The sequence below is a fragment of the Schistocerca americana genome, chromosome 1, assembly GCF_021461395.2.
Source record: "Schistocerca americana isolate TAMUIC-IGC-003095 chromosome 1, iqSchAmer2.1, whole genome shotgun sequence".
NCBI lineage: Eukaryota > Metazoa > Arthropoda > Insecta > Orthoptera > Acrididae > Schistocerca > Schistocerca americana.
This window is the reverse complement of record NC_060119.1, coordinates 780884052-780944999: the sequence shown is the minus strand read 5'-3', so window position 1 is coordinate 780944999 and position 60948 is coordinate 780884052. Positions and strand designations below refer to the sequence as shown.

The 60948-nt window shown below is 39.5% G+C and overlaps 1 protein-coding gene across 2 annotated transcripts; it reads left to right on the top strand.

Moving 5' to 3' along the window:
- The first annotated feature begins 458 nt into the window (after positions 1 to 458).
- LOC124545546 (prostaglandin E synthase 2) lies at positions 459 to 46660 on the top strand. 2 transcript variants are annotated; one of them, XM_047124497.1, is made up of 6 exons: positions 459 to 1092; positions 1191 to 1400; positions 13006 to 13205; positions 24708 to 24819; positions 45624 to 45724; positions 46032 to 46660. In XM_047124497.1, exons 1-6 carry the CDS (start codon positions 790 to 792, stop codon positions 46291 to 46293), a joined length of 1188 nt encoding a protein of 395 aa, XP_046980453.1. In that variant the 5' UTR covers positions 459 to 789; the 3' UTR covers positions 46294 to 46660. The 2 variants fall into 2 exon arrangements, with proteins under 2 accessions (XP_046980453.1, XP_046980451.1); XM_047124495.1 differs by having other exon boundaries at positions 479 to 1092; positions 13003 to 13205.
- Positions 46661 to 60948: the final 14288 nt, after the last annotated feature.

Below are 60948 nucleotides of genomic sequence, written 5' to 3'. Positions count from 1 at the left end.
TGTAGAGAAACAGCCGTTGAGCTGACTAAATCAGAAACTGGTACAGCTGTCTTCCAGACGCGATTTGTGTAGAACAACTGAATATCGGAAAACCCAAAGAAGTATATAATTGTTTATATAAACTTCTATTTGATTGATCTAGAAAACAGTTGTAGGCTCAAAACAGTTTCCAAAATTCGGTTTTCATCTTCCGGAAGCTGTGCTGCCTGTAAACGTACTGCTTGTATCATACACCGCGTTGGGCTAGTCTAGTAACGTAATTTACATACTCTGTGTCTATGATTACGTTGATTAAATCGCAGTATCTAAACTATAAAGAGCAACGTAGCACATTATTTGATCTATAAAATTCTTTTTATTTTATAACAGACTCTGTTACAATGTTCGTGTCCCAACGACACAGCAACATGAAGAACCCAACGCAGTAGAGACACCGGTCACAAATTTGATTTTCGCATTCGGCACGTAAATGCCAGTGATGAATATTTCATTTATGCAGAAACCGTGGCGAAAACCAAAAACAATTTATAACCTCACTTGATAACGTCATTACTTATTTATCATGCCACCACGGACCTTTATTGAATTTTCTGTGTGTTACATAACATCAAATAGTGTTCCCTTCTTGTGCCAAGTGCGATGAACGAAGTATAAACTGCTTCACGGAGCAGCTGCGGTGATTGGTCCAGCGATTCGTAGCGCACACTTTGGTGATAGACCATAACAAAAATAACGTGACAGGCTATGATATAACCGAGGTGCAATGGACTGGATAGCATTATTTTAATAATGGCAACGTGTAGCTTTTGGAGAATTAAGAACATATCGAAAGCACTTCGTAGTTCTCCGTACTTGTTTCAAGAAGGCAAGTTTAATGTTCGATCAAACAGCTCATATAGTTCATCGAGTGGAGCAAAGCCCGGGATGAGTGTGACAAGATTAGGATTAATTAGCGTGGGGCTTGGGGCATTAGTTGGTACGGGATATTCGTTCCATAAAATGTACGAGGCGCGTGTACCAATTTTAAACAAGGGAACTGGTGCAGAATCTTTCGTGTTGAAGTCACTTCCCGATGTAGCGACTTCACGTTCGGTAAGAAGATGAACACCATATTCTTTCGATTGTTACTTTTATTTAGACAAAATCTCTTGTACTAGAAATCTGATGTCCATATTGTTATTCACCTGCAGGTTGTAAGTCCGACGGACAACACAGGATTAAAACTGAAACTGTTTCAGTACCCGACTTGCCCATTTTGTTGCAAGGTTCGTGCCTTTCTTGATTACCATGGGTTTTCATATGACGTCGTTGAGGTAGACCCAGTTTTGCGACAGGAAATAAAGTGGTCTCATTATAAAAAGGTTCCAATACTCCTAGCCCAAGTTGAAGATGGATACCAGGTATGTTTCTTACACACTGAAGAAATTTGATACCATCAAAATCATAACAGGCAATATTGTTTTGTCACTGATGTTGACATAAGATACAGTATTTTGAAAGTTGACAGCAGTTAAAGGAATCAGTGGTACAATGTTGAATATCACATAATACAGAATTTGAAAAGTTAACCAATGTTTGTAATACAGGGTCGGGCATTCTGCAATTAAAGTATTTCCTTTGGATGTATATTAGGAGGAGGCGCTCTTAATATCCGGGAATACCGCCAATTTCTGTGGCGAAGTGCAATCAGGCCTATAAAGTCGCCCCAAAATACCCACAGCTTTACTAATTTTTGTTTTCAATTTAATAAATCCAAGCATGTTTGCTAATTTGTATCATCTTCTGAGCAACATGAGCAATTTTCTGTGTATATGGATTAAGAAGCTAATTTACAGCCATTTCAGGCTTTTTGATATTGACAGGTGTAAGCTGTCATCATTTAAGTGACATTTCCAGTACTTTCTATCCCAGAAAAATCTGAGACTATAAAATAATCTCACATGAGGGGTCTGTGTGTGTGTGTGTTGCAATTTTTAAGGTGAAATGCATTCAGGTGGTTTATTTATTTACATGATTGTTGTTGTTGTTAGGAAGAAAGAAGCTTAGGGTTTAACATTATATTGAAACTGTAATTACAGATTAAGCACACACCCAGATTAGGGAAGGAAATCAACTGTGTCCTTTCAAGAAAATGTTCTAGCATTTTTGTCTTAAATAATTTAGGATTTGTGCATAAAACCTAATTCTTGATGACTGGACTGGGGTTTGAATAATCCTCATGACTAAGAGGCTTCTGTTTTAACCATTACATTACTGCATTCCGAGGCAGGCATTATTAACCCAACAAACTTGCATAATGGGAAATGTTGGAAGACAGTTTGATTTTTGTGTGGTGGCTTGATGTTCATTTTATGCTAGGCTTGAAGTTGTTTAATAATTTCCAATTGATGCCTAATGGAACTGCATTATAGTCTAGTGTGTTTGTTAACCATTGGTGTAGAAGACAGTCCAAAAGACTCGGGAGTACTGGGTACGCTTCTCATCTGCATGCAGAAGTTGTGCTTTAAATTGTTGACCATTTCCACCTACTTTGCAGTTGTATTCTTATAACTTCAAAAGTATTATCAGCCTAATGAAACAAATGTTAGTAAAAATATTATTGGGAGAAAAATCAGCAGAATGCGTCAAACATTGAAATGTGGGGGGAAAATGTTGCATTGGTGTAGTCTGGTTGTAAATTGAAGAGGAAGTGGACTCCACACTGTCTCTACCTCACTATATAACAAGGAGCAGAAAGGCTGTTTCACAAAGTTATACTGACACTCACGTGCCACATCTTTTGAATCAGTGGTGACAGTGCGCAGACAGGGCTAGGGAGTGTCTGTTTTCCACTCATTTCATTAACACTATTATGAAATATAGAAATCAGTAATTAATATAATTAATGGAACAAACACATGCAGACGGAATCTATGTAAATCGCAGCACAGAGTATTTCACTGGTAGACTAGAAATTTATGCTCCATCATCCTGTATGGCAGTTGTAGACGTCTTCTGGGAAATGTTGTTTATTCAGCCAGACGTGATGTTCACTCTTCAGCTAACACATAGAATATACCTGCACCTTTCTAAGCCACCAGTTTTAACTAATTTTTGTAGTGAGATTGCCAAAGGCATTGGAACAGCTGACATAGTAATGTTAACAACTAACTGGCCCTACACTGGTAGTACAAAATTACAGTTTTAGAAAAGTATTACCGAGAACAAGTACTTCTGCCATGCAATGTAATTTATATAGTTGAGTACGGATGGTGGGGGAACAGGCTTGTTCTTTCGAGTCTGACAAGAGAGACTATTGATTTTAAATTTTGCTGTACTGATAGCAGGGGTGGGTAGTACTTGATACATCCCATTGAAATATCAAGACATTTAAATAACAGGAAATCACTTTCTACATTGTGTGGTGGAAATCAAATCATTTAAAATAATGAGATTACTTCACATCTATCATTCATCAGATAATAATTTTTCAGCATTTATAATGAAACTTTGTGGTATTGAAATTTTACTGCTCAAGAAACCAACACTATTCTGCTCCGCAGAATCTGATTTGTAGTAATTTCAATAGACAATTTGCACAACCTGTCATGTGGCAGAACCTAATGAACATTTTGAGAGTTATCATATAGGCTATTTAGATATTTCTGCCATAGATCTATTAGTTTGTGGTGATGCAAGGATGTGAAATGAAGCTAAAGGTGTAATATCTGTTCATGGACTAATATAAAATTTGAAAAGGAACCTTATTATGAATTGTAGGACACTTTTTTTGTGTTTGGTTTTTCAAGTACAAATGATGCAGCAAAAGATATTAATGTGCACCAAGTGGTATGTCGAGCGAGGAGTTTGTTTCAAGAGGCAGGCTACCACTTTCAAACATTTATTAAAACTAAACATTAACTACACCCTTCTAAATTTTAATGTTCAAGTGGACAAATTGAAAAAAATGAAATTAAAATTATTAACATGCATTTAAACTACAGTGAATCCTATTAAAGTTTCCAAACTTGTAAGAACCTTGGGTAACACAAACCTTATTTTTTAAAATCATGGAACAATCATTTACACAAATTCAGCAAGTGTAACTGATATCTGGGTCAGTACTCCAAGAGGTATTAATCAATTAAAATGTAAGAAACTATTGACACACCTTAGAAGTTGCCAGTGTTAAATTCTTGGCATTACAGCTTGAGAATAAATTTAACTGGGGGGTGGGGGGGAAGGGGGCATATGATAGAGCAGCTGAAGTGCCTAAACAAATCTCAGTTTCCTATGCGAATGTTGTCAGACACAGGTGATATAAAAATAAAAGAAGCTTATGTGCTTACTTTCATTCCATAATGTCATACAAGATTATTTTCCGGGGTAACACATGAAACCAAGCTAAAGTTTTCTGAGCCTAAAATCATGCAATACGAATTATTTCTGGTGTGAACTAAATAAGAATAACTGTCACTTACCTTGGTTCAGAAAGGTGTGCACTATTCAGCAGCACACATTTCCAATAACACGCCAGCGTACATAAAAAGTTTAACTAATAATAAAATTCAATTTGAAAAGAGTGTAAAGACCCTATTGGTGGCCAACTCCTTTTAATCCATTGATGAATTTTTTAGGGTCCCCCCTAAATGGATCGGGTGTGCACTACACATCAGATGCTGCTACTCAGGTTGCCGATTGTGTGTGGCGTGAACTCAAGGGTTTTTAGATTATGTGACTCTCCATCCAACCCAGATAATGATAGCTGTAGGAAACCTAGAAATATCAGTGTAAGATTGAAAGAAATACCCCCCACAAGTGTGAGTATTAAAATCCTTATGGTAACCTGCCGAAGCATTCACAATGAAGTGCCAGAGTTTGAAGCACTCATGAAAGGCAGTAAAGCTCACGTAGTACTAAGAACAGAAAGCTGGCTGAAACCTGAAATTGATAGCAGTGAGATTTTGAAGGAAAATTTAGTTGTATATCAAAGGGTTAGGCAGGTGGGAAATGGAGGTGGTGTATTTGTCACAGTGGACAAGAAACTAAAATCCACTGAGATAGAAATTGAAACTGCGTGTGAGATTGTTTGGACAAGACTCGGTATCAGGGTGAGCATAAAGTGACAGTTCCTTCTATTGCCCACCGGACTCATCCCTTGATGTAATTGAAAACTTCAGAGGAAACCTCGTTTCTCTTGTACACAAGTTCCACAATCATACTGTAATCATTGGTGGAGACTTTAATCATCCAAAAACTAATTGGGAAAAGAACAGTTATGTGAGTGGTAGGCATGATAAGCTATCATGTGAAACATTAATAAATGCTTTCTCTGAAAATGCCTAGAACAGATACTTAGGAGCCCCACTCATGATGAAAATATATCGGATCTTATCGTTACCTGGTACCACTTTGAGGATGTCCACTTTGAAACTGGTATCAGTGATCGTGACATGGTTGTCGTAACAATGATTATCAAAGTACAAAGGACAGCTAAAACAAGCAAAAATATATATATATTTTCAGTAAACTAGATAGAACAAAAAATCAGTAGGCCTAGTGTCATATCTCAATGAGGAACTTGAAACTTTCAGCACAGGTCAGGAGCATGTAAAGGAACCAGGGCTCAAGTTTAAAAATATAATTGACCATGCACTGAAAAGATACCTACCCAGTAGAACAGTTCATAATGTGAGGGAACACCCATGGTGTACAGTTACTATAAAGAAACTTCTAAAGAAACAGGAATTGCTGTATAATAGGTGTAAAACATGCTGTAGGGCTATAAATAGAGAGATGCTGAATGAATTACGTTTAGAGAGCAGTGCATGATGCCTTAAGTGACTGCCGTAGCAGAGTATTGTCAAACGATCTTTCACATCACCCAAATAAATTCTGGTTGCATGTAAAGGCTTTTAATGGCGCCAAAGTTAGTCTCCTAGCAAATGAGACAGGAACTGATATTCAGGGTAGCAAAGCAAAAGCTGAAATGCTTGACTCTGTTTCCAAATGTCCCTGTACAAATAAAAACCCAGGAGAAATGCCCCAATTCAATCCTAATATCACCAAAAAGATTAGTGAGATAAGTATTAGTGTCAGTGGTATTGAGAAACAGCTGAAATCGATAAAATTAAACAAATCTCTAGGGGCCCCATGGAATTCCTGCCAGATACTGAATTTGCAGCTGAGTAAGCTCCTCTTCTAACTGTAATCTGTCGTAGATCTCTCAAACAAAAAACTGGGCAAAAAAAAGGGGGGGGGGCACAGCTCGCACCTGTCTACAAGAAGGGTAGTAGAAATGATCCACAAAACTGTCGTCCAATATCCTTGACATCAATTTGTCATAGAATCTTAGAATGTTTTCTCAGCTCAAATATAATGAGGTATCTTGAACAAAATGACCACCTCAATGCCAACCAGCATGGATTCTGAAAACATTGATCATGTGAAACCCAATTTGCACTTATCTTACATGACATACTGAAAGATTGCATCAAGGCAGTCAGGTAGATAGAGTATTTCTTGACTTCCGTAAAGCATTTGTCTCAGTATTACATGTATGCTTATTATCAAAAGTACAAACTTATGGGTATCAAGTGCAATTTGTCACTGGATTGAGGACTTCTTGGTAGGAAGGATGCAGCACCTTATTTTGTGAGATGTAGAAGTAACTTTTGGCGTGCCCCAGGGAAATATGTTGGGACCCTTGCTGTTCATGTTATATATTAATGACCTTGCAGACAACATTAATACTAACCTCAGACTTTTTGCAAATGACGTAGTTATCCATAATAAAGTACTATCTGAAAGAAGCTGCATAAATAGACAGTCACACCATGGTAACGTTTCAAAGTGAAGATTGACTCCGTGCCGTGTACAACACCCCCCCCCACCCTCCCCCTTCCTGAGGGCTCACAAATCGATTAATCGATTGAAGGTACGTGCTTGGCTACCATAGGGCAACAGCATTTGCAGCATTACTTCCTTTCCCTGCTGCATGCTTATACTTCCACTATACCTTTCTCCTTTTGCCTCTACATCAGATGGTTTTCTTGTTGTTGGCGACTCTACTTGTGCTTGGTTTATGATTGCGCCTCGAGTTCCCACTTCTGACATATTCTACAACTTTTCATCAAATAAACATATGGTCCCCATTATTGGATTTGACCTGCTACCAATTTTCAGAATTCTCCAGAAGTGCGGGTCATGCAGGGAAGGTTTCCCAATGACGTGTGTACACCACCTTTGTGCCTTTCCATTGTGCACTCTTCCCTTTAGTAAGGTAACACAACCAAAACTGAGCACGGTAGCCATCCTACTGGGGGAGGGATTCGTCAAGTACCTGCCAGGTGGTAGGCCCCTAACTACGCAGGGATCGCACGGTTGGTGCCCGAGCTGAAAACTCCCCAGGATGCAAGGGTGTATGTGCTCATCATGGCTGGGGTATGGGGACTCCAAGCAATGGATTACTGGCCAGGTAGCCTCTGTTGTGGCTGGGTGGTGCCCGTGGGGAGAGTCCCCGTTTGTAGTGGGTGGCACCATGGTTGATGGGCTGCAATTGAAGCAGATGAAGTTATCTTCCTCTGGTGACCATGTGGCCCCAGCTGTCTCTAATAAAGGACAGTACTCCTTCCATACAGAGAGAGATACGATCCTAAAATTTTGCCTTTCCTGGCTATATCTTGGGAGGAACATAGAGCTAAGCAGCAAGCAGAGCAATACTCCCCGCAATACTTGGTTTGTACAAGGACTGATGGTGAATACTTACTGTCCACAAAACCCTTGTTGTTTGTGGAGAACTTAGAAGGCAAATTTGGGGAAGTGGCATCTATCTCTAAAACAGAAAGTGTAACAAGCTGGGTAACTGTAACTCCCCAAAAGTCTAAATTTAGTTCAGGGCATCATTTTCCAGAGATGTGGTGTTACAGTCTGATGATGAGCTATGCACCAACTTGGAGCGATGGAGTGTAAACTGTGTCTGTTGTGTACATAAGAAGCCAAAGGACAGTAGCCTTGCTATTAGTGCCTTCATCTGGGTCTTTGAGAGCAATTCATTGCCTGAAAAGGTCAAGGAGATGGTATACTGATGCAATGTGAAACCGTACGCCCCCCCTTCCCCTCGCAGTGCTTAAAGTGCTTGAAATTTGGGCTCATGTCTTAATGTTGCAATGCTAGCCCCATCTATAAAGACTGTTGATGAGCACTGCATGTGAATGCTCCCTGTGCACCTCCCCTGTCCTTGTCAACTGACAAAAGCACCACTCTCCCTTTTCACCAGGTTGGACTGTTCTCTAGAGAGAAAAGAAAACACAAGACTGCGGACAAACTCAGCCACCAAGAAGCCAAGAAGAAGAAGAAATAAGAGTGGTTGCACCCAGCATGTCAAGTAATGTCATTTGCTACAGCTACAATGGCATTGCCCCTTTGGTGATGGCGCTCCCGCCGTTACACTCCTACAGTGGGTCCTCTGGGCCGCTTAACCACGCCTACCTCCATGACGATTGTGGGCTCCACCTCTTGTTGCTTCCCCCACACCTACTTTGGGATCAATGAGAGTTCCCATCCACCAGGGACGTTGGTCCCCACGTTGGAAACAAATCACCTTCTTCTGGCTTCTCTCACCAGCAAGGGATCCCTCTGGACACTTTCTTCTAAGGTTTCCTCCAGTCTACAACCAGATACCAGCTAGTGGCTGAAGGAGCCACAGGCTGCTGGTTGCATGGCTTCATGATCACCCTTTTTACCTGAAACTGATTCTGAGAAGCCCTCACAATCATCAAGGAGAGGAAAGACAAGGAAAAAGTCCTCCAAGGAGGACATTCTGGTGGCTCCCACATCACCATCTCCTGCCTGTTCCACTCCTGTGGCCTTGGCAGAGATTCTGGCACCCCTGAAGCCCCATTTTGCACCACACAATGGAACCCAGAACCCGTGTATATTGATGCCATAACCGCTCAACCAGTGGCTGCGGGTGACCCTAAGGCATAACCTGCCCCCTTGATCCCTTCATGACCTCACTGTGAATCAAAAAAATTATTCTCCAGTAATGGTTTCTTCCACCAACTGGCTGAGATACGACATCTTTTAAGAACATCACCTGCCTCCTGTATTGCCCTTCAGGAGACTTGGTTTCCAGCAATGTAAACCCCAGCCCTTCATGGAATTTGGGGATATTATAAGAATCATGCTGCCTATGATAGGGTGTTGAGCAGAGTTTGCCCATATGTTCTAGACCCTCTACATAGTGAACTCTTCCGTCTTAATGCACTTTGGAGGCGGTTGATTTTCAGGTAAGGGGATTTCAGGATATTACCACGTGCAATATTTACCTCCCTTGTGACAGTGAAGTGTCTCAGAACACACTGTTTGCATTTATGGCGTGGAACCATGGTCACTGGCCACAGTAAAGACCTCGAAAATGTACTGGCACTACTGGTACCCCCACACACTTCGCCTTTTAGGCTGTAGGCCTTTCTACTTACGGTCCTTGTCTTCACTCATCCATCCAGTGGAGGGGCCAGATGAGATGTGAGGTAGTGAACACTTCCCAGTCTTCCTTTCCCTCCCTCACTGTCATTTCCCTGGACACCAGAGCAGATGTGCTCTAAACAGCACTGACTAGAATGCTTTTACTTCTACTGTTGACTTTGCCGCATGGAGATATCGATGAGGCAGTCCAGAAAACAATAGCAGCAATTCTTTTGTCAGATGATTTAGTGATCCCTTGTTCCTTGGGCCCGCCCCGATGGACGGTGGTACCTTGGTGGTCTTTGGAAATTACAGAGGCCATTCGAGATCATAGGTGGGCTCAGCACCGTAAGTGGCATCCATCTATGGAACACCTCATTGCCTTTAAGTGGCCCCGTGCCCGGGTCTGTCACCTAATAAAAAGACGGAAGTGAGAATGAGAGGAGTAGAATGTTTGTGCATGTGGTCCTTGAATTTTGCTCAAGTGTGTGGGAACCGTACCAAATAGGACTAACAGGGGATATTGAACATATACAGAGAAGGGCAGCATGAATAGTCCACAGGTTTGTTTGCTCTGTGAGAGAATGTCACAGAGATACTGAAAGAACTGAACTGGAAGACTCTTGTAGATAGACGTAAACTATCCCGAGAAAGTCTATTAACAATGTTTAAAGCAATAATCTTAAAATAATTGCTCTAGGAATATGCTGCAAACCCGTACATATCATTCACATAGGTATCATGAGGATAAGATTAGAATAATTATTGCATGCATGAAGGTATTCAAACAGTCATTTTTCTGGGCGCTGTAAGCGAGTGGAATGGGAAGAGACTGTAATAATTGGTACAATGGGACTTACCCTCTACCATGCACCTAACAGTGGTTTGCAGAGTATAGATGTAGATGTAGAACCAATTGATGCATTTATACTGTTATTAATATCACATAATAATAATAATAATAATAATAATAATAATAATAATAATAATAATAATAATAATAATAATAAATGTCATGTGACTAGGGCCTCCCGTCGGGTAGACAGTTCGCCATGTGCAAGTCTTTCGATTTGACGCCACTTCGGCGACTTGTGCGTCAGTGGAGATGAAATGATGATGATTAGGACAACACAACACCCAATCCCTGAGCAGAGAAAATCTCTGACCCAGCTGGGAATCAAACCCGGGCTCTTAGGATTGAAATTTTGGCGTGCTGACCACTCAGCTATCAGGGGTGGACAATATCACTTAATGTGCACATTGAGTACGGTCTCACTTCTGCACAAATTGTATGCAGTAATGCGATCATTGTAAATAAATGCTGTATTATGTTCTTTATATTCTTTAATTTTATGATGTGTGGATACAATAGCCAAATAATGCGCCTAAGTGTATTGAAATTTTTTCTTTGAGCAATTCCATATTCACAAGGGCAGTTTCATTTGGGATCCATGGTAGGTACATTAATATATCTGTTGTTATTTTGTAAATATTTATTTTGTATTTTTGTTTTCTGGCATGTTCTACATCCCAGATGATCTCCTCACTGTGGATCAATTGGAATGAAAAGCAGTAATCCTCCAGTAATGTTTCAATAATTTAACTAGTGAGAGCCTATCTTAAATACACTTAATAAATGTCTGTGGCCATTATGTAGACAAAGTGATATAAGATTAAGACCTTCAACACTTTTCCCACACAATATGCTGTATCTGATCAACGAGATGTGGCTTATGGTGTAAAATTCAGGAAGACTATGGTGAGATGAGAGCAATATTACATAGCACAGGATAACGACACGGACTTATACCATCAATTCCTTGACACCGCCACAACCATCAGAGGCAAGTTTTGCAGGAGTAATCTTTGTTCCCTTCTAACACGCCAGTAACTGAAACCACCAAAATGCCAGATGTCTTTAGACACAGTGGCAGTATTGGAGACTAGAGCGTACTGGTTAATGTACCAAATCAATCCTTTGCTGGCCACAAATATGACCACATATTACTCACTTAAGCTAGCCCAATAATCCTCAGCAGTCTGTCATAAACAACAATTGCAGGACGCCTCATCATACACATTCTCCCATAAATCCAGGTAAGCCATCACCAAAACCAAACCAGTGCCTTTCACCAGACAATCACTTTTATCATGCTAGTGCTGCTCATGAAAGCTGGAACCACAAACTTAGAACATGTGGGGTATTGTGTGTTTCTTTTAGAAATAATCTACAGGCTGTAAGTTCTTTCTATCCTAAGAGACAAATTCTTCAGGTAGCAATGTGTGTCACTCTTTCTTCTTCCGTTATGATTGCAGTGTGATTAGTTTTGTAGTGAACTGTGTGTCTCTAGACAGATATTGCCTCTCCAAATCGAGCAGTAATTTCTTGAATGTTCAGGCCACTCTTGTTGTTCTGTAGCAGTCTTATGTCAGTTTAAGTGAAGTCAAGCACTCTTCCAATGTTTTTATCCGAGTCGGCTGGTGGTCTTCCTTGCAAATGGTTACTCTACCTTGGGCTTTATGTGAGGTCAGCTGTCGTCCACCTTTCTTCATTTTATCTTTCAATGTGGTCTGCCCATTTCCATCTCAGTACATCAATTAATTATTCATCGCATTATGGTTTTTAGAAATGAATGAAACCAGTTGTCTTTTATGATGCTTTGTTGTTGTTGTTGTTGTTGTTGTTGTTGTTGTTGCCATTATTGGTTTCAAGTGTCTAGCAACTCATCATAAGTTTGTAGCATTCTGTGGCTTATTGTGTAGCTGTGGCAAGATAGAAAATATCAAAACAAGTGGTGAAATAACTTCAGTTATTTACACCATGTTGTAAATAATTCCATATATTTCACCAGTATACATTCATCCCATTTTCATCTTAAGAAGCTTTTTTCCTTCAATATTTCTGAGTGTGCCTTGCTGATTTTTATTAGAATCAGTGCAGGACTTAACTTCCATGTACCATGGAAAATAGTCATGAAGCTCTCAGTGCATTTTGAAGATATATTTTTGAAAGCTGCACTTGACACCTTTTAATCTTTGTCAGCTTTATCTTTTTATCGGAGCATCAAACAGTAATTTCAGTGAAGTTGAGTAAACAACCTTTGTGTGATATTTTCCTGTAATTATTAACATAAATAAAATAATAAGCAATTGTTGTATACAGCAGATAAAACGACTAATGACTTAGCCATCTCTAATCACACATGGTACAAGCTTTTCAACTGTCGTCAGTTTGATGCCTTACATGTCTGCCCCATAATGTATGATACTGTCTTAATGAGTATGTGGCAAAAGGAAGGGGATGAAAACTAATGCTGGCACATAGCAAACTGGTTTCTTTGCAGTTGATTTGAAAAGGAATTGTACAAAAGTTAAGAGGCATATAAGATATTCTGTCTACTAAGAAAATCAAGTGGTGTCTGCAAATTGTTTAAGTTAGTGTGAATGTCAGTATGCTTCACACTTGTTTACCATCACAGTTCGTTCTACATGAACCATCTTAAAATGAAAGGAAAATGAGTGCCTAAGTGTTACAAAATTGTTTTCTCTTTGCAGCAGCTGAATGACAGTTCAATGATTATTTCGGCACTTATGTCGTACCTTTATGAAAGAGACCAGACTTTACAAGATGTCGTCAAATTTTATCCCAGTATTGAGTACAAAGATGATAATGGAACTGTCAAAAAGGAGATAATGAATCGCTATTTTTTGATGTTTCATGGAAATATCCCTAAAGATAGGACGAAGGAAGATATCTTGTAAGTATTTGGAATATTAGAACAATACTATCCAAAATTTATGTGATGTTGTTCACATTTTGCAAATTCAGAAGAATGATTTAGTTTCTTTATTATTTATTTATTTATTTGGCAAAGTCTTTTTTTATAACTGTATTCAACAGTTTTTGATAAATTATGAAACATTAAAAGGTATGTTGGGAAGTCCAGGATGGAATAATAATAATAATAATAATAATAGTAATAATAAGGAAAGGACAGGTTGCTCACCACAAAGTTGTGCTTGCTTGCTTGCTTGTGTGTGTGTCTTTTTTTTCTGGATAATTTTTTTATTGTGCTGTCTGTGACTCAGCGCCTCCTGTATTTAGTGAGTAGCAGTTTATCCTTTTCAAATTTTTGTTGAACATGCACAATTTAAATTTATGTCCCAGATCTCTAGTTTCTCCCACCAAATAAAATTGACAATGATCATACAGAATTACTTAAAAACTGTATGTCTCCTTGAGATAATATCCCTTGTGATAGCTGATACGGCTGCTTGTTTTTTAGTTCCATTCTTTCACTGCCAGAGCATAGCATCCACTTCACAACTGAACTGTCATGCTATCTGCATATATATAAACAAGCCCTTTCAGCTGAATAGACGTGTTTTGAAATTAAAGGAAATGAAACAGCTTTTTGCGTGTTTTGGTTACTTGTTATAGAAAAATGATAACACAGTCTTTACTATGTGAAAACTTGTCTGTAAATTTTTGAACACCTTTGTACTTGGAGTTCCGAAGTGCTCACTGTTCACTAGATCCTGGAGGAATAAGGTGATTATAGTCAAGCAAATGTGTTTCTTGAATTTTGGAATCCTTTCCAAATATCTAGAATTAAAGCAGATGAGAGCCTATTGTAAACTAAGTCAGATATTGATGTAGCATAGTAAAGTAAATGCCCCTGGACTCCACCAAGAAGCTGAGTATGTCACAGATTTTTTTTAAAAAAAGCCTATAAAGAATGTGCTAAATGTTCTGTTATCAGTAAAAAATAAAAACTTTGCTGGGTGGGATGGAATACCTATTAAAATGATGAAAACTATGTGTCACGTAATAGTACCCTCACTAACTCAAATAATTAATCAATCTTCTGAAAAGGGGTGTTTTCTGGCGGGTTGAAGTATGCTGAAGTCAGATCTCAGTTCAAATAAAGATAAAGGGGGGTACATGGGAAGCTGTCACAAACCTGCAGAAAGTGTTAAAATAGCCGCAAACCAGCTCCAAAATGTTATTGTAAAAATCATTATTATAAATAACCAATTTGGATTCCAACAAGGAAAAACTCTTGCATGCAGTGAATAATTTTTATTGAAGAGATGAGTGAACATTAAAAATGTGTGGAACATGGAAGATGTTGACATGATCAGATTCCTTGACCTATACAGGGACAAGAACTCAAGCTGGAACAAACATGTTGAGTTCCTATCAAATAAATTGAGTAGTTTTGTATTTGCAGGGGAAATAGTAGTAAGTGGTACTGACTTTAGTACTAAAAAATAGTGTATCATAGTTATTTTGTATCTGTCATTAGGCATGGTATAATTTTCTGTGGAAGTTCAAGTAGTATATCTTGAATACTGAAGCTCCAGATGAAAATTACCAGATACATATGTACTGCACAGCAAAAACTGAAGATCCTAACTGTTCCCTTCATATACACACATGAAATTGTAATCTTCCTACACAGCAAACAAAAATTATTTGAAGAGAATCATTTTAGCTGCACATACAACACAAGACATAAAGAGAATTTTATGCTACCAACACACCAATTTAAATTTTATGCGTGGACCCTGCAATATATGGTGATGGCAATATATAACAAAGTAATGGGTAAAAACATATGTAATACTAGCTGCGCCTCGTGGAGTTACCTACAGTTAAACAGTTATTTATAAAGAAATGTTAATGTCAGTTGCGGTCCAGCGGACATAGGCGTCAAAGAGGGAAGAGGAGATAAAGATAAAAAGAAAGGAGAGAGAGAGAGAGAGAGAGAGAGAGAGAGAGAGAGAGAGAGAGAGAGAGAAGGGGGGGGGGGGGGGGGGAGAAAAAAAAAAAAACCGGACAATGAGAGAATACATGCCACCAAGTAGCAAATTACAAAATGTGCCAGGAAAGGGAATAAATAATTTCACAACTCTTTGCGACATGCCTAGCACAGGAAAGATCATAAATATCTAGGTGTATATGGAAAGCCAGAAATCTAATGTAATAACATTGAACATCCCCTGGGAACAGTGATTTTTGAATTAAAGGTTCAGGGTATTTGCTATCTCCATTCCAAAGTTCATCCAGAAGTGTCCAGCCATTTCAGTGTAAAACAGTAAAAAAAACATTCTAGATCAACGAAGAAAGAAAATCAGCAATTTCTAGTTTGGTACAGCGCAAAGTTCATTATATTTGTATTTGCAACAACATCATCAGCCTTCACGTGTGAGGGCTCCCGTGTCATAATCCAATCCAGCCTCACTAAAAGCCTATCACGTTATACATGTAAAGGCATGATGTGTCTCTCTCCTACAGCATTCAAATGACACCACCATTGAGAGTCTTAAAGTGTTTGTATGGGAGTATAGATTAAACACTGTGAGGATTGTATAAGCATTATATTAATTACTTCGAATCATATTATGTAGGAGATATTAAACAATAAAAGCATTTGCACAAATACAATACAGTTCAGAAGTCATTGAGCAAATAGCTTTTTTCAAGAGTATCGTACACATTTCACTTTATGATCTTCAAATCGATAAATATCTTGCACTACACTCTGTTAAATGTAGCCCATGTGTTAATTAAGGGTATATGCTAATTCCGTTCCAGATTTCTTCAGGATCCGTCCAGTCATTTCAATGTGGAACAAACATACACACAAACATTCACATTTATAATATATATGGGATGAAGCCAGAGATTAAAAAAATAAGACTACAGCAAATTCTGTGGGAGGAATGGTACTATTTGGTAGTGGAGGATGAAAGCAGGGGGGTAATATATATAATATTAATTATGGTAAAACTTCACCATGACCATGGAACAACTGATTTTTTTAATAATAATATAATAATAATAATAATAATAATAAAATCAGTTGTTCTATGGTCATGGCGAAGTTTTACCATAATTTTTGATGATAAGTCTCCTGTAACTGAATCTAACGGTTAAGATGATGTATATTATGAGACTGATAAATCACAATTACAATTTCACTCAACTGTGTAAGAACTAATGTGCTGTCACTGGCAGTATGTTTATTGCATGCATCTACATCTACACCTACATGATTATTCTGTTATTCACAATAAAGTGCCTGGCAGAGGGTTAAAAGAACCACCTTCATGCTGTCTCTCCACCGTTCCACTCTCGAACGGCACGCGGGAAAAACGAGCACTTAAATTTTGCTGTGCGAGCCCTGATTGCTCTTATTTTATCGTGATGATCATTTCTCCCTATGTAGGTGGGTACCAACAGAATGTTTTCGCAATTGGAGGAGAAAACTGGTGATTGAAATTTCATGAGAAGATCCCATCGCAACGAAAAACGCCTTTGTTTTCATGACTGCCAATGAATTGCAGTCTTTGGTTTGCTCTACCCACAATATTATCTATGTGATCATTCCAATTTAGGTTATTTGTAATTGTAATCCCTAAGTATTTAGTTGAATTTACAGCCCTCAGATTTGTGTGACTTATCGCGCAATCAAAATTTAGCTGATTTCTTTGAACAGGATATGCAGTAGTATCATAGAGTTTCTGTCAAATAGAGCATCTTACATGATCTGGATTGGAGAGTCATTGGAAACAAACATAACATTATATTGTTCTGTAGGACTGCTGCTATTTGGAGAACAGGGGGCACTTTTTCTTTAGTGAATTTAAAAGTAGTGGGAGCTACAGTGAGAGGACTGTTGCAGATGGAACATATTTAATTTCTTAACCAATATATAGAGGTAATGTTTGGATGAATCATATAACTGAAATGACTCATTGAAGTGGTAAAAGGAGCACATGTTGCTATATTAGAAATATTGGTTAATGCAAAATTATGGAGCTAAAAATAGAAAGTGTGGAAAGTTACACTGTAGCTGCGCAAACACCATACAGAAAATGAAACATGAAGTACAATTATAACTAGGGTTGATGTAGGTGTCATTCTACAAAAATCTCAAAGAATGTGAATCTCCTGAGGATTTTAGCATGTGACTATAACCCCTTCATGCTAGTGGCATCAAAGTGTATTCAGTTCCACACAATGCATCTTTAAGTAATCAGTAGTGTTATCTAGCTTAGCATTTAACTATGCACTTTGGGACTTTAAATCAGGGCCAAATTGTTCTATAAAAGTCTGCAGTAACCTTTTCCCAATCAAAAACTGTCAAATAGCAGGTGACTTTGTTGAAGTATATATAAAAATCATCAGTTTTTAACCATACAACGTGCATGCGTGCTCCCCCCCTCCCCCCCTCCCCCCCCCCCCCCCCACCTCTGTGCGCGCACACACACACACACACACACACACACACACACACACACACACACACACACACACACACAGAACTCCTGAAAATGAAGATAGACGTTGACTCTGGGTAGTGTACCACAGACACAGTCCCATTGACCGTTCAGAGATGTCACTAAACCCGCACAAGATGTAAACAACCATGTATGAGCAGCGCCTATTAGATGGAGGGGGTCTGACAGCTGATCAGTTCCAGTCATTCCACCATGAAGGAGGTACGCGGCTCGTGTTGTCTGTAGTTCAACCTTGCCTAGACAGTCAATACTGCGGGTTCGATCACGTCCGCATTGTTACTTTGTGACAGGAAGGGTCTCAGCAAGGGAAATGTCCAGGTGTCTTGGAGTGAATCAAAGCGATGTTGTTTGGACATGAAAGGCATACAGAGAGACAGGAACTGTTGATGACATGCCTTGCTCAGGCCGCCCAAGGGCTACTGTTGCAGTGGATGACCACTACCTACGGATTGTGGCTCAGAGGAACCCTAACAGCAATGCCACCATGTTGAATAATGCTTTTCGTGCAGCCACAGGACGTGGTGTTATGACTCGAAGTGTGTGCAATAGGCTGTATGATGTGCAACTTAACCCCCGACGTTGATGGCGAGGTCCATCTTTGCAACTACGACACTATGCAGCGTGGTACAGATGGGTCCAGCAACATGCTAAATGTACCGCTCAGGATTGGCAACACATTCTCTTCACTGATGAGTGTCACATATGCATTCACCAGACGATTGTCAGAGACATGTTTGGAGGTTTGAATGCTGTAGACACACTGTCCAGCGAGGGCAGCAAGGGCTGTTTTGGGGTGGCATTATGTGGGGCTGACGTATGCCGCTGGTGGTCTTTGAAGTCACCATAATGGCTGTACGTGAATGCCATCCTCCGACCGATAGTGCAACCATATCGGCAGCATATTGGTGAGGCATTCGTCTTCATGAACAACAATTCGCACCCCCATCATGCACAACTTGTGAATGACTTCCTTCAGGATAATGACATTGCTTGACTAGAGTGGCCAGCATGTTCTCCAGAGATGAACCCTATCGAACATGCCTGTGATAGATTGAAAAGAGCTGTTTATGGACGATGTGACCCACCAACCACTCTGAGGGATCTACGCTGAATCACCGTAGTGGAGTGGGACAATATGGACCAACAGTGCCTTGATGAACTTGTGGATAGTATGCTACGATGAATACAGGCATGCATCAATGCAAGAGGATGTGCTACTGGGTATTAGAGGTACCTGTGTGTGCAGCAATCTGGACTACTACCGCTGAAGATCTCGCTGTATGGTGGTACAACATGCAATGTGAGGTTTTCATGAGCAATAAAAAGGGCAGAAATGATGTTTATATGGCTTCAACACAGTAAATTTGTACAGCTCATCACATCAAGATGTTAATGCTGAGCTAGATCACTGCATATGGTGCTGACTGGTTGTTGTAGATTCGTGCGCTTCTGCCATTGATACTGCTACCTACTGCGTCATTGCTGAAGCATGTTGTCAGCCACCAGTCTTTCTTCCTGTGGACTTAAAATTCCTCTGCAATGTATTTTTGCCTTGTAACTGTTACTTATTGGCAAAATTATTTCCTTTTTAAAGTTTGACTCCCCATGTGTGTATTCAGCGAAGCATTTCTTAATGTTACATTGTTTACTCAGTTGTCAATGACAACAGCCACACCTTTCCAGTAAATCTCTGATTAAAATTCAGAATTCTTCTTAAATAATTCCCCTTTTCTTCTGTTACTCCATTCAGTTCCAGCATTTATTGTTTCTGGTGCCAGAATACTATGTTCCACTTGTTGTTTAATTTCTCATGTGCTGTAACTGCTGGATCTTATTTGGCTCCCCCTTTTTTTATTTATTCTTGACTGAGATTGTGTGGATTTCTTGGCCTTTTTCTCTTGTAGATGCTGCAGTCTTGCTTAATGCTGGAAGTAATATGTCTTAATACAACATTGGCATCTACATCTACATCGTACTATGTTAGCACACCTAATGGTGTGTGGTGGAGAGTACTTCTGGTATCAGTAACTGATCTCCCCCTCCCTCCCCCCCCCCCCCCCCCCCCCCCGCCCCGCCCCCACCCTCTTCGACTCACAAATGACACGCTGGAAGAATATTAATTTGTTGATAAGCCTGTGTATTATCTCAAATTTTTTCGTTGTGGTCATTACGCGAGATGTATATGGAAGGAAGTAATATGTTGTCCGACTCTTCCCCTGAAAGTTCTTTCTCAAAATTTCAATAGTATACCTCTGTGATGCACAGTGCCTCTCATGTAATGTCTGCTTGGAGTAGTTTGTTGAACATCTCAGTAACGCTCTAGCGCCGACAAAACGATCCCATGATGAAATGCGCTGTTCTTCATTGGATTTTCTCTCTCTCTTCAAACAGTCCAGTGCAGTAAAGATCCCTTATTGATGAATAATACTCGAGACTCATTCAAACTAGCACCTTATAAGACACATTCTTCATGGATGAATTTCATTTCCTTTAAGATTATGGATGAATTACATTTCCTTATCAATCTCTGTTTGGCAACCATTTTTCGTACTATGTTTTATGTGGTCATTCCATTTAAGGTTTCTCTGGATATTTACCCCTAGATACTTTATGGTAGATACTGTTTTTAACAGTTTCTCGTAAACTGTGTAGTTGTACAGTAGGGTTTTCTTTTCTTATGCTACACCCAGGAATTTGTTTGGGATTCAGTAGTAATTCATTGGTATCATATTCTTAGTATATTACATTTTTGCATTTTCTGAAGCACACAATACTGCTTTTTTTTCTTTTTTAAACATTTAAAGCAAGTTGTCCATCTTTGCACCACATTCAAATCTTATCAAGATCTGACTGAATGTTTGGGCAGCTTTTTATAAATACTGTATTTATGGCATGCTTACTTGTTCTTACATGCAAGGAGGGTCCTTGTAGTGTTGGCAGAAGAGCCAACACTGTGTTGCTAGAGGAGGCCGAAATGCACGCTGTTAAGCTCACGCAGATTGGCGTGAGGTCTGGAACAAGGTAAAGTAATTATCCTATAAAGAAAAGAACATAGTTCTTGGAATACTTAACTTTAATCCACAATTGTAGAACATCTCTCGTGACTGAACATGCTTCAAGATAAATATCAATTGAATACGGCGCCTTGCTAGGTCGTAGCAAATGACGTAGCTGAAGGCTATGCTAACTATCGTGTCGGCAAATGAGAGCGTAATTGTCAGTGATCCATCTCTGGCAAACTCTGCTGTACAACTGGGGCGAGTGCCAGGACGTCTCTCTAGACCTGCCGTGTGGTGGCGCTCGGTCTGCAATCACTGTGACAGTGGCGACACGCGGGTCCGACGTATACTAACGGACCGCGGCCGATTTAAAGGCTACCACCTAGCAAGTGTGGTGTCTGGCGGTGACACCACAGTCCTTTTAATACATTTCACGTATCTGATATGATTGAGCAATTTTGTTCAAGCTGAAATTTAAAACATGTTAGGTTTTATCTATAGAGTTATAACTTTTCTAGTAGCATGTTTTGCAGGTGAAGGTTTTGTTTATCCTGTACTATGCAGATTATTTTGAAAATTGTGCCTAAGTTACTTTTTACAGTACTGTGCATTACGGTTTCTATCTATTCTATGCATGGACAGAGTGTTGGAAGAATGAGTTTTTGTATGCCTTTGTGCAAGCTGCTCCTTGAAATATACCATTGTTATTCGCCATTAATATTATCAAAGATGAAATACGCAAGTCTGGAAATGAAAGAATCTGAAGATCCTTAGAGAAGCCTTTGCAATAAAGATATCAACTTAAAAATTGTCTTTGAAATAAATGTGAAGAATTTCTACAAAGAAACCTTTTCCATGTATTCTTCGTAAATGATACATGGAACGCTTAAAAACAAGACATTCTCAATATAGGAATTTTACCTATACTTTAAAGATCTAACATAATAATACAATCATTATCTTGATAGTTCTAAGTATGATAAGAGAATGAATAAATTCAAATTGTTTGTTTGTTTTCTTCATAATGTAAACATTTTTGACTATTGTCCTTGCTCAAGGGCTGATATACTTCTTCATCTTGGGGTGACAATGCATGGAGCATGCACAAATGCCCCAGGAGATAGTTCCTCTTGAGTTAATATGCTTGTCATCCTTTGAGATGTCTTGCCACATGCAAATTAAATTATAAATCCATGCAACAGTCTGCTCTCGCAAATATTAAATCACTATTTTGTTTCACGGTTCACAAGCATCATTTGTCGGCAAGGTAGATGTAGGGTTGCTCGTCACTCTTCTGGAGTGATGTGTAACCACACACAATCTTCTGTAAGTCAGTTACCTCCTACCAAGATTAGGTCATTTTCATACTTATACTTTTATTACTTGAATTATTTTAAAATGCCATTTGTGTGTTCTTTTAAAATATACTACAATTGCTTGCAATACCATTCAAGGGCCTCAGTAATAATCAAATTATCTTATGACGATTCAGCTAAGTCCATATCTCATAGACTGTATATTAGGACTGACAGCCTCACTTTATCTATGAAGCTCTGTGAGAAAAGTACTGTGAATCTATTAGACTTTTTTAAAAACCATCTGACTACTTCAGTCTCTAAGATCTTTGGTTCAGAGAAATGCAGGGAGAGTTATCAGTTGATCAAACTTGATCACAATTAAACCTAACAAAATACAGTCATGTGAACCAAGAGGACAGGCTACCTACAGTGAAGGAAACATACAGACCTACTAAATAACTTTTTATTTACTGTAACAACTGGATTCTGTACCCATTTATCAATATATAATAAAGATTTTCCTCACAAACATCGTTACAGTTCTGAAAACTTACTTAAGTTGTAGTAAGTCCCTTGCCAGACTGGAATTTAAAACTCTGTTATTTAATTCTCAGTTACTACATTTCTTTCTGTGGTGGAATGTGTTATTTACCACCCAGCTGCACTCGTGTAATCCAAATGAACTGGTTGATTATTTTATCTATGTGTTGGTTGGATGGCTGCTTGCTACCCAAGCCTTAATTTTTGACAGTTCCTCCAGTGGCTTATCTTGTGCACACTCAGCAACTACTACTTTGTCTGGTGGTTCTTTCCAAATTCCTGCAGCATCAGTTGCCTCTTCTCTCAAAAAGTGAAGTTGCAGTGTTACAAATACTGCAAAAAATATAATGCAGTTACAGTGTGTGACATAGTAAAAGTTGTTTACTCCTGGGGGAGAAATGTTATTAATGTTGTTTTTGTTACGCGTTATAGAAGTGCCATGTAAGTGAAAAGGAGTGTGAGAGCCTTCTGGTGTGGTAAAGGAGCTAATGAATAGAGATCAGAATTGATGGATTAAGTGGCAAGGTTATATCACTTCCATGTAGGATATTTATGAGAATCCGATTATATATAGCATTACATTTCCTGTTTATGAGGTGAATAATGGTCATCATCATCAGTTATCTGCTATATTAGCAGGTCCTTTGCCTCTCCATTTTCTGCAATCCATTGCTTCCTTCTTAAGGCTGCTGTATGTTGTACCTTCCATCATGTCATCCAGTATCTGGAATCTCTTCCTTCCTCGCTTCCTGTTCCCTTCTACATAACCTTCTAAAACTGTTTGTATCAGTCCGTCATTCTTTCTTAATATATGCCCAATCCAATTTCTTTTTCTTCTCTTTATTACATCTAGTAACTGTCTTTTCTCTCCCACTCTTCTCAGTACCTCTTCATTTTTTACTCTGTCCATCCAACTTATTCTTTCCATCTTCCGCCATGTCCAGATCTCAAAAGCCAGATCTCAATAATGGTGGAGAAACGAAAAGCAGCACCTAATGGAGAAGTGGTGCTATATGTGTTTGCAAAAGATTGTTTAGTGATATGAGGAAATTATGATGGCAATTAGAAAGTCAACAATGTACTTATACCATAGGCCTATTTTGACAATCCACGGCAGGATTCACACGTTTAGTCACATGTGACTAGTTCTTGCAAATCCTGCAGTGAGTGTCATACCTGACACAGTCTCAACACGAGTTCATGAACTATGTTCTTAATATTTTGTGGTCATTCATAGTCCCTTTAATGCCACTTTGTAGATGCTCTCTTAAAGTCCATGTCAACAGAATTGGAATTGAATCTATTTGAAAGATTTTTATTACATTTCCTTGCAGCTTACATTGTAATTAAAAGAAATGAAATACAAAGTTGGAGATTTTGGCTTTTGGAGTGTAAATGACTTACTTCTTTTTAGACAAAGAAATTTGAATATCTGTTAAGGCAGTGAGTGTGTCGTTTCCAGCAATAACATTTTTCTACAGTGCCTTACTGCAATCTAATTGAAACCAGATATTAGAGAAGGAAAGTTGCTACTTACCATATAGCAGAGATTCTGAGTTGCGATAGGCACAACAAAAAGATTCACACAATTATATCTTTTGGCCATTAAGGATTTTGTCAGCAGTAGACACACACACACACACACACACACACACACACACACACACACACACGCGCATTCTCATGCAAACGCAACTTGCACACACGTCTGCAGTGTCAGAGAGCTGAAACTGGTAGTTTCAGCTCTCTACGACTGCAGACATGTGTGCAAAGTGTGTGTGTGTGTGTGTGTGTGTGTGTGTGTGTGTGTGTGTGTGTGTGTGTGTGTACTGCTGACAAAGGCCTTAATGGCCGAAAGCTATAATTGTGTGAATCTTTTTGTTGTGCCTATTGCGACTCAGCATCTCCGCTATATGGTGAGTAGCAACTTTCCTTCTCTGGTATTGTTACATACCATCCTGGATTTTCCATTGTTTGAAACCAGATATTTATTTATTATTTCTTGACTGTAATTATTCTTCAATTTTAAAAACTGTACAAGGTATACGCACAATTTGCATCCAGTTTCTTGTAATTTTGTTCTCAATGACTACATTTCTTTCTTTTTTTATAGGCTTGAAAGGAAATGGAGAAAATGGGTTGATGATGTGTTAGTTCATACCTTATCACCTAATGTGTACCGAACAAGAGCAGAAGCTTTCCAAGCATTCAACTGGTTTTCAGAGGTAGTAAAATTGTACTCATTATTTGACATGTAGTGTCATTCTCCTTTCTCCTAATCCATTTAATTGACTCATTATAACTCCTATAAGTTAACATTTTATTTAATTTTCATATTTTACTGTGTTCTGTGCTGTATACTCTCATTGATTATTTACAAGAAAAATATATGCATTATAAGAAAGGAAGGCAAGTCTCAATTATATAACAAAGTGTACATTGTGAGTATGGTGTGGTCGTGAGCAGAAGGTCAAATGAAATTTGAAGCTAAATACACTTACACTGTAAACTTTGTGTCTGAATAAACAAGTCAGTTTGGATTGCAAGTGCAAACTTTTGAAGACCCAGCTTAATAAAGATGCAAAGTACACAAAAATACACTGAATGGAAAAATGGAGCAATAGTTATCTGTTGTAACACTTTCCAATGGTTTTGAGTTTTTGACTTACTTTTTGAGCAAATGATTAACACATTGGAACAAATGCCATTTACTCTGCAATGTTTGACAGTGCAGATGTGTATTTTGTGCCTGTGTGGCTGATTCATTGTATAAATGTAATGAATAATCTTACAACAGCCATCTTCTGCGTAGTTTACATTGTTGCTTATTAAGCAATCTACACGATTTCATTCACAAAACCCACAATGATTACATATCCAATCCTTATTACATAACTTTAATGCAGTACCAGCCTTGTAATCCTAATAGCAGATTATCATATGCAACCTGTAGAACAAAGGCAACATATAGACTGTGAGTTTATGATAATTATAAATATATTCTCGAAGGTATACTTGTCAACTTCAGTATAACAAACATAACCAAGCCCCATGCCGTAAGGCCAAAGTGGATACAGGCATCACACATTCATTGGGTAACAGCACACTTACACTAAATGGGAAGTACAAAGGGCAAAAAAGTAATTACCAATAACTAGTGTGCATGAGATAGTTAGTTACGTAATGGAATTGTTATTACCAATTGTAATTAATTATATTTTCCACTCGGAATCGAAATAGTGGTGGGAGGTACTGAAGCGATTATACTACAGAAATATAAGCACAATTTTTATAGAATGGAAAGACTGAATATAATATGATTATCAAGATTTAAGTATAATGATTTGGTACTGTGGATTCTGTTTACTGTTTAGGTACTGGAATTTAAGGGTTTTTGCAAGTATCAGTTATTTGTTTCAGGCTGCTTCTCATGTTACAGCTTAACTATTTTTTTTATAGCTATTTCATAAAATGGATGTAATTATATTTCTGTCCTATAGTCATTTCATTCTCTCTCTTTCTTACGACTGTTTTGGGGTTGTATAAGGAAATTAACTAACTATGATTGTTGTGAGTAATGCCTTTTAAATAATGACCTAGCCCATACACATTAGGGCCAGGATTTAAATGATAAATCATATCTTTTCTTTAACTTCTTAAGGTGAATTTTAGAACAGTTTATGCACAAATTCAGGTATTGTAATATAGAAAAATGTATTTTTATCATGCATATAGAGTCATTTTTACATCTTTTTTTATGATAGGTGATATCTTAGGCAACTTTTGCCTAAAATGCATATATTAACATGTTGCATATGGCTCACATAGACTTACGTATTTCCACATCCAACTGCTGTGGACTGATCACATAAATTTACGTTTTTTGTTCCGCGTGCATTTTCTGAGACGTGTTGCTCATGCCAGTAACTATTTCCATTTAACAAAAGGTTACATATGAATTGGAGAGTTCAGTGCAGAGAACAACAGTGTGAACTTTTGTTTTACCACCAACAATCAGTACCATGAAGTAGTCAGTACTGTAGTTATTGCCTTGTGCCTTATTGCGTGAAAACAGTTGATGGAAAGCGAAATTCTTGCTGAATTGTTTGCAGAAAAGAACACAGCTATAATCAACCAAAGTGAGTCAATTGTGAACATTATAGATGACGAAGCTTCTGACGATAAAAGTTGTCTGAAGAAGGACAAGATAATTATTTTAGAAACATTTAGAGAAATTCCAGGTGTAAAAACACTTTCCAGTTAGATCAGTATCACTGTGGAATTATCTGTAGGGGATGAATTGTTCCATCAAATGTCTACACAATCAAACTTGTATTATGAACAAAACAAAAACCATTGTAAAGAATCTCCCAAGTCTCCCAAATTAGAAATATCTTTGCTGTTGAACTGAAAAAAATACCTGGCCATGATTATCTCGATGGGGCAAAAGAAAAAAGATTATTTGAAGGATTATTGGTCAACAGATCCTCTATAGAGTCATCGATTTTTGGCAAGCTAATGAGCAGTAATTGATTTGAGTGGGTATGAAAATCACGGCATTTTCAATGACAGTTCCTTACAAAGGGGACAGGAAAAACAGTCTCTACAAAATCAAAACTGTGCCAAAGTACTTCCTAGATAAATTTCAGACCATATACAAACCAGACAGGAGGTTTTTCTTGATGAAGGAATGGTACCGTGGAGAGGGGGGGCTTTATTTCTAGGCACATAGAGGGCAGCTTCATTTCTGGACATATAATCCTGGAAAAAGTATCAGATGAGGTGTGCTTGTTTGTATTGTTTACGAAAGTGTAAGTGGATGTATCTCCAATCTAGAAATATACCTACATCTACATCTACATTTATACTCCGCAAGCCACCCAACGGTGTGTGGCAGAGGGCACTTTACGTGCCACTGTCATTACCTCCCTTTTCTGTTCAGTTGCGTATGGTTCGCAGGAAGAACGACTGTCTGAAAGCCTCCGTGAGCGCTCGAATCTCTCTAATTTTACATTCGTGATCTCCTCGGGAGGTATAATTAGGGGGAAGCAATATATTCAATATCTCATCCAGAAACGCACCCCCTCGAAACCTGGCGAGCAAGCTACACCGCGATGCAGAGCGCCTCTCTTGCAGAGTCTGCCATTTGAGTGTGCTAAACATCTCCATAACGCTATCATGGTTACCAAATAACCCTGTGACGATACGCGCCGCTCTTCTTTGGATCTTCTCTATCTCCTACGTCAACCCGATCTGGTACGGATCCCACACTGATGAGCAATACTCAAGTATAGGTCGAACGAGTGTTTTGTAAGCCACCTCCTTTGTTGATGGACTACATTTTCTAAGGACTCTCCCAATGAATCTCAGCCTGGTACCCGCCTTACCAACAATTTTATATGATCATTCCACTTCAAATCGTTCCGCATGCATACTCCCAGATATTTTACAGAAGTAACTGCTACCAGTGTTTGTTCCACTATCATATAATCATACAATAAAGGATCCTTCTTTCTATGTATTCGCAATACATTACATTTGTCTATGTTAAGGGTCAGTTGCCACTCCCTGCCCCAAGTGCCTATCCGCTGCAGATCTTCCTGCATTTCGCTACAATATTCTAATGCTGCAACTTCTCTGTATACTACAGCATCATCTGCGAAAAGCCGCATGGAACTTCCGACATGATCTACTAGGTCATTTATATATATTGTGAAAAGCAATGGTCCCATAGCACTCCCGTGTGGCACGCCAGAGGTTACTTTAACGTCTGTAGACGTCTCTCCAGTGATAACAACATGCTGTGTTCTGTTTGCTAAAAAATCTTCAATTCAGCCACACAGCTGCTCTGATATTCCGTAGGCTCTTACTTTGTTTATCAGGCGACATTGTGGAACTGTATCGAACGCCTTCCGGAAGTCAAGGAAAACAGCATCTACCTGGGAGCCTGTATCTAATATTTTCTGGGTCTCATGAACAAATAAAGCGAGTTGGGTCTCTCACGATCGCTGTTTGCGGAATCCATGTTGATTCCTACATAGTAGATTCTGGGTTTCCAAAAACGACATGATACGCAAGCAAAAGCATGTTCTAAAATTCTACAACAGATCGACGTCAGAGATACAGGTCTATAGTTTTGTGCATCTGCTTGACGACCCTTCTTGAAGACTGGGACTACCTGTGCTCTTTTCCAATCATTTGGAACCTTCCGTTCCTCTAGAGACTTGCGGTACACGGCTGTTAGAAGGGGGGCAAGTTCTTTCGCGTACTCTGTGTAGAATCGAATTGGTATCCCGTCAGGTCCAGTGGACTTTCCTCTGTTGAGTGATTCCAGTTGCTTTTCTATTCCTTGGACACTTATTTTGATGTCAGCCATTTTTTCGTTTGTGCTAGGATTTAGAGAAGGAACTGCAGTGTGGTCTTCCTCTGTGAAACAGCTTTGGAAAAAGGTGTTCAGTATTTCAGCTTTACACACGTCATCCTCTGTTTCAATGCCATCATCATCCCGGAGTGTCTGGATATGCAGTTTCGAGCCACTTACTGATTTAACGTAAGACCAGAACTTCCTACGATTTTCTGTCAAGTCTGTACATAGGATTTTACTTTCGAATTCACTGAACGCTTCACGCATAGCCCTCCTTACGCTAACTTTGACATTGTTTAGCTTCTGTTTGTCTGAGAGGTTTTGGCTGCGTTTACACTTGGAGTGAAGCTCTCTTTGCTTTCGCAGTAGCTTCCTAACTTTGTTGTTGAACCACGGTGGGTTTTTCCCGTCCCTCACAGTTTTACTCGGCATGTACCTGTCTAAAACGCATTTTACGATTGCCTTGAACTTTTCCCATAAACACTCAACATTGTCAGTGTCGGAACAGAAATTTTCGTTTTGATCTGTTAGGTAGTCTGAAATCTGCCTTCTATTACTCTTGCTAAACAGATAAACCTTCCTCCCTTTTTTTATATTCCTACTAACTTCCATATTCAGGGATGCTGCAATGGCCTTATGATCACCGATTCCCTGTTCTGCACATACAGAGTCGAAAAGTTTGGGTCTGTTTGTTATCAGTAGGTCCAAGATGTTATCTCCATGAGTCGGTTCTCTGTTTAATTGCTCGAGGTAATTTTCGGATAGTGCACTCAATATAATGTCACTCAATGCTCTGTCCCTACCACCCGTGCTAAACATCTGAGTGTCCTAGTCTATATCTGGTAAATTGAGATCTCCACCTAAGACTATAACATGCTGAGAAAATTTATGTGAAATGTATTCCAAATTTTCTCTCAGTTGTTCTGCCACTAACGCTGCTGAGTCGGGAGTTCGGTAAAAGGAGCCAACTATTAACCTAGCTCGGTTGTTGAGTGTAACCTCCACCCATAATAATTCACAGGAACTATCCACTTCTACTTCACTACAGGATAAACTACTACTAACAGCGACAAACACGCCAGCCTGGGGAAGAAAAACAGCTTTAGGACACTATTCTGTCAGTACTTTCGCCTCACCTTGGCATGTGGCAACATGGCAACACATTTCTAAAGAAAATTATTACAACAAAACTGCTATTGCCAAAACACTTCTAGACAGGAAAACAAGAGTTTGTGGTACAATATGAATCAACAGAGATCTTCCTCAATGTCTACAAACAGAAGTCAAAAAGAAAGGTGACACTAAATTTTGAAGACAAGGTGCCATTCTGCTGGAGGTGGTTGTTGTTGTTGTTGTTCTCTTCAGTCCTGAGACTGGTTTGATGCAGCTCTCCATGCTACTCTATCCTGTGCAAGCTTCTTCATCTCCCAGTACCTACTGCAACCTACATCCTTCTGAATCTGCTTAGTGTATTCATCTCTTGGTCTCCCTCTACAATTTTTACCCTCCACGCTGCCCTCCAATGCTAAATTTGTGATCCCTTGATGCCTCAAAACATGTCCTACCAACCGATCCCTTCTTCTAGTCAAGTTGTGCCACAAACTCCTCTTCTCCCCAATCCTATTCAATACCTCCTCATTAGTTACGTGATCTACCCACCTTATCTTCAGCATTCTTCTGTAGCACCACATTTCGAAAGCTTCTTTTCTCTTCTTGTCCATACTAGTTATCGTCCATGTTTCACTTCCATACATGGCTACACTCCATACAAATACTTTCAGAAACGACTTCCTGACACTTAAATCTATACTCGATGTTAACAAATTTCTCTTCTTCAGAAACGATTTCCTTACCATTGCCAGTCTACATTTTATATCCTCTCTACTTCGACCATCATCAGTTATTTTACTCCCTAAATAGCAAAACTCCTTTACTACTTTAAGTGTCTCATTTCCTAATCTAATTCCCTCAGCATCACCCGATTTAATTAGACTACATTCCATTATCCTTGTTTTGCTTTTGTTGATGTTCATCTTATATCCTCCTTTCAGGACACTGTCCATTCCATTCAACTGCTCTTCCAAGTCCTTTGCTGCCTCTGACAGAATTACAATGTCATCGGCGAACCTCAAAGTTTTTATTTCTTCTCCATGAACTTTAATACCTACTCCGAATTTTTCTTTTGTTTCCTTTACTGCTTGCTCAATATACAGATTGAATAACATCGGGGAGAGGCTACAACCCTGTCTCACTCCTTTCCCAACCACAGCTTCCCTTTCATGCCCCTCGACTCTTATAACTGCCATCTGGTTTCTGTACAAATTGTAAATAGCCTTTCGCTCCCTGTATTTTACCCCTGCCACCTTTAGAATGTGAAAGAGAGTATTCCAGTCAACATTGTCAAAAGCTTTCTCTAAGTCTACAAATGCTAGAAACGTAGGTTTGACTTTTCTTAATCTTTCTTCTAAGATAAGTCGTAAGGTCAGTATTGCCTCACCTGTTCCAACATTTCTACGGAATCCAAACTGATCTTCCCCGAGGTCCGCCTCTACCAGTTTTTTCATTCGTCTGTAAAGAATTCGCATTAGTATTTTGCAGCTGTGACTTATTAAACTGATAGTTCGGTAATTTTCACATCTGTCAACACCTGCTTTCTTTGGGATTGGAATTATTATATTCTTCTTGAAGTCTGAGGGTATTTCACCTGTCTCATACATCTTGCTCACCAGATGGTAGAGTTTTGTCAGGACTGGCTCTCCCAAGGCCGTCAGTAGTTCTAATGGAATGTTGTCTACTCCCGGGGCCTTATTTCGACTTAGGTCTTTCAGTGCTCTGTCAAACTCTTCACGCAGTATCGTATCTCCCATTTCATCTTCATCGACATCCTCTTCCATTTCCATAATATTGTCCTCAAGTACATCGCCCTTGTATAAACCCTCTATATACTCCTTCCACCTTTCTGCCTTCCCTTCTTTGCTTAAAACTGGGTTTGCCATCTGAGCTCTTGATATTCATACAAGTGGTTCTCTTCTCTCCAAAGGTCTCTTTAATTTTCCTGTAGGCAGTATCTATCTTACCCCTAGTGAGACAAGCCTCTACATCCTTACATTTGTCCTCTAGCCATCCCTGCTTAGTCATTTTGCACTTCCTGTCAATCTCATTTTTGAGACGTTCGTATTCCTTTTTGCCTGCTTCATTTACTGCATTTTCATATTTTCTCCTTTCATCAATTAAATTCAATATTTCTTGTATTACCCAAGGATTTCTATTAGCCCTCGTCTTTTTACCTACTTGATCGTCTGCTGCTTTCACTACTTCATCACTCAGAGCTACCCATTCTTCTTCCACTGTATTTCTTTCCCCCATTCCTGTCAATTGTTCCCTTATGCTCTCCCTGAAACTCTCTACAACCTCTCGTTCTTTCAGTTTATCCAGGTCCCATCTCCTTAAATTCCCACCTATTTGCAGTTTCTTCAGTTTCAATCTGCAGTTCATAACCAAGAGATTGTGGTCAGAATCCATATCTGCCCCTGGAAATGTCTTACAATTTAAAACCTGGTTCCTAAATCTCTGTCTTACCATTATATAATCTATCTGATACCTTTTAGTATCTCCAGGATTCTTCCAGGTATACAACCTTCTTTTATGATTCTTGAACCAAGTGTTAGTTATGATTAAGTTATGCTCTGTGCAAAATTCTACAAGGCGGCTTCCTCTTTCATTTCTTCCCCCCCATCCTTATTCACCTACTATGTTTCCTTCTCTCCCTTTTCCTACTGACGAATTCCAGTCACCCATGACTATTAAATTTTCGTCTCCCTTCACTATCTGAATAATTTCTTTTATCTCATCATACATTTCTTCAATTTCTTCGTCATCTGCATAGCTAGTTGGTATATAAACTTGTACTACTGTAGTAAGCATGGGCCTCGTGTCTATCTTGGCCACAATAATGCGTTCACTATGCTGTTTGTAGTAGCTAACCCGCACTCCTATTTTTTTATTCATTATTAAACCTACTCCTGCATTACCTCTATTTGATTTTGTATTTATAACCCTGTAATCACCTGACCAAAAGTCTTGTTCCTCCTGCCACCGAGCTTCACTAATTCCCACTATATCTAACTTTAACCTATCCATTTCCCTTTTTAAATTTTCTAACCTACCTGCCCGATTAAGGGATCTGACATTCCATGCTCCGATCTGTAGAACGCCAGTTTTCTTTCTCCTGATAACGACGTCCTCTTGAGTAGTCCCCACCCGGAGATCCGAATGGGGGACTATTTTACCTCCGGAATATTTTATCCAAGAGGACGCCATCATCGGTATGGAAAGATAAAAGGGAGGTGAGAATGATGATAACAGTTCACAATGTGTCTATGGTTGTGGGGGGCAGAAGGTTTCCTAAAAGAAGTTGCAAGAGCCTGGACAGGTGATCAACAAGTTGACACAGCAACTGTGTAGGAAACTGACCCAATCAGACCTACAAAATGAGCAGCTCCCAAGAATCCACCTGGTTGATTGCCAGGGAACATGCAAGAACATACTATTCAGACTATTGAGGGAAGTGGAAAAAGGAAATATCCAGCAAAACCTTGCAGAGTTTGTGCAGTGCACCGTAAAAGATGTGAAACAAGATACTACTGCCAGTTTTGTGATTTACCGTTACATGAAGACGTGTTTCCAGAGGTATCACACACTTCAAGAATATTAGAACATTAAACAAACATGTCCGCCGAGTTCCAACAGCATCAGATACCAGTACATGCAGCTACATTCAGATAAGGAATAGTCGCTCATTTCACGCGTGTTATGAGAATTGTGCAGTGCGGCAGCTGGTATGCAATGTGTCAACAAGAATAAAAATATGAAAATGTTGTTTACATGTCAGTGCTTCAGATATATTGTCACAAATAAATGCCAGTTACTACAAAGCTTTATTTATCAGGACTATAAGAAAAAAGTAATTTAACACGCTAGTCGGTTTGCAGCTGTAAGACATTGCTGCAAAGAGTTAACAAAAAACTCTTGGAACCAAAAAAGGTGGCATCTGATGTAATAAACACCTACATCTACATCTACATGATTACTCTGCAATTCACATTTAAGTGCTTGGCAGAGGGTTCATTGAACCACAATCATTCTATCTCCCTACCATTCCACTCCTGAACAGCGCGCCGGAAAAACGAACATCTAAACCTTTCTGTTCGAGCTCTGATTTCTCTTATTTTATTTTGATGATCATTCCTACCTATTTAGGTTGGGCTCAACAAAATATTTTCGCATTCGGAAGAGAAAGTTGGTAACTGAAATTACGTAAATAGATCTTGCCGCGACGAAAAACACCTTTGCTTTAATGACTTCCATCCCAACTCACGTATCATATCTGCCACACTCTCTCCCCTATTACATGATAATACAAAATGAGCTGCCCTTTTTTTGCACCCTTTTGATGTCCTCCGTCAATCCCACCTGGTAAGGATCCCACACCGCACAGCAATATTCTAACAGAGGATGAACAAGTGTAGTGTAAGCTGTCTCTTTAGTGGACTTGTTGCATCTTCTAAGTGTCCTGCCAATGAAACGCAACATTTGGCTCGCCTTCCCCACAATATTGTCTATGTGGTCTTTCCAACTGAAATTGTTCATAATTTTTACACCCAGGTACTTAGTTGAATTGACAGCCTTGAGAATTGTACTATTTATTGAGTAATCGAATTCCAACGGATTTCTTTTGGAACTCATGTGAATCACCTCACACTTTTCGTTATTTAGCATCAACTGCCACCTGCCACACCATACAGCGATCTTTTCTAAATCACTTTGCAACTGATACTGGTCTTTGGATGACCTTATTAGATGGTAAATTACAGCATCATCCGCGAACAACCTAAGAGAACTGCTCAGATTGTCACCCAGGTCATTTATATAGATCAGGAACAGCAGAGGTCCCAGGACGCTTCCCTGGGGAACACCTGATATCACTTCAGTTTTACTCGATGATTTGCCGTCTATTACTACAAACTGCGACCTTCCTGACAGGAAATCACGAATCCAGTCTCACAACTGAGACGATACCCCATAGGCCCGTAGCTTGATTAGAAGTCGCTTGTGAGGAATGGTGTCAAAAGCTTTCCGGAAATCTAGAAATACGGAATCAACTCGAGATCCCCTGTCGATAGCGGCCATTACTTCGTGTGCGTTGCACAAGAACGATGTTTTCTGAAACCATGCTGATTACATATCAATAGATCGTTCCCTTTGAGGTGATTCATAATGTTTGAATACAGTATATGCTCCAAAACCTGATGTAATTCGGTTTGAATGCAAACCCAGCTTAGTTAAAGATACCAAAAGGAAAGTGCTCAAACAGCATGAAGGTGCGAGGTTTTGTTTGTGCTTTTGCAGATAAGTTCTTCAGCATTAACTATATGATAGCTTTATTGTAAACACAGCTCAAATATCAGAGTGTTTAAATGAATTCTTCACAAAAGGGGCAATGTCTGATGTTAATGTAACAGTGTATCAGAGTAAAGTAAATCCCCTTGGACTCCACCAAGAAGCTGAGTATCTTACGGATTTTAAAAAAGTCACAATATAGGATGTGGAGAACATTATAAGATCATCAAAATAAAAACTCTGCCGGGTCGGATGGGATACTCACTAAATTGTGTGACATAATAGCACCTCCCTTAAGTAAAATATTCAACCTATCATTTGAACAGGGATGCTTTCCTGTTATTTTGAAGTACACCAAAGCCAGACCTCTGTTCAAGAAAGGGTCAAGGGAAGACATGGGAAACTATTGCCCTGTTTCTATTCTTCCAGTCGTGTCAAAAGTGTTAGAGAAAGTAGCTGCAAACCAGATAAAAAATTGTATTAAAAAAAAATGATATTATTATAAGTAACCAATCTGGACTTCAACCAGGAAAAAAATACCGTGGTTGCAGTGAATACCTTTATTGAAAAGATATGCAAGTCATTGTATCAGAGGAGTAAAGGTTCAGATTCTGTGATCTCACAAAAGCATTTCGCACAGTTAACCATGACTTGCTTATCTACAACTTACACAAATATGAGATTAAGGACAACGCTCTAAAGTGGCTCACATCATACTTACACAACAGAAAACAAACAGTAACTATCCCTTCAGATGCAGTGAGTTATTGTTTGAAATGGAGTACAGTATCACAAGGTGTGCCTCAAGGCTCCATTTTGGGGCCAATCCTGTTCCTGTTCTATGTAAATGACTTACCCTCAAATATCAGTTCTGTTGGTGGATGATACTCCTGTTTTAATTGAAGTTGATTACACAGAAAAAATTCCGAGCTCCATTGTAAGCACACTGGATATCTTAGAAAACTGGTTCCAGTTTAAATGATCATTTGTTACATTTCAAAACCAAACATTCAAAATCTGAGGAACGTAAAATCTAACATAACAATCAACTTACGGAAGTCAACACAGTCAACTACAAATTCCCTCCGTATACGTTTATGAAATTATAATCTTCCTACACACCAGACAACAATTACACTCCTGGAAATGGAAAAAAGAACACATTGACACCGGTGTGTCAGACCCACCACACTTGCTCCGGACACTGCGAGAGGGCTGTACAAGCAATGATCACACGCACGGCACAGCGGACACACCAGGAACCGCGGTGTTGGCCGTCGAATGGCGCTAGCTGCGCAGCATTTGTGCACCGCCGCCGCCAGTGTCAGCCAGTTTGCCGTGGCATACGGAGCTCCATCGCAGTCTTTAACACTGGTAGCATGCCGCGACAGCGTGGATGTGAACCCTATGTGCAGTTGACGGACTTTGAGCGAGGGCGTATAGTGGGCATGCGGGAGGCCGGGTGGACGTACCGCCGAATTGCTCAACACGTGGGGCGTGAGGTCTCCACAGTACATCGATGTTGTCACCAGTGGTCGGCGGAAGGTGCACGTGCCCGTCGACCTGGGACCGGACCGCAGCGACGCACGGATGCACGCCAAGACCGTAGGATCCTACGCAGTGCCGTAGGGGACCGCACCGCCACTTCCCAGCAAATTAGGGACACTGTTGCTCCTGGGGTATCGGCGAGGACCATTCGCAACCGTCTCCATGAAGCTGGGCTACGGTCCCGCACACCGTTAGGCCGTCTTCCGCTCACGCCCCAACATCGTGCAGCCCGCCTCCAGTGGTGTCGCGACAGGCGTGAATGGAGGGACGAATGGAGACGTGTCGTCTTCAGCGATGAGAGTCGCTTCTGCCTTGGTGCCAATGATGGTCGTATGCGTGTTTGGCGCCGTGCAGGTGAGCGCCACAATCAGGACTGCATACGACCGAGGCACACAGGGCCAACACCCGGCATCATGGTGTGGGGAGCGATCTCCTACACTGGCCGTACACCACTGGTGATCGTCGAGGGGACACTGAATAGTGCACGGTACATCCAAACCGTCATCGAACCCATCGTTCTACCATTCCTAGACCGGCAAGGGAACTTGCTGTTCCAACAGGACAATGCACGTCCACATGTATCCCGTGCCACCCAACGTGCTCTAGAAGGTGTAAGTCAACTACCCTGGCCAGCAAGATCTCCGGATCTGTCCCCCATTGAGCATGTTTGGGACTGGATGAAGCGTTGTCTCACGCGGTCTGCACGTCCAGCACGAACGCTGGTCCAACTGAGGCGCCAGGTGGAAATGGCATGGCAAGCCGTTCCACAGGACTACATCCAGCATCTCTACGATCGTCTCCATGGGAGAATAGCAGCCTGCATTGCTGCGAAAGGTGGATATACACTGTACTAGTGCCGACATTGTGCATGCTCTGTTGCCTGTGTCCATGTGCCTGTCGTTCTGTCAGTGTGATCATGTGATGTATCTGACCCCAGGAATGTGTCAATAAAATTTCCCCTTCCTGGGACAATGAATTCACGGTGTTCTTATTTCAATTTCCAGGAGTGTATTTGAGGAGAATCATTTTAATCACATGTATAACATGAGAAATAAAAATAATTTTGTGCTGTCCTCACACCAGTTGAAATTATATGCGACCCCACAGTATATGGGGATGAAAAAATATAACGAGTTAATGGGCAAAAACATATTTAATATGAAGCCAGAAATTTTAAAAGAAGAGGCTTCAGCAGATTCTGCGGGAGAAATGCTACTATTTAATAGAAGAATACATAGAGGATGAAATGATAATTTGAGGAAGGGGTAACAAAGTGTTAGATTTTATTGTATGTATATATAACAAAATTGTATTATTATTATGATGCTGTTTGGTAACACCAGCTGTTCTGTGTTTATGGTGAAATTTTACCGCAATTTTGACAAGTTTCCTGTACGTGAATCAAATGTCTTAGATTATAAACCACAATTCGCAGTTTGATGGGGAATTATTATTTTGTAAACTGTCGGAAATTAAAGTTAATGCAAAAAAGAGCTAAATGTGCAACAACACTGTAATACTGTCAAACACAGCAGCTGTGTTAAGAGAAGTGCTAAAAATTACAGCAGACAAACACTATCATGAAAAGAATAGTTGTTACTCGCCATATATAGGAGACGCTGGGTTGCAGATAGGCACAACAGAAAGTGGCTTTTGTCCAACAAGGCCTTCATCGAAAATAGACAATATGACAAGGAGCATACTTTCTGATAGCCTTTTTGTTGTGCCTATCAGTGGTTCAGCATCTCTGCTATATGGTGAGTAGAAACTATCCTTTTGATGTTTGTGTTACACTCCGTTCTGAATTTTCCATTGTTCAATCTAGCAGCAGAACACAGTTATTTGAACAGACAGGTCCATCTTCAATTGTGCAATCATTTTTCAAGGTGTGTGAGATGATGGTCTCTTGCAGCATCCCACTGAAGAAGCTAATGCTTCAGACAGTTCTTGACCAAGTACACCAACATCCAGTTCCAGATGAATATAAATTGGAAAAGAACTATTGACCCACACACTACAAGGAGGTGCTCAACAAAATAAGAATTAATGTGGATGACCAAAAGGTTCGGGGTGGACATTCTGTTGCAAATTTTGTTCTTGCTGGTGGTGTAAAAGTGGACATTCCTCCAAACATGTGAAGCTCTCAAGAGAGTAAACAACTCGACAATTGCAATTTTGTTTGACAGCTCTATGAAGCTACTGTGGCTGGATGGTGTGAATAGAGACAACATTTGTTGCTAGTAACAGGTGGTGCTTCATACATGGCTAAAGCAGCCAAGAAGCTTCAGATTCCTTACCCCAGTATGGTGTACATCACTTCCTATGGCAAGAAAGTCTATGTGAAAGCTCCACTATAGGTGCAGGAATTGAAGGAACGAGCACCTTCACTGCTCCTCCCTACCCTCTCAGCCTGTTCTTACACAATGCGGTTCTCGGCTTAATACTGCTGAGTATTACTGCACCAACTACACCGAAATAAAGACAATCTTTTGTGATCTTGATAGTGATGAATAAAGTACTATCAAAAATGTAAAAGAGCTCTCTACAGGTACATTGTCTGGGAACTTAGCGTACATCAGTGTCAAGTTTTCAGTGTTATCAAAAGCCATTGTATCAATGGAAGCAGCTGGTATTCAGCTGTGTGACACCCAAATGTTGTGCAACATGTACCGAGTGAATTGGATCAAGCTCATGGCTTTTTGGCTGACAAAGTGAACAAAGTGTTCTACAGCAGAATTGTGGATATTCTGCAATGTCCAAAATTAATGACAGTCTTTCTGGAAATGTCACAATATTCGAAGAAAAGGAACTAAAGCTGGCTTGCAGTTACCTCGCTATCTTCATGTACTCGTATGCGATGTCTGTGATGTGCAGAGGAACTTTCTGTGTACAAAACTATCCTCATCAAGACAATTGTAGATCTTTGAAAATAGAAAACCAGAAAATGCATGTTCTGATCTAGTGCAACTATGCAGAAACTGTAGATTGACAGGAATACATTAAACAAGTTGTGTTTTGTAGTAAAAACAAACATTTCAAAAATAAGTGCTATTTAGTTTCAAACGCTGCAAAAAGTAAGTCCTATACTCACAATTTGTTCAGAAGTGAATTTTGTATTACATGGTACACAAAAAATCAACAAGAGTACTTTTAAACAAACTTAAGTTGTATTTTATTTTTTAAGGTCATGTTCATATTAGTTTTAGGTCATAAAGGCATATTTCACTTGTATTTTTTCTTTTAGTCATTGAAATCTGGTCCCTAGTTGTGATCGATCAACATTATCCACTTTGGCGATATGGCAATTAGTCAGGCCTGATGGCGTACAGTTAATATCTGAAGGATTTTTGTAATGGGTGACATGATTCCTTTTGATGTTCAGCACACATTCCTAATGGGTCCCTCCCCCTCTCCTCTTCTGCAGTTCCAATTCTCATGATACATTAGGTGTGTTTCTGGAAAGAACAATACCTTGCTGTATAATTGATTGAAAATAAACATGGTACTATTTACATGTGTAGACTTTCGCAACTTCCCATAAAATGTACTTTCACAATGCACCCACAGCACAAGAAGTCTGTATTACACTTACAGTGCAAAAGTGCTCAGTGAATCTGTGATGCTGACAACATGGAGCCCAAACTGCAGAAGCCGGAAGCTGGATACCACCTTCAGAGCTAATGCTGTAAGCATCAACAAAGAGTCATACGCACAAAGAACAAGAGTGACAAAGATCTGGGGTTAGAACAACAATGTACCACTATTGTACCATACAGTCAAGGTCCAGGTGGAGAAAATTCTTGCCCAAGTGAACATTAAAGCGATCTGTCAGATCAAAAACAAAATTAGAAGACAATCAATGATGCCATTGATATGCTGCACACTTAGGGTGTTTGTGAGGTCAACACATGTGGAATAATTTACTTCAGAGGGACAGGGCAGCCTATACTCAACGGTATTACACGTGCTGAAGCATCACATTAATACAACATTTTACAACATGACACGATGTACAACAAACCAGTGTTTTGTGGAAAGCATGCTATTTTCTATCCTCCATGTCAATAGCACATGCTTCAATGTGCATTGCGAAAGCAAAGTTACACAAGTTATTAATTAGATACTCAACAGTTTTGGTTTCTCTGGCTTCTTATTTAATATAACTGGATAGATAAAAGATCTACTCGCCAAATGATGGCATGAGAAAATGCTTATAAAAGTCAAGGAAATGATAAGTCAAGGAAATGCACAGTGCACCTATTATCACCCAGTACTATCCTCGTCCTGAATGTATTAATTGTGTACTTCAACAAGGCTATGGTTCATAAAATTGTGCACTGAAATAAGGTTCATTCTTTGTACCATTTTGCCCACCACACTAGAACAGCTTTTCATGATCCCCCTTCCCTCCCGTCACCCCATATCCTGCTCAGTCCCTATGTTCCTTGTGCATCCATTTCCCTACACCATGGTCCCTACCCCGGTAACAGTCATCACTGAATTTTCACTCTACACCAGAGTATGTGCCAATTTGATAAGAGAGAGAGATGGGTAGAAGTATGGCTGTAAGGGCAGCTCATGAGTTAGGATTGGATAGCTCAGTCGGTAGAGCACTTTCCCATGAAAGGCTAAGGTCCCAGGTTTTGAGTCCCAGTCCAGCGCACAGTTTTAATCCACCAGGAAGTTTAAAATTCAGGATATTTTTTTTTTTTTTTTAGTGACAATATAATTATTTCCATGTCTTTTTTTTTTTAAACTATTTGGAGCTTTCAAATTTTTAAACCAGACTAAAGGATTTACTGTTTTGATAATCTATTTCATTAAAGCACTCTGATATTTGACCTGGAGTTACAAATATGCAAAAACACTTAAAGATTTTTAAATAAAACAAACTTGATTAACATTCTAGAGCTTTTTTCTCTGTGTCTACCTATTTATTTCTCAACATAGTCACCCTGGAAATGAACAACATTTCTCCCAACATGGGACTAGTTTCTTGATACCATCACTGTAGAATGTTTGACTTTGTTGATAAAACCACAACCTCACCTTTGCTTGTACTGTTTCATCACTATCAAGGTGAAGTTCTCAGAGGTGTTCTTAAGTTTTGGAAACAGTTGAAAATCAGATGGAGCCAAGTTAGGACCGTATGGAGGATGAACAGTGACAGTGAACCAAAGACACTGGTTTGTTGCAGTTGATGCAGAATAGGAGAGGGTGCCTAATGTGTGGAGGAAATCATCAGATTCATGCTTTCAGGAACTTGATTGTAGTATGCTGTTTCTCATGCGCTGATGTAGTTACACATCACCACATTACACACAATAATTCAGATCCCTCTTGTGGCAGAGGGTTACATCTTGTCAGCGAAGCAGGAAAGGTGACCGAATGATCTGCATGACATGTAATACTTTACTAATACTGAGAAAGGAATAAAAAATTTGGAGGCATTACTTTACAGCACACACTCACATAATGATGACACCATCAAGCTTAATTTCAGGAATTCAACTCTTTCGGACTGTAACTACTAATTCAGCTTTGACAACAGACCACACGGTCATTGTTGTATTCTTATGTCATGGAATTAGCTTATTATTTGGCTTTTATTTTGCTGTATTCACAACATTGTTAAACATATCATTCTAGTGCCTAAAATAACAGTTGGATACTTATATCTAATTGTTACTTTGTTATGATAGATTCTGGTGGAAAGATTTTGTTGACTGCACCTTGAACACTGCCTAAGAACTTAACATAATTTGCACTATTTGAAATATTAGGACAAAGGGGTTTTGTGTTTCATTTACATTATTATGAAACAGAGTTAAATTTTCTTGATTAAAATTTCTTTTTATGTAAATTTTTTGTGTAGGACTTCCCTGCGTGTTTTTGGTGGTTCAGTGAACTGTTCTGAATGGTGAGAATGTCCCTAACAAAAACAAATAAAAAGCAGACAAATCTTCGGGTCCATAATATGTTAAAATATTATCAGTATAGGTAACTGGCTCATTTTTTATGTGATATTTAGAAAAAATTTAGTTTGAGTCCTTAGATCTTTTATCACCAAAGTTCTTACTCATTGCTGCACTGAAATGAATTTATCTCTACATATATGAACACACCTTTATAGTTCATACCTGATATCTGGTGAACCTACTTTTGAGCTGAATATGTAGTTAGTTTATTTGTGAATTTGGTTCTAAGACTTTTTAGCGTGTAACCACAGATAATGAGAAAATCTTTTTCATTTTCAGTGTCACTATTCTTATACCTACTTTTGTTTCTCTTGTAGATTAGTGTTGTCCATTTATATTAATTCCTTGATTTAGAGTCCTCACTTTGTTCTACTTGGGTTAGTATCACCTACATATTCCAAGTAAGAGGAACTGTACCACTCCCCAGAAGCTTAAGTTTGTGTTTATCTGTACCATTCTTTGCACTGTTATCATTATGTTTTGTGCCAACTAATGTTTTTGAGTTACTGTAGCTTACAAAATTTATTTGTTACTTCAGGTCTTGATTTTCTTGCTTTAATAACAATGGCTTAAGATTTCAGAACATTGCTGTATATTTGTAGGATTCTCAAATCAGTAATGCTTTGAAATTAAATAAAATGTTTTTAAGGTGGGTTCTGTGGAATAATAATTTGTCTAATTTCTACTATCATTATGGTATATTAACTGCGTGAGAGGAGGCAGACCTGTGTGTTTTGTCTCAATCACTCCCTTACTGAAGTTTTATTTCCATCTTGTCACTTTTGAAATTATCTAAGGAAAGAATGACATCACATCAACTATAGCTGCACTACAGCCCCAACAACACTTACTAACAATAGTACTATTACTAAAAAAAAAAAAGGAAGCCAATGTCATGAAGTGTAAAGTATACTGCCTGGCTAAAAAGGTGAAGCTCCCAGAAGACATGGTGGGATGTCAGTGTGACTACATATCTGTAAACACTATGGCAGATATCTGAATGATACGGTTTGCAATACTCTGCGGCTGGTAGAACAGCTACCCGAGTGTGTTATTGCTGTTACCAGGCTTTCAGGGCATAAGGGGTGTGAGTAGTGCAAGATTTTGAATAAGGATGTGAAGGTGCTGCATACTCATGTGCTATAGCATTATCAGTGCCTTTCAGAGTTTGAAAGGGGCCTCATTGTTGGTCTCCATCTGGGTGGCTGGTTGAATCTAGCAATATCCAGATTTTTAGGGCCTTTGGATGTGACTGGCCGATGTTGGACTGTGTGGGAACATGAGGGCAGGCATACTCATATTCAGTGTTTCGGTCGACCATGTCTGATTGACACAAGGAAGGATCGCCGTATTGTGCACCAAGCACACCGTAACCTCGTCCCATCTGCACCTGCCATCCAAGAACAAGTAATGGACTCCATGCAACGTTCTGTCCTCTTGGTCCTCTGGTCAGTGACGAGCAGCAGCTGGACTATGGTATTACTGTCCCATGTGTAGCCTGCTGTTAAACACTGTAACAGACAGCTGTGTTAAATGGTGCCATGGCCAGGAAGCATGGACTGCTGGTGGATACAGTCACATTGTGTTCAGTGATGAAAGATGGTTCTGTATTATTCCAGATGGAAGTCGGTAGCAAGTACTGTGGCAACCTAGGGAGAGGTCCCATTGTTTCAATATTTTGGAGTGACATAGCAGTGTTACTCATGGTGTCATAGTGTGTGTAGCCATTGGGTGTTACTTCAGTTCACAGCTGGCACTGATTGAGGGAACTCTGACAACACAAGGGTACAAATGGACATCTTGCATCCTCGTGTTGCCTCTAATGGGACAGTCTGATGGTGCTATTGTTCATCAGGACAATGATCATCCACACATGACTAAGAACGGTTTGTGTGGTGTTGAAGTACTCTTGTGGCCAGCAAGATTTACAGGTCTGTCCCTGATAGACTGTGTGTGTGTGTGTGTGTGTGTGTGTGTGTGTGTGTGTGTGAATGGGGGGGGGGGGGCAGCTTGGAGCTTGGATCTTGGATCTTGGATGTCAGCCTTGTCCCAGCTTGATTTTCCAGGATATGAAACACCAGTTACAACAGTTGTGGGATGCTTGCCTCAGGAGAGGATACAATGGCTTTATGACATCCATCCAAACTGAGACAGTGCATACATCCAGGCCAGAGGGAGTGCAGAACCATGTGATAAGTGGGCTCTTATTGCTAAGTTCTTTGAAAATCTGACTTCATTTTGTAATGACATAACCTCTCAATTTGTGAAATTTAATTTCATTTCATCCTCCCCTCCTGATGCTTAACTTTCATGTCAGCAGTGTATCTGTAAGCTTTAGCTTCTGATTTAGAGCCATGTTTTTTAAAATGAATGACTTACTACTAGTAGTAATACATAGAGATACCATAATGAGCAGTAAAGGAGTATTCTTCTTATCCCTTTGTTGAAAATGAATTGTCAGCCATTTACATACATTTTATTTTATTTAAAATTTACTAATGCTCTTAGATATTTTAGTAATGTTTTACAATAATTGAGTAAAAATATATTTTATGATGTGAAGAAATTTGGAATAGCTGTAAAACAATTACAGGGAACCTAGTAGGCTTTCAGACGAACTGCAAAACATAAATCCTGAAAGCATTTTTCGTAAGAGTTTCTTCAATTATGGATTAAATTTACACCTATCGTACAGTTCCAATATATAGGTCATGTGCTAAATTATGCACTTGTTTTGCAGGTTGGCGAGTGGGACAAACTGTTTCCAGCATGGGAAAGGTTTATCATGGTGTATGTTGGTGCCGTTGCAATGTGGATTATTGGCAAGAGATTGAAGAGAAGGTACTTTATTGTCCATTTGAGAAAAGTTAACTAATCCTGTAAATAATTCTTGTGAAAATAATGAGTCATAGAAAACAGTGAAGACAATATAATAATATCTGTTAAGACATTGTCATTAGTTTCCAGTACATACAAATATATTGAGAGACATATTGAGTAAGTGTTCCATGTGAAAAACCAGTAAACCAAATTATCTTGCCGTAAATACCTTACATCCAAGTATCTTTTTCATGCTGTCTCTCTCTCATCTTGTTCTGCTTAATTGTCTTAATTGTATGCTGAAATTTTGTTTGTGCTCTTGTTTTAGGCATAACCTGAAAGACGATGTTCGGCAGTCTCTCTATGATGAATGCAATTTTTGGATAAAAACCATAAAGAAACAAGGGACACCATTTCTGGGAGGAAGCAGACCTAACTTAGCTGATTTGGCTGTGTATGGTGCTCTGACTAGTATAGAAGGTTGTAATGCTTTTGCGGACCTTCTCGCAAACACGAAGATAGGACCGTGGTACAGTGCAATGAAAGAATCAGTTCAGAATCATGCAGGAAGTGTGGCAATGAGCAGTTGATGATTACCTTACTGACTGCCATTAGTGACATTTTGAGATTACATGTGCGAAACATTTCTGGTCATTGTGGGAAATAGTCATTGTTATATGCAGCCATGCATTAATAAATGCAGAGTTACTACCAATGAGTCTGTTTTGTCGAGGATATGTTAACATGCATCAGATATGGTTGTAACCCAGTGTCACAATTATTTGGAAAGTTTATGATTTATATTTTATTGCCTGGTAAAATAATCAATATTAAAATGAGCTTTGTTCCTATTTTAAGTTCCTGTTTATGTGATTTAGTGAAGCAAACTTCTTCAGGAATAATATTTATGACGATTGCTTGCTAATGTACAAAGAACAATAACAATTATGAAGAACACTGGCAGTGACTGTTATTTGCTGTAAAATTGTCCACGACACATCCAAATCCTAACTAATGTGTTTTCTTTGCTTGACTGCATCAATTATAAATGAGTATTACAATAAGTTACATTAAGGATTGTTTCCAGTGGTGTATTCTTTGAAAGCGAGCAGTTATTAGTATAGTGAGGTGACAAAAGTGATGGGATACCTCCTAATATTGTGTCAGACCACATTTTTCATAGCATAGTGCAGCAGCTCGACGTGGCATGGACTCAAATAAGTCATGGGAAGCCCTGAGGAAATGTTGAGCCATACTGCTTTTATACCCATCCGTATTTATGAAAGTGTTGCTGGTGCATGATTTTTGTTCATGAACCGACCTCTCGATTTGTCCCATAAATTTTGGTGGGATTCATGTTGGGTGATGTGGGTGGCCAAATCATTCATTTGAACTGTTCTTCAAACCAATCTCAAACAATTGCGACCCGATGACGTGGTGCATTGTCATCCATAAAACTTCCATTGTTGTTTGGGAACGTGAAGTCCATGAATGGCGGCAAATGGCCTTCAAGTAGTCAAACATAACCATTTCCAGTCTGTGATCAGTTTAGTTGGATCAGAGGACCCAGTCTATTCCGTGTAAACACAGCCCACACAGTTATGGAGCCACCGCCAGCTTGCACAGCGCTTTATTGACAATTTGGATCCATGGCTTTGTGGGGTCTGCACCACACCATCAGCTCTTACTAACTGGAATCAGGACTTAGCTGACCAGGCACACTTTTCCTGTCATCAAGGGTTCAATTGATATGGTCAGAAGCCCAGGAGAGGTGCTGCAGGTGATGTCGTATTAGCAAAGGTACTGGAATTGGTCATCTGCTGCCACAGTTCATTAACGAGGTGTATAAAGCCTGGAAGATCCAGGATAAACCTGGGAATTTTTTCATCCGGGAGAAAACTGGGAAAAACCCGGGAATTTTTTAGAGTTCTGGGCATTTTTCATTGTTTTAGTTTTCAGTTAAATTCTTGTGATTTTGACTGGTAAGAACCAATACTCCAACAAAGCATATTACTGTATCCCGCTATTGTAGAATAATACTGCAGCAACAAAACATGAACGAGAGGGGAAAAAAACGAAAATAAAACTTAAGTTGCAAAGGAAATGTGCCATATACAACAACGAAAGACAGTGCTCATACATGCGTCTGCCGACAGCAAAGTGTGTCAAAGGCTTTGGGAAGACTATGCAATGCTTCCTAACAACAAATTGCCTCCCATGAGCATGACGTGACAGCTGTTTACATTAGATTCATTTGACCAGTTGTGGGACAGCTCTTGTGCATGCGCAGTTGAGTCGCTTATGAGTAGTACCTTCTCCCACTTCTGGCTACGGATGTGTGGCTGGGCGCCACTATCTAATACTGCTCCAGTTTGGAAATACCGTAGACCCGGGGCTATGCACAGAGCAGTCTGAGCAGTAATGGGGAGGTGGGTAGTCTCCATGTGACCTGTGATTATGTTTAGTTGTTTTGCTGTTTCCTCTTCATTTATTGCTCTCACATCAAATGAAACAAAACAGATTTCTGTGGCCGGGAGCTATCAAATAAATTAAAATACATTCTCATAATTACGAAAGCCTAAAATATGTTATTAGTTTCAGATTTTATTTTATTTCCACCTTTCGGGCAGTCAAGTATTAATCACCTAGCAGAACAATGAAGTTATTTTTGACAGTTTTCTAAAGAAATTTGGCTTTTATTAATCTTTTCCACTGAGGCACTCAATTTATTTGAAAAGAAGTGTTTAATTGCACAGTATTGGTTAGTTTCAACTGTTCGCTGCATTTCAAGTGCGCGTTTTCATCTTCTAGCACGTATGGCATTACGGCATAATAAAGAACCATACACGAGATGATTCAGTACTGGTATGCCAAGAAAATTTACATCCAAATCTGGACATACGAATGAGCACTTTAAGCCGAATTATGCATTTTAGTATGGTTCATGAAATTCTGATGCTCTTGAAGTATCATCTGATGTCCCGTTTCTTTTGTGACATAGTGCAAGATCTATTAATGTTTTACATGTACAAACATACAGGCTTCCTGCATCATTGTAGCTGCGCAAGAGCAGTGACGCCTGTTATCTGGTGCTCTCTGGCAACTGCTGGAACAAATTAGTTTGTAACAGGTCACAGGAAAATATTGCGAATGGTGGTTTGAAAAGCGTTACTTTCAAAGTAAATTTCGTTTCACACAAGATGAACTATGTGCGAGAGTGTACGACGAATTTCTTAAATCACAGAGCGTTTGACTCTCAATTAAAAATCAACTCTTTGAGGACGATCATTGAGAAGAATTTTGGACCCAGAAGATCAGCCATTTACGTCATTATTAAAAATTTTACTGGCACATTTGTGTGATGTAACTTAAAGTGTAACATGTGCAAAAAAGATGAACATTACATGTGGAAGCTTCTCTTGCAGATTATTAATCTTTGAGACCACCATTATATGTGAAAGCTTTGTTTTTCATGTAGCAACACTATGTATATTAATTTAAACCATTAACTTTTCTTATTTGTGCGTTTGCGCTACTTAAGAGTGATCTTGCTATTGGCTGACTACATCACGTGTCCTATGCTGTCATCAGCTGGTGAGATCACATGACATGAGCTATGACTGGCTTACAAAAGCACGTCACAATCTCGATTTCGATGCTTTGGAAAGTAAAATGCGGTGTTTGGTGGAATTTGAATATATACACTCGTAACACGAAAATATGCAGTGTACATGTTGCTGCACATCAAAGATCTTTCCAAAACGTGTTTTTCCCCCCTTAGTTTTGTTTTCTAAAAGTGTATTTTCACCCAGGAGGAAGTGTATTTTCAACTGGGAAAACCGGGAAAAATCCGGAAATTTTATTTTTCTTGTCCATGTATACACCCTGATTAACACCAATTTCACTGCACCACCTCAGTGGATACATTTGTCCCCACATTGATTCCTGTGGTTATCTTATGCAGTGTTACTTGTCAGCACTGACAACTGTAAGCAAACACTGTTGCTCTTGGTCGTTAGGTGAATGCCGCCAGTCACTGCGTTGTCTGTGGTGAGAGATACTGCCTGAAATTTTGTATTCTTGGCATGCTCTTGACACTGTGTATCTTTGAATATTGAATTCCCTAATGATTTCCCAAACAGTGTCTCCCATGCATCTAGTCACAACCACCATTCCGATTTCAGAATCTGTTAATTCCTTTCATGTCTCCATAATCACATTGGAAACCTTTTCACGTGAATTATCTGAGTACCAGTGACAGCTCTGCTAGTACACTGCACTTTTATACCTTGATACCTTGTGTATGCGATTTTACTGCTACCTGTATACATTTACATTTACATTTACACTTCGTAAGCCACCCAGCGGTGTGTGGCGGAGGGCACTGTCATTACCTCCCTTTCCTGTTCCAGAGGGGGAAGAACGACTGCCAGAAGCCTCCGTGCGTGCTCAAATCTCTCTAATTTTACATTCGTGAGCTCCTCGGGGGGTATAAGTAGGGGGAAGCAATATATTCGATACCTCATCCAACAAAGCACCCTCTTGAAACCTGGATAGCAAGCTACACCGCGATGCAGAGCGCCTCTCTTGCAGAGTCTGCCACTTGAGTTTGCTAAACATCTCCGTAATGCTATCACGCTTACCAAATAACCATGTGACGAAACGCGCCACTCTTCTTTGAATCTTCTCTATCTCCTCCGTCAACCCGACCTGGTACGGATCCCACACTGATGAGCAATACTCAACTATAGGTCGAATGAGTATTTTGTAAGCCACCTCCTTTGTTGATGGACTCTCCCAATGAATCTCAACCTGGTACCCGCCTTACCAACAACTAATTTTATATGATCATTCCACTTGAAATCGTTTGGCACGCATACTCCCAGATATTTTGCAGAAGTAACTGCTACCAGTGTTTGTTCCGCTATAATCATACAATAAAGCATCCATCTTTCCATGTATTCGCAATACATTACATTTGTCTATGTTAAGGGTCAATTGCCACTCCCTGCACCAAGTGCCTATCCGCTGCAGATCTTCTTGCATCTGTATCAGCCGGAGACAGAGCCTGAAACCAGTTCGTCAGACAGACTGGAGAGGCCTTCCGTTCGCCCCCTGCCACACCTCGAGACGACCTCCCACTCTACCACGGGTGAAGGGTCAGCCTCAATGTGGGCAGTATCCCAGACAGCCACAGCCGTAGTCCGATCGGGGGATGCGTGGGACGAGCTGACCATCCCCAACAAACCCCCATCCGGACCCCCACAGTGATGCCCACTGGCAACAGCCTCAAGCTGTGTGACCGAAGCCAACACTGCCTGAAGCTGGGAGCGAAGGGATGCCAACTCAGCCCCCATCCGAACACAGCACAGTCACAGTCCCTATCCATGCTAAAAACTGTTGTGCAAAGAACCTCTGAACTAATCTACAGAGAGCACAAACAATTCAACACAAAATTTAAACGGTTATTAAAATACAAGATTGCCTAGTAAATGCAGTAATGCTGCTACTTGCACACTGCTGACACACTGCTTGGCGGCAGAAGGAGACTACATGATTTTACACTGTTCAGGTACTAAAGCGCGATGCTACAACTCTCAAATACTATAATACGCCCGAAATTTATGAATTAAACAATGCAAGTACCCAAAAACACGCAAAGAAATGTGTGAATATTGCTATCCCATGACTCTCTCTCTCTCTCTCTCTCTCTCTCTCTCTCTCTCTCTCTCTCTCTCACACACACACACACACACACACACACACACACACACACACACACTACTACTCTCTTACTACTTTCTTTTTACTCAAAAGTTTAATCTGTTAGAATACTGGTGTAGTAACTGTAATGACTACATACATTGTTTGAATTGTTGAAGACTGTTATTGAGACATTACCGTGCTCTGCATTTTTGTAGTCTGTGTTGGAGGAGGATCATTCACCTCCCATTTTCATTTCCAGTGAACTTGGAAGAAGGGGGAAAAAGCAATTTTTGAGTTCTGACATACTTTTTTCCCCATAACTCACAGCCATTGGTCACACGATTTTCTTAACGTTTTACTTTAATGTGTTAGTGTAAGTATCCAGTTATCATAAAATGTGATTTTACATGCTTAATGTTTATAAGCCTGAACACACTACCCTGAAAAACATTGCCCTTGTTTTTTATGAAAAGTGTAACCAGATCAATAGAGGATGAAAGAAGTAGACTCTGGTCCTCAGTTAGTAAAATAAAAGAAGGGAGTTAAAACTGAAGTTGTAGGGCTAGGGGCCCTGTACAGAGGGGTCATAGATCAGGATGTAATACACCCATCCCTCTGACCAACAGGTATGGGATGCTGTGTCCACTGAAACCGAGCCAGGAAGGGACACTTCATGTGTTAGGACACATGCAAAGAAAGTTATGTGGGAAAGGAAGTAAAATGGGGTAGGAACCTGCTAATCATCAACAGTTCAAATTTATAGGGAATAATGGTACCCCTTTGGGAAATGGCAGCAAGGGGTGTGAAGGATTTCACTTATGTTTGCCTTGAGACCTCATTCAACATGTTGAAGTTACTGTTACAAGGATCACTGAGAAAACAAAGTACAACCAATGGCAGATTGTGGGGCACATTGGGAGAAACCACGCTTTTTGTCTGGGCTTCAAGGTCATAATCAGATCATTCTAGTGATTTGCTCATGGAATTTCAATGTAGCTCTGTTACAGCATTGTCTCCAGAACTGATTGGAACCCTCAGGTTCTGAGCAGAACAGAAGGCTTGAAGTGTAGACTTTGAAAGTTCTGTGTGGTTTCATGGACTTAGGCCATAGGGTTCAGAATAAGTATATCTTCACCCTAAATCAGTGAGGGGTATAATACACATCAGAAGCTGCTATGCAGGTGGCTGATTGTGTGCAAAGTACAAAGCTTAAGCAACTCTCCACCCAATCCAGTCCTAAAAAGCGGTGGAGCTCATACAATGTTATGTCCAGGAAAATAGGTAAAAACTGAAATTGACATCAGTGAGCAGATTTTGAAAGGATAGGCTAATGGAAAATGGAAATGGTGTATTTGTCACAGCAGACAAGAAGCCCAAGTCTGCCAAAATAGAAACTGAAGTTGCATGTGAGACTGTTTAAGCTAGCCTCAGTATCATGGATCAACATAAAGTTAAAACTAGATGTTTCTATTGACCAGATGTAACCAAAAAACCGTGTGTGCTAGTATGAATGTTCCCCAATCATATTGTCATCATTGGAGTAGACTTTAAATGTTCAACAATCAGTTGGAAAAATTATAGTTTTGTAAGTGGTGGACATGGCAAGACATCCTACAAAACTTTACAATATGATAATCCTGACCTCTATGAGGATTTTCATCTCAAAACTAGTATAGGTGACCAGGAGGCAGCTGTAACCACAATGATTATTCAAATGCGAAGGGCATCTAAATTGAGTAGAAAGATGTAAATATCCAGTAAGCCAGATAAAGAGGCAGTCATGTGATCTTGGAGAGGAAATCGTAACATTTATCTCTGGCCAGACACATGTAGAACAACTGTGGCTGAATATTAGAAGAATAGTTGACTGTGGGACTGATGAACTTGCTGTTTAGTCCCATAATCCCCACTGGATAGATAAGTATCTAGTAGAATAGTGACTACTATGTAATATTTGTAAAACAAAGCATTGGTCTGTAGGTAGAGAAATGCTGAATGAAGCACATTTGGCTGTTAAAAGGACAATATATGAAGCTTATTGAAATATCTCTTGCAGAACCCAAAGAAACATTTTGTCACACATAAAGGCTGTCAGAGACATCTAAGTTAGTCCAGACACTAATAAATGACACAGGAACTGAAAAGAATGTATCAAAGCAAAAACAGAAATTAGAAATTCTGCATTTAAATGTTCCTTTACTAGGGAAGTACTGGCCCAGTTTGCTCCTTTCACCTCAGTAGAGATGACTGTTACAGGTGCTAGTGTAAGTGGTGTTAGCAACAGCTAAAATCTCTAAAATTAACAAGAGTCCAGGATCTGAAGACTGAAAAAGTCACATTTGTCTACAAGAAGTCATCTCCAAAACTAACATTCTATCCCATCAACATCCATATATTGTAGAATCCTAGGACATACACTGATGAGCTGAATCAATTATGACCGCAGCACATCGTACGTTTGAATACCACTTGGTGGCACTGTGGGGACATGATGTTACAAGGGAAGTATATAAACAGAGCAGAGATGAATGAGGCATCATTCTAGAAACAATATTGGCTGCAAACAAAGAAGTCCTCTTACATTAGAAACTTTGACTAGGGCAAAATTTTAAGATGCATGGGAATAAGTGTCTCAGAAATGAAGAAGGTGATTGGTTGTTCGCATACTTCTGTTTGGTGCATCTATGGAGAGTTGTGGAAGGATGGTGCAATCAGTGGGCAGCATTGTGTTGGAAGTTCATGCCTTATCGTGGAATGTGGTGGCTGGAGGCTTGCCTGTCCTTAAAATAGAATAGGCGGTGATCTGAGGCTGGTCTGATGACAGTACCGTGTTGGTGCAGGCACAAGTATTTTGGAGCACACTGTTTAGTGCACATTATTGAACATGAGGTTCTGCAGCAGACCATTAACTCAATGACATCATCAACTGCTTTTGCAGTGGGCATAGGGTCATCAGGATAGTATCATAGATCAAAGGAAATGCATCACCTGCTCTAGTGAATCGCATACCTTATTGCACAAAGTTGATGATTATACTCGATACACAGTCATGCAGGTGAACGGATGCTCCAATCATGCAATGCACTGTGAACGCAGGCTGGTGGGGGTAGTATTATGTTGCAAGGGACATTCGTCTAGGCTTCTGTGGGACTTGTAGTAGTAATCAAAGGTGTAGTGACAGTTGTGGACTATGGGAACTCTGTTGATCACTTGTGCCCCTTAAATGCTTTATGACTCCCCAAACAGCAGTGGGAATTTCCAGCAGGATAATTGTCTATGTTACGAGGTCAGAATCGTGCTGCTGTGGTTTGAGGTGTGTGTGAGTGAACTGGGGTTGATGTCTTGGGCACCAAATTCACCTAAACTGAACCCTGTGGAACATATCTAGTATGCTCTCTCACATTAGCTCCACGCCCACAAACCCCCACCCATAATTTACAGGAGTTGTATGACAAGTGCACAGCCGTCTAGTGCCATGTATCTGTGGATGCCTACCAGGCCTTTGTTGAATCCATATTGCACAGAATCACTGCTTTGTTACACTCCGAAGATAGACGACCAGTTTATTAAGTAAGTGGTCATAATGTTTTGGTTCTTCAGTGTAAACGAATTATCTCTGATAGAAAGACCTCCATGCCTATAGCATTGCTTCCAAAACATTGATCATGTTAAACTTGGCTTGCATTTTTCTCATGATGTCCTTAAACCCCCTTTATCACGGCAACCATGCAGTTGCAGTATTTCTTAACTTCTGAAAAGCATTTGACTAGGTGCATATCAACAATTATTATCAAAAGTTTGATTATTCATTATGTTTAATAAAATTTGTGACTTGACTGAGGATTTCTTGGTAGGGACAGAAGTAGTAACTTCAAGTGTGTCCTGGGGATGTGTGGTGGGACCCTTGCTGTTCATGTATATTAATGACCTAGCAAATAATATTGCCACCTCAGAGTTTTTGCTGGTGGTGCACTTATGTATAATGAAGTACTATCTAAAAAGGGCTGCAGAAATATCTAGTCAGATCTTGATAAGAGTTCATAGTGTTGCAAAGATGGCAACTTGTTTTATTTGTTCAAAAATATTAAACTGTGCACTTCACCAAACAGAAAAGTATCTTATGACTACAGCGTGTCACTTGGAATCAATCAACTTGTACAAATTCCTTAATGTAACAGTTTGTAGGGATATGAAATTGAATGATCATAAAGGCTCAGCCATGGTTGATGTAAGTGGCAGACATAAGTTAATTGGCAAAATACCAGGTAAATGCAGTTGGCTTACAAACCACTTTGGCATGTCATCTTAGAATACTGAACAAGCCTGTGGGACCCATACCAAGTATGACTAACAAAGGCATTAAATTATACAAAGAAGGATGGCACCAGTGGTTACAGATTTGTTTGACTCACGGAGAATCATGGATATGTTAAAAAACCAGAACAAGTATTATGTTAACAACTAGGGATATTCTTCATCCCTCTATGCTCCTCTATTGCTCCCATAGAGATTGTGGAGACGGGATGTGAAGATGGGGTTAGCCTAATTATGGGGTGCACAGACACACTTGCATTCTATAATTATATAATTGAAACAGGAATAAACCCTAAATACTGTACCAGTTAAGTTCCCTCTGCCACGCACTTCGCAGTGGTTAGCATGGTGTGTATGTAGATGAGGTGTAAGCAGGAAAAACTGATGGTGTGAGGGGTGGTGAGGAAACTGTGTGTGGAGGCTCCACACACATATGTATCTTCAATTTGTTCTTTTTCGTTTTTGTGCAATAACTGGCATAATTTCTGTTATGATGGTTCTGGTATTGCTGCTGAACATAATGTTTTGCTGAATAGTTCTAATTATGATGTAGTTTATTTATTGCTGTAATATGATGATTTGAATATGCTGACTTCTTGCACTGTTGTTTTCTCTCAAGAACTAATATTTTCACTTGTTTGCACATATTTAGCACTTTATGTTCAGATTTAAACTATGAAATCATAGGTGTACAAACCAAAATTATTAAAAGGAAATTGTAAAAGGCTACTCAACAAGCAGTATTATTATATTTAGCTTAGCTATGTAATTGGACAAAACCCTTATTTTATGTATAATTGTAATTGAACTTTTTGGTCCTGAATTCAATCACTTCAAAGAAATGCAGCAAATGACACCTTTTTTAGTTTTATTTTGTCAACATGTATTTCGGGCTTTCACCGATCTTTGGTTAAATTAATGCAGTTACATATTTATCATAATTTTGTTGCCTGCATAACAGTGGAACGATGGGAAAATGACTCACAGCACAGAGCATAGCTGCAGCATTCAAAATGCAGCCAACAAAATGATGATAAATAGTAACTACATTGACACTGATTGCCCTTGAGGCTGCCAGAGCCCACAGCAGGTCGCTGTGTGCCCACTGGTAGCCTCATGCATGTTTGTAACACAACTACAGTCACATGCTGCTCATTGATGAAATATAAAATGTGAATGTTCCATGACCTCGAGATGCAACCTTGTGTTGGCTAAATACTATCAGCTGAGCCATGGTTGTAGTTGTGTCTTCTTACACTTCTACCTGATGTTGATTTCTGTCCATTAATTTGTATTTCTGGATTGAGTTGGTGTATGTTTACAGGAAATTAGGCACAATATCTTGTTTAAAGCTTTAATTTACTTTCAAATTTTAACTAAGTTGTTATCACTAATTACACAAAACATCAAAAAAAGAAAAAAAATGCACCACAGAGGAATTATCTGAATAGAACGGAAATTGGTAGATGTGATGTGCATGTACAGACAAACAAATGGTTACAATTTCAGAAAAATTTGATGATTTATTCAAGATTAAGAGCTTCACAAATTGAAATCAACAATGTGTTGGTCCACCTCTGGCCCTTATGCAGTCAGGTGTTTGGCTTGGCATTGATTGACAGAGTTGTTGGATGTCCTCCTGAGGCATACCATGCCAAATTCTGTCCAGTGGCGCATTAGGTTGTTGAAATCTGGAACCGGTTGGAGGGCCCTGCTCATATTGCTCCAAACTTTCTCAACTAGGGTGAAATCCAGTAACCTTGCAGGCCAAGGTTCGGTTTGGTAGGCACAGTGACAAGCAGTAGCAACTCTCGCTGTGTGCAGGCAGCCATTATCTTGCTGAAATGTAAGAACAGGAGTGCTTGGCAGGATGTGCAACAAAACAGCACATAGAACACTGGTGATGTACTGCTGTGCTGTAAGGGTGCTGCAGGTGACAGCCAAAGAGGTCCTGCTATGAAATGAAATGTTTCCCTAGACTATAACTTCTGGGGGCTGTATGGCGGGCACCAGTCAGCGTGGTATCCCACTGTTTCTCAGAGCTTTTCTAGAAATGTTAGGGCTCAGTTCAATGCTGGACTCATGACTAAAGATGATTCTAATCCAGTCAGTGAGATTCGGGCCAAATTTTGCTAATTCTGTTTCATTATAAACAGTGAGGTCTGCATTATCATGTAATATAAATGATTTTTAATTAAGTGGATCCTGTACTGTCAGTCAGTGGGATGTCACAAAATTATAACCACCAAAAAATACCTGTTTTCACTGATGAAGAATTACTCAGGATGTTGAAAGAATCTTATTTTGATTTAGGTGATCGAGAATTATTGAATTTTTGTGATGGAGAAGATGAATTTATGGAAGTTTACTAATGACGTTGATAGTGGCAATGAGCATGATTTGATAGTTACAGTGATGTTAATGGTAAGAAATTCAGTGGTTCTTGTGTATATACACCGATGCGCCAAAGAAAATAGTATAGGCATGCGTATTCAAATACAGAGATATGTAAACAGGCATAATACTGCACTGTGGTCAGCAACGCCTACATAAGACAATAAATGTCTGGCGCAATTGTTAGATTGGTTACTGCTGCTGCAATGGCAGGTTATCAAGATTCAAGTGAGTTTGAATGAGCAATGGGACACAGCATATCAGAGGTAGCAATGAAGTGGGGGTTTTCCTGTATGACTATTTCACAAGTGTAGCATGAGTATCAGGAATCTCTGAGATCGCTGCAGCCGGGAAGAAGATCCTGAAAGAACAGGATCAACAACGACTGAAGAGAATTGTTCAACGTGACAGAAGTGCAACCCTTCCGCAAATTGCTGCAGATTTCAATGTTGGGCCATCAACGAGTGTTAGTGTGTGAACCATTCAACGAAACATCACCGATACGGGCTTTCGGAGCTGAAGGCCACTCGTGTACCCTTGATGACTGCATGACACAAAGATTTATGCCTCGCCTGGGCCCATCAACACTGACAATAGACTGTTGATGACTGGAAACATGTTGCCTAGTTGGATGAGTCTCGTTTCAAATTGTATCTAGAGGAAGGATGTGTACGAGTATGGAGACAACCTCATGAATCCATGGACCCTGCATGTCAGCAGGGGACTGTTCAAGCTGGTGGAGGCTCTGCAGTGGTGTGCGGTGTGTGCAGTTGGAGTGATACATCTAGATACAACTCTGACAATGACATGTACGTAAGCATCCTGTCTGATCACATGCATCCATTCATGTCCATTGTGCATTCCGATGGGCTTGGTTAATTCCAGCAGGACAATACGACACCCCACATGTCGAGAATTGCTACAGAGTGGCTCCAGGAACACACTTATGAGTTTAAACACTTCCGCTGGCCAGCAAACTCGCCAGACATGAACATTATTGATTATTGAGCATATCTGGGATGCCTTACAATGTCCTGTTCACAAGAAATCTCCATCCCGTCATACTCTTACAGATTTATCGACAGCCCTTCAGGATTCATGGTGTTAATTCCTTGCAGCACTACTTCAGACATCAGTCAAGTCTACACCACATTGTGTTGTGGCACTTCTGTGTGCTCGCATGGGCTCTACACAATATTAGGCAGATGTACCAGTTTCTTTGGCTCTTCGGTGTAGAATCAGACTGTAGTCACTGCAGAAATGGTGTATTGGTAGTAATCATTTGAAGTGGGTTGTATTTGTAGGTCAAGAGAAATGATATTACAATACCCTGTATCCTACAGAGAAGAATGCTTTGAAATCTCGCCCACTTTTCAGTGTATTTTTTTCTTAGGAAGAAATTAATTTGAGTGCGACCAACAGATATGGCAAGTTGAGGTGCACAGATGAATTCTTTGAAAGCAATTAGTCCTGATATTTGTAAATCTTTCAGCATTATAATGTACATGGGATTCGTTATGTATACAACAGTAGAATATTACTGGAGGACAAATTCCCTGTTCAAGAATAACGTTTTGCCTACTATTATCAGCAGAAGCTGATTTAATGTACTGCAAGTTTTCAGCTGCATTCATTCTGCGGACACAAAATCAGCTGAAAATTAAAGAAAACCCATCAGCTTATCAAATATGTTGTAAATAAAATGTTGTGTATAATATAGACAATGTGGAACTCTTATGATACTTTTTGGAGTATGAGTTTTGTTTTTACGTTATATTTTAGGTAAGATCCATAAATAAAGCAAGAGTTTCAGTTTATGCAAGAGTGCTGGTTTATACTAGCCTTGAAAATGTAATGTGGAAAAATGTGGCAGGAAGTGTCACAGTGCAGTTATGAATAATTATTTTAGTGACGGCTGAATGATTGCTAATGGTATGTACTACACAGAAGTTCCTCTTGGAAAACAGGACATTGAAAATGAAACAAATTTTGTGGGGACACTGAAAAAGAATATGGAGTATCTTCCAGCCAATTATTAAGAGTAGCTGAAATTGTAGTCAAAGATTCATTTGATAGCATTGTTTTTGGAAACTGGAAGGGCAGAAAGGGAATATTCTTCCTGTCAATAAAGCACTTTTTAGATATGGTTACATCAAGTTAGATCGATCTGGATATGAAAAAGTAAAATAAGCAGCCACTGAATAAGTTTTAGTCATCAGTCCAAAGATTGGTTAGATTGGTTTGATGCAACTCTCCATCCTAGTCTGTTCCCCCATGAATGCGAGAATTATGAGGGAGCTGAATAGGTTGTGCAGGACCTACTGACAAAAAACAACATACATCATGGGCCATCCATCTCTCTACATTTCAGACAATTATAAATTATGTATGGCATGAGGCCACAGGGTTAGCTCCATGAGAGCTAATGATGGTGGTGAAACATAGTGATCTGATAAAGGATTTGAAGTAATACAGAAACCACATGAAAATTTATATTTATTGCCATATGCAAAATCCAAGAGGGAATTAGGTTTGAGGAACATGGTAGACCTGAATCCATATAACAAGTGTCCCTCCTAAGAGTCATCAGGTAAGCTTTCCCTGGTGTTTTGGCAGATATTTGCAATATGTAGCTGCAATCATCAGAAACAAATACTGCTCATCACGTATTTCACACAACACTCAGTTCTGATGGAAAGTACTGTTTTTTTTTTTTTTTTTTTTTTTTTTAAATTTAAAAAAAAAAGAAAAAGGGAGGGGGTGTGCAAAATTTTATGTTGCCCATTTGAGAGAGCAGTCCAAATTAAGCTAGTTCAATATTTGTTTTATTG

Excerpts from the sequence above, each read along its gene's own strand:
- LOC124545546 (XM_047124495.1), top strand. The coding sequence starts at position 790 with ATGGCAACGTGTAGCTTTTGGAGAATTAAGAACATATCGAAAGCACTT. Across the intron at positions 13,206-24,707 it reads AGGACGAAGGAAGATATCTT|GCTTGAAAGGAAATGGAGAA; the intron begins GTAAGTATTTGG and ends CTTTTTTTATAG. Across the intron at positions 45,725-46,031 it reads GGCAAGAGATTGAAGAGAAG|GCATAACCTGAAAGACGATG; the intron begins GTACTTTATTGT and ends CTCTTGTTTTAG.